Here is a 65,325-nt window from a genome sequence, read left to right as displayed (position 1 = left end):
GAGGGAGACGAAAGAGGGAAGAGATATGGGGACATATGTATATGTATAGCTGATTCACTTAGTTATAAACAGAAACTAACACACCACTGTAAAGCAAATATACTCCAATAAAAATGTTGAAAAAAAAAATACAGTGAAGATTATGCCAAAAGCCTTCAGGAACAATTCAAACTCCAACCGAACCTGGGAAACACTTGCAAATAATCAGATTTTAAAATGTAAAAATAACTGCAACATATTATATGAAACTAAGTTCTTCTGAAGTCTTGATTAATCTAAAGTTCTTAGGAAGGAAGTGACTCACCAGCACTGTCATCTCATGATATTGGAAATGATTTCTCAATGTTTCAGTCTTTATTTACAGTAAATACTTATTTGTTTGCAACCAGTTCAACAATGAAGATCGTGAATAAGAGAGAATACATATGTTAGATTGGACCGTCTCATTGTTCTTTGCCCAAAAAAACCTCTAACAACTGACCACATTCTATGGATTTCAACTAAAATCCACACCTTGCAATATAACTCTTTCTCTCTTATGGCTCCCTAATCTGTATGTAATGGCAGCTCTTAATTTCCTCACTTTGAATAAATCCAATTAACTTTGACCATTTTTCCTGTCCTGTCTGGTTTAATTCCATCTTGCCAGTAAGTGAGACCCAGAAAATGCCAGAAAAGTCATGATAAATCCCAAGAAATTCCCAGATAGTATTTTAACAAATTTAACATGAGATGCAGCTCATTTTCATTATGTTCATAAAGCTCAATAAAAGAATGTCACACCATAGTCAAAATGGTATCAGTAGGGTATAACTTCAGTGCTCCATCTAGATTCCCATAGATCTCTCAGGAGCTTGTTTTGGAGAACTTCCTTCAAGCCACTGGACACACTCTTGTGCATTCTAATGACTGAGAGATTCAGGAGTATGAAAGTCCAGCTTCCTTGCCATAGGTTTGGAAAAACTGCAATTGTAAAAAAGAATTGATTGTCATAAAAAGGAGCAAAGATAAGAGACTGGCAATTAAAACTACAATTGTCATAATAAATTTGACAGAAAAGATGAAAAAAAAGAAGAGTAGATCTCTCAAAACACTGAGGAGAATTACAAAGAAATGGAAAATATAGGGGGGGATGAATTGAAGAGATTCATGAACAAGATACAAGAAGAAACTAAGAAAATGAAGTGAAAAAATAGTTGGAGACAAATTTCCTGAGCTGAGAAAAGACAGAGCCTATGAGATTGAAGGCAATCACAAAGCGCCTAACAGGATGAACTTAGGAAGACTCATCCTTAGTGATACCTTAATGAGATTTCAGACTACTGAAGATAATACAAAGATCCAAAATTGGCCACCAAAGAAGAACAGGTTACCTGCAAAGGAAGGAGAATCATAGAGACATCAGATTTCTCATCAGCAACATTAGCTGCTAGAAGATGATGGAATCATCCTTTAAAGTTATGAGTAGAAATTATTTTGAACCAAAAATTCTATTTCATAGCAAAATCCTGCATTTTTAGACAAAAAGTTTATCTCCACTAATCCTTTGTAAAAAGTAACTTGAGGCTATAAACAGAAATACAAGGAAGACATGGAATCTAAGAAATATTATTTCTAGGACTTCCCTGGCCGTCCAGTGGTTAAGACTCCGTACTCCCAATACAGGAGGCACGGGTTCAATCCCTGGTCGGGGAAGATCCCACATGCTGCGTGGCATGGCCAAAAAAAAGAAATATTATTTCTAAAGCAGAAGTTCAATGAAAACATATCCCAGGAGGAGAGCTGTGCAACAGAACTAGGAAACAATTGTTCCAAAATAGAATGGGAGGTGAGGGAATCCAAGAAAATTATGTCTAAGAAAAAGGTGTAGGGATTTCCCTGGTGGTCCAGTGGCTAAGTCTCCATGCTCCCAATGCAGGGGCCCCGGGTTTGATTCCTGTTCAGGGAACTAGATCCCACATGCTGCAACTAAAAGATCCCACGTGCCACAACAAAGAGCCCACATGCGACAACAAAGATCCTGTGTGACACAACTAAGACCCGATGCAGCCAAATAAATAAACAAATTTTTTTTAAATTTTTTTAAAAAAGAAAAAAGTGTATCCCATTCCATTCATTTTTAAAAAAATTTTATTGGTGATAGTTGATTTACAATGTTGTGTTAGTTTCAGGTGTACAGCAAAGTGATTCAGTTATACATATACATATCTTCATTCTTTTTCAGATTCTTTACCCATATAGGTTATTACAGAATATTGAGTTCCCTGTGCTATACAGTAGGTCCTTGTTGGTTATCTATTTTATATATAGCAGTGTGTATATGTTAATTCAAAGGTCCTAATTTATCCCTCTCCCCTCCATGTTTCCCCTTTGGTAACCATAAGTTTGTCTTCGAAATATGTGTCTGTTTCTGTTTTGTAAATAAGTTCATTTGTATCATTTTTTAAAATTAGATTCCACATAAGAGTGATATCATATATTTGTCTTTCTCTGTCTGACTTACTTCACTTAGTATGATCATCTTTAGGTCCATCCATGTTGCTGCAAATGGCATTATTTCGTTCATTTTAAGGCTAAGTAATATTCGATTGTATATATGTACCACATCTTCTTTATCCATTCCTTTGTCAATGCCATTCCACTCTTTTTTTTTTTAATTTTATTTATTTTTGGCTGCATTGGGTCTTCGTTGCTGCGTGCGGGCTTTCTCCAGTGGCAGCAAGAGGGGCCTACTCTTTGCTGCGGCACGCGGGTTTCTCATTGCCTGGCTTCTCTTGTTGCGGAGCACAAGCTCTAGGTGCGCGGGCTTCAGTAGTTGCAGCACGCGGACTCAGTAGTTGTGGCTCGCGGGCTCTAGAGCTCAGTCAGGTTCAGTAGTTGTGATGCACGGGCTTAGTTGCTCCACGGCATGTGGGATCTTCCCGGACCAAGGCTCGAACCCGTGTCCCCTGCATTGGCAGGTGGATTCTTAACCACTGTGCCACCAGGGAAGTCCCCACTCATTTTTAAATAGAGAAGCAAGTTGAGCTTAGCAGTTAGATTAAAACATATGTTTATTTTGTCATGGTGGGGAGGGGCAAAATATCAATTAGAAACTCCAAGAAAAATTAGCTGTATAAGACAAAAAATAATTTAAATATAAAAGAAACTAAAATATGGCATGATTTTGAGCAATTAAGCTGGGTAAGAACACTAAAGTGGAAGGAAAATATGTATAATGGGTACTTTGGTATTCCACCTGTGCCCTTCCTCAGGGCTGACTCACCCATTCCCGCAGTTGCTGGTAATATCAAATGCTGGCTGCTCACATCTTCATTCCTCACTGGCAATTGCCCTCAGCCTCAGAGAACTATCTTGCCCAGGGTTACATTCTCTGTAGGACTGTCTGAAACCTCAGTTGCAACCACACTGCACATCAGCTTCTCCCAATGCCCGATCCTGCCTTCCTCGCTTCTTTGTGAGTGAATCTCCCAAGAGCACTCCCTATGCAGTTCTCCATCTCAGAGCCTGTTTCCAGGGAACCCAATGTAAGACACATTGTAAAGTCACAAAGGTAAAAGGGAGAGTGGAGAATTCAGAAAATTGCACGTGACTCTCCCTCTATAACTGGCACATAGCTTTCAGGTGGAGAGATGGAGAGGTGAAGAGAGGAAATTAACAGAGATATGTGGAGGTCACAGAGTAAAGAGATCTGGATGCTACACTATGGAATCTGCACAGAAAGTCAAAGTTGTATGACCCTGGGCTGTGGTGAGAAAAATGAGACACTGTCTCTGAAAATGCTTTGTGATGAGATTCAAATGTAAATGATTAACAGACTTCAGCCTATGATGTTTGAGCGTGCCTGCAGGCCTGATAAACCTGGCCAACTACAAGTCTATTTACAACAAGAACTAAGAGAATCCTACCCTATGGGGAAAAGGCATCAGATATAAAAGCTGGTCTAATAACAGTGGTTATTGGAAGAGGGCACGATTCTGAGTTACGAAGTGTCTCTTGGATTTGTCCACCCTGCCCTCACTGCCCTCCACCCCCAGCCCCAATGAACTTTGTGGCAATGGGGGATGGAGAGAAGGAGAGAGGACAGAGGAAGAATCATGAAGGAGAAGCTATGAATAAAAAGAGGAAGAACTGGGGCAGTAGAGCTCTGTAAGACAGTTGGCACCAATAGCCCTGCTTCATCATGTGACCCAAAATTGGGAGAGACATATATTATCTACTTCTGCCAGGAATACAGTGTGGCTCTAGCATCCTGAGAACTCCAAAAAGCGCTATGCACAGTTGCCACCAAAGGAATCCCACACGTCTGCAGCAGTGATGCTCAAAAGAAGAGGTAGATCCCATGGGGAGCAGCTCAGCCCTGGGCCCCAGAGGCAGGGAAGTGCCCCATAACTGGAGGCCTACACAGAAGGAAGCCAGAGCAGCAGGGGGAAAAAATGGGGGCCATATGTGGTACCCAGCAGAAACCATGTGGGACTCCCAGCAATAAATGCTGGACTCTTTTCCAGAAGCAGAGGTCCTGCAATTATAGATGAGAGTCAGAGAAATCTGTGTTGCTACTGTTAATGTCATCCCACTTCAACAAGGATTTACGTAGCCTGGGGAAGCATAGTAATAATTACTATTATTATTTACCAGATAATAGCAATCTTTATAAGAAAAAGTGCCTTTCATTTCTTATTAATCACTGCCTAGCCTAATCCCCTACAAACAGGTGCTGAATAAATGTTGACTAAATGAATAAATAAATGCATGACTACTTTATTATCTCAGGTTTCCCTGAAATTGGAACATAAAAGATATCATGTTAAGGTGTAAAGAATGGCACAACAGGCTCATAATCAAAGGATGACTAGTGAATGACATCAAAGTCCACAGATTCTGGGATGTCGCAGAAGCACTAAAACTTCCATGAGTGTATCATCTGTAGTCTGAAGACTGCTCTGGAATTGATCATATTTTCCATCTGCAACAACTCCTTGGGGTGGTAAATGTCATATGCTACTACCTCCTGGGTAAGTAGCATATCATTCTCTGTGCCTGTCTAAAACTCTAAGGAGAGTTATTTGTCATCAAGTGTGTCTTTCCACTGGGCAAAAGCTGGGTCCTCAGTGTTTGCTAATCATTCAGAGTGTGTCTTGAGCTGTACCAAAACCTGGATCAGTTTCCCCTGCTCAGTAGTGGTGAGTTACAGATGTGGTCCTACCTTCTTCTTGGCATTGCCAACAGCAATGTGCCTTGACCTCTATCAATAAGAATTTAGAACACATTTCCCCCTTTTCAACTAAAATCTTTGTCGCAAGTAAAACTTCTGCCAACTAGACCTCATCTGAATGCTTCTGTGCTAGGCCCCAGGACTCATTTGGGTTTGAGCCCAATCTGTTCAGAAACCACAAGTTGAAAATAAATAAATAAATATTTAGAGTATGGGGGTGTTCAAATAATTGTATGAACCAAAAATACTTTTTAAACAAAATTTTCTACATCTTTTTTTTTCCCTGTAACTATTTATTCCCTCCCCTTTAACACACCTCGGCAGGAATAGCCTAAGAGGTTTCATCCAATAAACATGGCTCAACCCATTTTTCTTATCAGATTTCTCTCTCCTGAAAAGTTTTCTGAAGTGAGGAAAGATATTATTGCCCTCAACTGTAACATGATCTATTTCTCTGGTCTCCTTTAAGCTGTTTATCATTTGCTTCACTATTTCAGATGGAATTAATCTTCGAAAAACAGATAAGATGTTTTATGGCTAAAAGCTCCATCAAGACTTTTTCACAACTTGTTAATGGAACAGAAAGCAGCCAGGTAACTGCATTGCGGGTGCTGTAATAAATGCTTACTACTGCATTCACTAAAGCCGTCAGCGTTGCTTCACAGACATTGAGGAAACCTCTCTGTTTCATAAATCACTGAAATATTTCAGGACCTTTTGCATGAGCCAGAGATAGTCTCAGAGAGTTGAGCATCAATAACAATGAAACCGACATGACAACATGCAACAGCAATCTGAAACATTATATGGGGAGTTCCAGCCTGCCTTTCATTGGAGGAATACTAAAAATAAGTACATTTCACCACCCCTCCCCCAACGCACGCGAGCACGCCACTTAGGCAACTTATTACTTCTAGGGCTAATTAAGCCTTTTTTCTTTAATAGAGACACTATAACCAGACTTAATACATGATGGAAATTTTACATTTCAATCTACTTATACGGAATGAATCTAAAATATATAAATTAGTTGAACATATTATGCATTATCAGTGAACTCGACTTGCAATATTTTACAGTGGAGGATCCTGCTCAGGGACAGCTTCTTTTTTTTATTAATTTTTATTGGAGTATAGTTGCTGTACAATGTTGTGTTAGTTTCTGCTGTACAGCAAAGTGAATCAGTTATACACATACATATATCCCCTGTTTTTTGGATTTCCTTCCCATTTAGGTCACCACAGAGCATTGCATAGAGTTCCCTGTGCTATACAGTAGGTTCTCATAAGTTATCTATGTTATACATAGGAGTGTAATATGTCAATCCCAATCTCCCAATTCATCCCCCCCTCCCTTCCCCCCTTGGTATCCATACGTTTGTCAGAGACAGCTTCTTATTGGCAAAATAGGTAAGTCCCACCAAGAGAAATGAACTTGGTCTTTGTGAGATTCATTCTCTTTTCCAGTTGCTCAGGCCAAAACTCTTAGAATCATCCTTGATTTCTCTTTCTTTGACACCCCACATCCAACCCTGGGTAAACTCCGGAAAGTCCTAATTTTACATAACTGGAATCCAGCATCTCAGCACCTCCACAGTCGAGGCCTGATGTAAGCGTCTCCAAGCTGGTTTTCCAGCTTCCTCCTTCACCCCTCTATAACCTATTCTCCACCAGAAGGCAGAAGATCCTTTAAAAATGTAAGTCACATCCCGTCACTCATTGGCTTCCATCTCACTGAGAGTAAAAGCCAAAGACCGACCAAGGTTTAGAAAGCCCTCTGCTGAGGGCTCTCTGCTAATTATGCATTTCACTGATAATGCATAATATGTTCAACTAATTTATATATTTTAGATTCATTCCGTATAAGTAGATTGAAATTTAAAGCTTTCTGAGCTCATCCCCACCATTTGCCCTCAATTATTCCCGTCTAGCCAGTCTGGCTTCCTCCTGCTCTTCATCTTCTGCTCTTCCCTGAAGAAGGTCTTTGCACTTGATATGCCCTCTGCCTAGAATCAATTTCTGCAAGATATCCACGTGGTTGGCTCTCTCACTTGCTTCAGAACTCTGCTCAAACAGTACCTTATTGGGGAGGTTTGGCCATCATACATAAAAGAGCTCATCAACTGGATCCAATTTATGTGCCTCTGCAGATTTGTTCTGTTCCACCTGTCCCCAGGCATCACCAGTTTGCCCTGCTTCCCGGGTGGAGGAGCCCCAGTAAATACAGTGCATGTGATCAAAACCCTGACGTCATCTCTTACCTTTGCTGGCTGATTCAACTCCTCCTTCTGGGAGAGAGTCAGCCCTCGGCAGCTCCTGAATCCAGGGTCAATCCGGATTGACCAATTGGGTTGACCCAATCCGGGGTCAACCCGGTCAACCCATGAAGGTTCCAGCCACCCCAGTAGCTGCCCAGAGAGACCAGATAACAGAAACCAGAAGTGAATTTGATCAGTGAGAGACCAGAAATAGAAGGAAATCAACACAAGTTGCTCTCCTTCTCTTGTTCATTCCCCCAAGTACGAAGCTCCGTATGGACTCTCTGGGAATGTACTGAGTGACCCACCTGTTTCTCCTGAGGCTGTGACCAGTTCAAAAATGCACCACCTTTTTTTTGTTTTCCTGATTGCTCTACTTTGCATTCCTTTCTCCCTCACCTTTACTGCTCTGAGATTGCACCTCCCAAAAGTATTAGGATGTAAGCTTTGTCTCAGGTTCTGTGTCCTAGGGAATCTAAGATATGCATACACACGTGCGCGCGCGCACACACACACACACACACACACACACACACACACACACACACAGCTACACTCCACAGTAAGCTTTGTCTCAGGTTCTGTGTCCTAGGGAATCTAAGATATGCATACACACGTGCGCGCGCGCACACACACACACACACACACACACACACACACACACACACACAGCTATACTCCAAACCCTGATCCTGCTATATTTCTCTTCCCTGCTTGTAGTCAGCTATCTTTACGTCTATCTCCCACTGTGAAATGGAAACCACATGAGATCACTGACTTGGTTTCTTTTGTTTGTTGCAGGATTCCCAGTAGCTAGAAGAGTGCCTAGCACCTATAGGCATTTAATAAAAGTTTAGAAAATAAATAAATGAGAAGTTTGTTTGCAAGTGTGGAATTTCGCTCCAAAAACACAGAAACTAGAGAAGTTCAGGTTTTTATACGTGACCTGCCTTTTGATGTTAAAACTCCCATCTGGAAGTTTTCCTATTCTTCTTCCTCTCCTAATTTCACCAAACCTCACTGGCCACCTCTCAACTCAAAACTTAACTTCCAAAACTCCCTTCCCCCACTTAGGCTCACTTCTGACATAACCATTTCCATAATCATACTAATAAGTTTTTTTTTCAATGCCCCTAGATGGGGCACATACATACCTAAGGTGTACTTTATGCATTTTACCCATTCTCACACAACTACATAATATCCTAAAGTAGATTCAGCCTGTCTTTATCCACCACACACCCCCTCATAGACATGCACAGGGATATTCCCTCCCCACATCCAAGCCCCTCATGCTGACCCTGTATTAATAATGACTACTCATTACGGAGTGCATACCATGTGCCAGGCATGGTGGTGGACATTTAGTCCTCACAACAACCCCGAAAAGTGTGAAAATATTTTAAAACTCATTCATACTAAAATGTTTGGGACTTAACTACTGTATGTTCCCCTCAGAGTTATTTGCCTGGAGGAAGCTGACGTAGTCAACGGCAATGAATCCCTCTGATACAAGTTTGTGCACCAGGAAGCAAGGACTCCATGGGGAAAGCAAGGCTCCTTCCTTCCTCATACTCTTGAATTTACAGTCCTGTCCAAAGAAATGATTCTTTGCTTTGTAACTGTCCTGGAATTGCGTCATGAGACTATGTTCCATCTCTATGTCATTGAAAGCTCCTTGAGATCAGACATGGCTTTTATTTCTTAGGTGTTCCTGGAAAACTGCATTTGTGTCTTATCCTAGCCTCCCATCTCCCTCTGCTCTAGCCTGTCTGTACTTCCACCAACTGATTCATTCTCCCATACAGTGGTCTCCAAAGTGGGAGTGTGCAGATCCAGGTAATGAACAAGATGATTCTGGGGGTTTGCAGAAACATATATTTATTATGTGTGTGTATGTATGTGTATATATATATATATATAATATATAGATTTAAAAAATAAAACATTACATAAGCTTTATTACATTTCATATACATAGACTCATACTGCTGTCTTCCCCTGGTCTATATGTAAGAATGTCAAGGGCACATAACATACATGAGACACCTAAACACAGAGCAGGTGACCAGGACCCTGTTGCCGCTCTTGCATATTTAGTGCTTTACAGTTTAGGTATATCCAGGTAACAGTGAGGTTACAAACTATATAACTGAGTTTTAACTAACTCTGGGAAATGGACACCTGGCTTAAAAACTCCTGCAAAGAAGCCATCTATGGACAAGAATACCAATTTTGCAAGCTCAAATGAACAAGAAAATAGCAGCATTAACACATTTACCCCAGTACAGATTTTTCATCTAACACATTATAATATAAAATCAGTGACAAGAAAGTGGCTAAAAAAATTCAAAGCTATCCAGAAGACCATTTAAAACATAGATTTACATTTATTTTCATTAACAGTGAGCTAAATCTCATATATATATGTATATATATATATATGTGTGTGTGTGTATAGTATCTTGACATATTGGTTAATGACTTTGATATACATATGTAGAATTGTGCTTTGAAGTAAAAGCTAATGATAATTCAAACCAGTCACAATTCACAAGACATTTTTTTAAATAAGCATCGGAAACAAAGAGACAAGCCGCTGCAATTTTTGGAAAGATGTTTAAATTAGGCATTACTCAATCCACTGTCCTACAAAATTTCAGGAAACATGTAATTTCCTTTTAACAGTAAAAAACAAAAGGCTATGTGCAATTACTGATATCCTTTTTTTTTTTTTGCTTTGGTAAGTGCTGAAATAATGCATACAAAATGATACGGTACAAACCAACATGGACACCTTTGTCAGAAAATACAGGACTTTTTAACCAGATTAAAACTCTTCCAAACAAAGAATTTCAGTGGAATCTGAACCCATTTTGATAAGATGCATGGAAAACATTGCTGAAATTTTATTTTTTCATCTTTCTATTTTATTAGATTAAAAAACACAAACAAAACCAGTAGGAACTAAGGGAAAAGATGGGGAAAGAAATACAGGAAAGGGCTGGACAAAAATCAGCGATGACAGGAGAAGCGGAAGGTGAGGGGGTGGCGGGAGACATTAAGAGCCCCAAGTCAGAGCAGGAAAGAGGTTTCTGAGGACAAGACATCACGTCATTTGATGACAGTTTTCTGGCTCATGGCTCAGGGCCCAGAGCCTTAGAGGGGCTCAGGAAGTGATGGACCAGGTTCCCAGGGCTGAGGCAGTGGGCAGAAGCCCATGGACAGTGATGTACTTTTTGTAGGCCTCAGGGATGATCTTGAAGCTGGAGCAGTGACGTGGCGGATGTCTGTAACAGGGTCCTGGTTTAGGGCCGGGCAATGGGTCACTGGGCTGACCTCTCCAACAGGGACCTTTGGGGACCGCCCTTGGAGAAACCATTCCTCAACTGTCCCCTCATCCCTAAAAGTGATGAAGGCATGTGGACCGCAGGCAGGAGGGATGACGGGTCCAGGGCCAGCATCGGGAAGCTGCAGAAGCTGTGGGAGTAGGACCAAGTCCTTCTACGACGACTTCCTTTTCTTTAGGGCCTGGCTCCCCACCAAGCGGCACTGTCACTGAATGGGAGGTGGCGACGGACCCCGGGCACTTCCGCCTCCTGGGAACCTGCTTCTTTCCATCAGCTTCGTGCCACTCATGTGTCTCCAGTGAATGTCAGTCAAGCTCCTCTGTGATTTTGGCCTCCCCGAGCAGCTCCTCCACTCCCAGTGGGGCCCCTCTCGGCCCCGTGACCGGCCTCCTGTACCTGAAGGAATGTGGTGTGTGCACAGCTGTAGATGGACGCAGGAACTTCCCACAGCCAGAGCCACTGTCCTGTAGCTCTGGTGGGAGCAGTGCCTTCTCTTCTCGGCTTTTCTGGGCGCCACCAAGCAAGGTGCTGCTGACATCCTGAGGCCTCAAGCTCTTGAGAGGCTCCTTACCCTCCTTTTTTTTAAAAAAAAATAATAAATTTATTTATTTTTGGCTGTGTTGGGTCTTCGTTGCTGCACGTGGGCTTTCTCCAGTTGTGGTGAGTGGGGGCTACTCTTCATTGCAGTGCACAGGCTTCTCATTGCGGTGGCTTCTCTTGTTGCGGAGCACGGGCTCTAGGCGCACGGGCTTCAGTAGTTGTGATGCATGGGCTTAGTTGCTCCGCGACATGTGGGATCTTCCCGGACCAGGGTTTGAACCCGTGTCCCCTTCATTGGCAGGTGGATTCTTAACCACTGTGCCACCAGGGAAGCCCTTCTTATCCTCCTTGATGGCAGCTCCATGCTTCCTTCTCAGCTATTCTCCATCACCGGAGTGTTCAGTCCCCTTCTCCACATCAAAGTCAGAGTCTACTGCATCCTCTGTGTCTGACTGGTCCCCTGGGTCCTCATCACCTCCTGAGTCCTCTGTGAAACCCCATAAGCTATCCGGTAGAGCTCATCCTCCCCCCTTGCCCTCAGGAGCCCAGAGAGCTGGCGCCCTGAGGTCTTCTGAGGGCTCGGCCCCCCAAACTCCAACCGCTCGTGGACCCTGCACCTCTTCCAGCCACTGCTCACACAGCATGGTCCTCGGATCTCAGAGCCCACGCCACTACCTGCAGGCCTCCGGCAGCCTGGAAATTATTTTTAAATCAAGAATTGGGACAAATTACACAGTGTTATGAGTTTGATATATAATGAAAGTATCCTTATTTCTATTTTACCAAGTCTCAGCATATGGTTTTTGCTTGGTTGTGTTTCAATAATAAAATACATGAAGAATTTCTTTTTTTTTCAAACCGTCAAAGGTAAAATATAGGCATGAGATATATTCTCAACAGTAAATTACTTCTTTCATGGTAAAGCTGTGTAAGTAATGGGACCACTCCTTTTACCAACTGTTTTAAAGGATTTTGGCTAAGATTACTGAGGCAGATCATATGTGACATTCATTCACCCTGCTCTGCTCTACACAGGCAAGCACAGAACACCATCAGTGTGGTTAATTTAAGTTTACTTTTTTTAATCTTTAAAATATGTTTGACTCTTTAGGAACAAATGGAAATGGCAAGTAACCATGAACATATTTTCTACCACACAGAGATTTGCTTATGGCAAAGTACTCAAAAGGGCTAAAAACATATATTTACAGAAAGACAAGTGTTCCAGACATGCTAAGCTTTTCTATGATGACAAGCAGGCTATCAATAACATGCTACCTATCAAGTATTTTTTAAATGACAATAACAATAACATTAATAACACAATCTGTCCCTTCAAGGTGGAAGTAATGTTTCAATAGTAAATAAGAAGGAACTACCTTTTCTTCTGAAAAAGAAGAAAAGAGAGAAACTCAGGCTACTGACAGAGCACATTGGAAAAGGATATATAGAAAGATGTCCATTGTTATGTAATTTGGATACAAAACTAAATTAGTAAATATATCATCTATTTTTTAAAATCTCATATCAGCACATTCTAAAACCTTGGAAATAAGATTTTTGTAACCAGTTTTAGCTCTTCCAAACAAAGAATTTCAGTGGAATTTTGATAACAATGAAAAATGGTAAAACCTATTTATTGCTTTGCAAGAACAACTGATTGACATCAGAGAAGATGGAAACCTACTAGCCACATTTTAACAAAAGCCTTTCCATAATTGGTGAATTGAATTTATTTAAAACAGCCAATAAAGGAAATTTTTCCATTTGGATTTATGTGCCTTTGTGAGATATAGTCCTCAATTGCAAAAACCACTACAAAAAAGTACTGAAAAGAAGTGAATTAAGAAAGACATTTAAATAGTTGTATCAGAAAAATTTTAAGTTTCAGAAAACAGTGAAGCATATTCAAATTTAACAGTAATTTCAGTGAGAGCAAAAAGACTTTTGTACCATTAATAATTAAAATAAAAATAAAACAATAATTGCTTATTTCATCATGAGCTCAGCCTCTTTGGGTTATAATGTTATAGACTTTATGATATGCATAACAGGTACTGACACAGTAGTTTGTCTATAATTTGGAAATAAATAAATATACATATAGTGAGGATGTATACTGGATTTCTTTTACTAATAGTGACCTGCAAATAAAACATTTTGGAAGGCCATGTGCCCTATGTCAGGGCTATTCAGTGTGTTCTGTGAACCCACCACATCAGTGTGACATGTGAGATCACTGGAAATGCAAATTCTGAGGCTCCATCCCAGACCTACTGAATCAGAATCTTTGGGTAGGGGGTCAGGAATATGTGTTTTAACAAAAGCTTCAAGTGATTCTCTGATGCACATCAGATCTGTTCAAGACCTTGCTCTTTCAGAGCTGCATGTTGGATACTCAATTAAGGCCAAACTTCTCACCATATCATTCAAAGGCTCTCCAAATCCAGCCAGGCCTCCTTTAAGGGTCTATTTCCATGACCCCCCACCATGTTGGCTGTCCCAGGTGTTCTTGGGTGCCCCCTTCTTCCCTCCTCTCTGCCTCGTTTATGTTCTTTTCTTCACTGGATTCATTTCCAGCCCTATTATGTCTGCTTAACCAAAATCTCCGCAACCTTCAATACCTGCCTCAGAAGTTACCTATTCTAGGAAGATTCTCATGATTTTAGAGGAAGGGGAAAAAAAACTTGCCTACATGTTCTCTCTCCCTTTTTTTTTTTAATGCCCAGAGCATCTTGTTTATTTGCCCTGGCACTGACTGTGTTGCATCATGCATTATAGTCATGCAGGCACTTATCTCATTCCCTCTGTAGATTGCAGGCTCCTTGATAGAGAGACTTTATTCATCTTCCTTTATCCCCTAGTTTAACACAGTCCTAGCAGACTCTCAATAGTTTGCTACAGAGTCGAAATAAAGTCCCATAACTGAGCTCTGCCCACACTGTGGTCTTCCTTCATCATGCTGTTGGGGACATTGCCTCACCATGGAGAACCTGGATTTCCCATGGACTTTTCTGTATACACTGACTGTCTCTTGCCCTCACGTTGCATTTCTGAACAGGAAGAGCCTTTCTTCTCACTTAGTCATGACTGGAGTTCAACACTGAGCCACAAATGATGATCAAAACCAAAAATGGTAATCATGTTTGAGGCTTACCAGTGTCAGACACTCTACCATGTATGACTATCTCCTTCTGCCCTGGCAATGACTCTATTTGGTGGGCATGTTACAACTCCCATTTTACCAGGTGAGGAGACTAAGATGCAGAGAGGCTAAAGATTAAGTAACTGGCTCAAGGTCACAGGGCTAACAGAGTGGTAGAGCCAGGACAGGAATCCAGGTTGGCCGGCTCCAGAGCCTTCAGAGTTAACCTCTCCATTACCCTACTAACCACAGAAGATAACATTGCTCCAGGGTCTTCCTTACATCATTTCCAAGTCACCAGCACTCATAACCACATGAAAAAGCCATGTGCACTAGATTCAATCTCGATGACAATATAAAAACTATGATTTTACTATAAAATTTCAACTTAAATCTAGATCAAAGATATCTAAATTACTCATTTGGGCTATAATCTCATATTCCAAAACTTAAATGCTTAAAAAGAAAGCTTTGCCTAATTTAAGATTACTAGCTCAAATAAAGCAAAGAGTTAATACTACTTTTCCTCTAAAGTAATCAGTACAAAGAGTCCTTTTCTTCTTATAGTAAAATATGTCATAGAACTCGAACTAGTAGGCAATCACTATCTTTTCTTCATAAGAAAAAAAAGCCTTTGAAATATGTACCATAACCTCTGAAAAATACAATTATCTTCCCTAAGAATTGAGGCATTTTTTTCTGACAAAAACGATGGGCAATTGATCTATAGTTCTTTTCTTCCTCAAAAAAATTATTGTATATTGTGTAATGATCATTATAATTAAAAATTAAGATGGCTTGCAATAATTTCACCATTATTTGATTCAAAATCTTTATAAAATATTGGCATTTTCCAACATTTATTTTTCCTGTCTATGTTCCACTTAAGGCCAAATTTTCAAACCCAGCTGCCAAATTGCACATATAATTACTGCATTTGCGCACAAAAATGTGATAATTGCTTACACAATTTCAGAGGCCAGCTTGAGGCTCCTTTCCAAATTTGTTTTACATGTACAGTGTGGTGTATGTAGTTTTATATGAAAATGGGGGAAAGTAGAATTCATGTTTTGTCTGGGTGATACATGAAAATAGGTACAAAATAAAGCCTTTCTATAAATGTCTAGGTCTGTCTTCACATTTTCTCCCCATAGATCTTTATAAAAGAAAAGTGTTATAGAGCAGCTCAAACTTGAGCTGGAGTTGGAGTCATGGCAATGGAAGGGGATGATGGCTGGTATAACGCCATGAACAGAACAGATGCCTATTTTGTGGGTGGTTGACATGTTGTCATGAGGCATTCATCTGTCTATGAACTGCCTCTGTCAACCTGGCTAAGAAAAGATAAAGATGATATAAGGCCCACAAATGTACAGTCAGCCAAGACAACACCAACCTCAGTAGAGCAGAGTGGCTGAGCACTGGAGACTGGGGGTTTACCCTTCCAGCTTTGCCTGATGGTTGACATAATGTTGGGCAAATATCCACCATGGACATAGCTCACAATGGGTACTCTTAGTGGAAGGTTTGGTTCAAGAGAAAGAAAAGAAACAAGATCTAGGTAATCATACACATTAGTGAAATGATCTGAGATACTTTTGTTTCTGCACAAATAGGATAGAAAATTATGCTCCACGTAAGCTAATACCTAGGCTCAAAAAATATACTTGCCAAGCTCAAGGACTATGAATCTGATCTCTGACTAGCAGACATCTGACTGTGGAACTTACCAGAAGCAATTAGGCCAGAAGTCCACTGAACAATGAAGGAAGCTCTATTGTCAAGGAAACCCTCAGAAAGATCATCCTCCCCAAGGCCCACCTGAAATCATCATAACATGTCTTGAGCACTTGATGTATGTGAAGCAATGTTCTAAGCATTTTGCATGCATTCATTCCCTCTTTACATGCTTACTAATCCTAAAAGATGAGGACTATTATTAACCCCATTTTACATCTGAGGATTTACTCTTTGAAGCGCAAAGAGTTTAAGAAATTTGCCCAAGTTCAGACAATTAGAAAGTAGAAAAGCCAGTTATTAGAACCCAGGCATTCTGACTCCAAAGCCTTTACTCTTAACCCCAATACCATGTTGCTTATTGGATAAAGGCAAGGAAAATAATGGACAAAGCATAGCCTCCCAAAGAGAAGACCTTGGGCAGCCAACATGGCCCTCCATAGAATTCACTATTGGAATGCAGTTCTCACCATTTCTGTCCGGCAGGAATGATATCATTGTGGACTAATGGCTATTATGTGTTGTTTCTCATTCTTCCCTTTTCCAGTTATCCTGTTCTTTCTTCATCATGGGGTTTCTATGGGTTGTGTTGTATATGGATAACATATTATTACCAATAGTCCTATACCAATAGACTATGAGAAGTTTCACCCAGATGTGATGGAGTGGACCCCACATCACCCAAAAAATCAAAACTTGGAGCTAATGCACTAATGCACCAAATCTTTGGGTTGTCTCTACTGGGGAAACATGGATGTTTCTGAGAGGATGAATGGAAAGAAGGGTATGCATGGGTGCTGGGTAGCCAGTGGACATTCACTGATAACTTAACCAGGATCCACTCCCCCTTTCCAGGTTCATGGGCTCCTCATACAATTCATGGGCTTTGGGAGCCATAAATTTCATCCCCAGTCACAGAAGTGAGTGAGTCCTGATTAATGCCCAAATCAGAATAATCCCACTCCACCTCCACATCAACCTGGACATGACAATTGGTTTAGGAATGATCAGTAATCCAACTGTAAACCAATCAGTACGTAGCATCTATTCACCATCATTGGTTCAGTTTAGTCCAAACAATGCAAAGAACAAGGTTTTTGTTCACTGGTTAGGAGTAAATGTACCTTCTCCTCTATCTGGATGTGAAAGTGGAAACATGTCACCTTGGTGACCACTGGCAGCCACCTTACAACCACAAAGAAAGTCAGTCATGGAATAAAGCTAGAACTGGATAGGAGAGTGAAAGAGGGAAGAAAACACACTAAAACTAGGTCTTTGATAATATCACTGAACTGGATCAACCAATAGTGAAACTCGCCCAACTCCTGAACTTCCAATTACATGAGCCAATAAGTCTCCTTTTCTACTTAAGCCAGTCTGAGTTTTGTTTTCTGCTAATTGATGTATCTTCTAAGGTTATTTGCATAGTTTTCATAAATAATAGCCTAGAAAGATCTGATTTCTCTGTAGCCTCCTAAGAAGTTTAGGCAGATACCTGGAATATCTGCTCCAATTCCAGTGGTGCAGACTTCTTGTACCATGAAATTCAACAAGTTCTAACTGGTTTAGGAGGCTCTAAGGCAGTGTACAGCAGTGGAAAACACATAGGACTTGGTTGAGCTCAAATCCCAGCTCTTTCACTTACTAGTTGGATCAGGTGACCATATAATTTATTATCCAAATCAGTATATTTGTGAGTAAAAGGGAGTGTTTAAATAATGTCTCTGGAAAACAGTCATAAACTGGAATAGTGCCAGGAGAATAGGTGTGAACTGTCCATCTATATGTGGGTTGCTTTGGACAAATCTTTGAGTGCCAATTTACATATCTGTAAAATGGGGCTAATGGTATTTGTCTCTCATGGTTGTTAGAGGATTCAAGGAGATATTGTACATAATAGGTGTTGGGAGACAATTAAAAGACCATTGTACTTTTTTATTCTAAATGCTTCTATACTGATAATTGTTTTAAAAAATTACTCATGGGAATTCCCTGGTGGTCCAGTGGTTAGGACTCAGGGCTTTCACTGCCAGGGCCCGGGTTCAATCCCTGGTCGGGGAACCAAGATCCCGCAAGCTGCTCGGCACGACCCTAATTAATTAATTAATTAATTAATCAATCAATTAATTAATTAATTAAAATATTCACATATTTACTGAGTGATTTAGAGATTTTTCTTTAGACTATAAATATTAATGAAAAGAAATGAACACAAACAAGAATCTATGAAAACCTCACGAACTCTAATAACATGAAAACCAGGGCCAATTTTGCACATAGGTATGGTAGATTACCATGCTTTAGACAATTTTCAGGGGTGCAGGAAAATTCCCCTTCCTCCCAATAAACTTTTTTTGGTGATGCCTAAAATTCTCCAATTATTGAAAATGATTGGCCCTTACTACAGCATGCAACAGTTTAGAGTTTGCTATAGCATGAACTTACAAAATAATCAGTCAGTCTCAAAGCAGTGACCGTAGAGCTGGGAGCAAACTCCTAAAGAAGCAACAACACAGGTTACCCTGTCTTGAGTTTTTTCACCCTCTTCCCAATATGCCCAATCCTGAACAATTGCAGTCCTACAGACTTTCAAAGGATTTTGCCAGTCTTATCCATTCTATCATCAATCCAAACTTTTCCTTGCTAGCATGTGAATGGATCTTACAAAGTCAAAAGAATTATTTTTCTGCACCCCCACTTGATCTTTACATCATGAATTTGAGGTCACATCAGTGTTAGCAAGACACTTCTCTGAGGCCTGAATGCGGAACATGTATCAGTCAGAATCTACTCCGAAAGCAAAAACGACACAAGTTATTCAAACAGAAATGTTAATATATTTGTTAACTGACTAAAAGTTAGAAAGAACTCTAAGGTATCTTGGAGGTAACAACTTCGGGAAACAGCTACTGCCCCTAGAACTGAGGGAATAAAGAGAAGAGACTGAAATTATTAAAACTCAAATTATTAAAACTGACTTTGAAAAGGGGCTCCATGGAATTGAAGCTCAGGCCTCGGAGGAGGGGGCACTGCTCACCCGTTCCTGGTGTCCCTGAGTTCAGAGGAAGGTCCTGGTGGCTGGGACCCAGACTTCTGAGGAGGGCACTCCAGCCAAGTGGCTCTGGCAACTCTGAAAACAGCACAGTGAAGGTTTTACAAGTGCTAGAGAAACGGTAAACTAGATTCGGATGCTGCTCTAGGAAGGAATTGCCCCTACCTGGGTGAACAAGCATGGCTGGGGTTACAGTCACAGGAACAGGAAGGACCTTGCAGTCTTCCTCTAGTGCCCCCTATTGACAGAGCCTACATGCAGTCAGTTTACAAAGCCGCATGTGTTTTGCAGAGCCCCAGCTTCAGGATCACAAAGCAAAGGACAGGTTTGGAGCTTAGAGATAATACCTTAATGACTAACACAGAACAGCAAATTTTTACTGTGTGGAGGAGGAACCCATAATCTGACACTCAGGATAAAAATACCCAGTTCCTACAAGACATTTCCCATGCCTTCTACACCACCACCAATGAAAGTATTTTGAAAACTGTGAAGTATCATTGAAAGAAAAGTGCTATAGTTATTATTTCTTCTGGAAGACAGATCTGAATAGGCAATCCCTAACAGTTTGGATATCAAGAGCTGACTTGTCGACATCTTAGTGACCATTTTTGTCATATGAACTATTACCAGACAGAGACATCATAGTATTTCTGTTCCTACAGAAATTGTGAGGATGCTTATTTCCCCAGGAAGCATTTTAGACATTGTGATTATTCTCCGTAGATATTCATGGAGACATGATTTGAATATCTCTATTTTCTCGGGGAGCTGAAGGAGAGAATATTGATCATGGAATATTCTGAAAGTCACACAGTGTGTATAAAGCTAATAAAAAGGCACATTGTGGTCATGGTAGAATTTTCAAAGAGGTAATGATCATGGCTTCACTGTGCCTACCTGTTTGCCAATTCTTCTGTTGTATAAAGTGTCATTCGTTATATTGTCTAGGTCTTTGTTGACTGAGTTTGGACAGATTTAACAAGACAGGAAAATCTGTATTCTTATACCAATTTTTGACAACCTTAATAGACATAAAAACCCTTCTGATGTCTTTCCTGGGGCAGTACAATGAGTGGCCAACCACAAACGTGTTTAGAAACTTCCTTTAACTGGCAGATTGGAAGACTGGCCTTAGACCAGTGCTTTGAACTCCAGTATTCCTAAATGAGACCTAAAAGATACATATAAATTGAACACAGTTTGTTCTGGGAATCTCCTTCCGGTTAAATGGGGGCAGAGCAGGGCAGAGAAGGAGAATGACAATTGTCTTAGGCTTTCAAAGGCCTTAAAGAGCCATAAAAGTTAGACAAAAAGACAAGAAAGAGGCAAGATCTAAGGGTTAATCTAAACCCCTTCCCAGAATGGAGGGATAACATCATGTGGTAAATGCAGCTCCAGCACTCAGCAGTCATATCATATCATATCAAATCATATCCTACATATGAGTAGTTCACAGAATGGAAACATATAACAAATGTCTGAAAATTAAGATGTTTTCATCACAGCCACTGCCTAAATGGCTCATGTTTGGTTGAGATAACATAATAATTTGAAATGTGGTCTCTGGAACCATGCTGTCTAAATGCAAAACAAGGTACCTCTTATTAATTAGCTACACAATCATGGGCAAGTTACTTAACTATCTGTGCCTCAGGTTCTCATCTGTAAAATGAGGACAATAATATACCTACCTAAAATTAATTGGGGTAAATAAAGTGTCACAAAAATACAATGGCTTAACGATTATAGATATATTATTAATATTATATTCACTGTGACTCTTATAACTAACCATGTTTCCATTTTTATATTGGCTGCCAGGGAACTCAGAGTCAAATTTATAATACTCTCTCAGCAACTACATAGTAATGACATAAGCATTTGTGTCATAACCAAATCTTTATCAGAATTCCATTCCCACTTTTACTCTTTACTTAATTTTCCAATCTCTGTATGTTTTTTTCCTGTATTGTTATAAATATCTTTATAGGTGTCCTCAGAATCATTTTGAAACACACACACACATGCATGCAGAAATAAATATTTTTATCTTTTTAAAGTTGTCCTCAGACTCCTTTTGTAACAATAAAGCATAAATTAAGTAAGTGATAGTGTTCTCCCAGACAAGACTATGAATTCCTCAAACACAAAGGGCCCATTTATCTGACTAGCAAACATTCAAAAGTATGATAACACTCTCTATTGGTAAGGCTGAAGGAAAACAGGCAATTCAGTAATAGTTATCAAAATCACAAATTCATGAAACTACTGACCCAGCGTTTTCTCATTTAGGCATTTATCCTACAGATATACTAGTACCCAGACAAAATGACATATGTACAAAGTAACTCACTTCAGCCTTATTTCTAACAACAAGAGGCTGGAAACGAAATAAATATCCATCAATAAACAGCTGGGTAAATAAATTATTTACTCCACTTCTCAAACATTTGTATAGATCTTTGGAATGCTCACAGTCTTGGACACTCAGCCTATGATGTCTGGTGATTAAATTGATCCCAACAGAGCCAGTAAGCATCAATCTTCATCCTACTTTACCACAATGCCTTATATTGCCAGGCCAGTTTTTTGCTGCCTATAAGGGTCATTGAGGGTAAATGAATTCCTAGTACACAGATAGCACATTGTTTTCATTTATGCATTCAGTCTCATATATTGCTTATAGGAATGTAAGTTAAACTCTTACAGAAGGCACTGGTGCATTATATTCCAATGCAGAACCTTAGAAAGAGACTTGGACTACTAATATTAGGCCAGACACTCTGTCTTGCTTCCAATATCTGAGCATTTTACATAACACAATCAAAAATAACGACCACCGTAACACTCTACATGCTGTGATAAACCAAAACCAATAGGCTCATTGTATTAGTTTTCTATTGCTGCATAACAAATTACCCCCAAACTTAGCAGCTTAAAACAATAAACACTTATCATCTCACATAGTTTCTTGGGTCAGAGATCCAGGAGGGGCTTAGATGAGTGGTTCAGCATCAGGGTCTCTCATGAGGTTGCAATTAATGTCGTCTAGGGCTGCAGTCATCCAAAGGCTTAACTGAGGCAGGAGGATCTGCCTTCAAGGTGGCTCACTCATGCCCGACAAGTTAGTGCTGGTAGGAGGTCTCAGTTTCTCACCACATGGACCCTCCCATAGGGGTTTCCTTGAGTGTCCCCATGACACGACAGCTGGCTTCCCCCAGAGAAAGTGATCCAAGAACAAGCAAGGTGAACGTTGCAATGCCTTTAATGACTTAGTTTCGAAAGCTACACACCATCTCTTCTCCCACATCCTGTTCTTTAGAAGCAATTCATTGTCTGGCTCACAATCAAGTAGAGAAGAATTAGGCTCTACCTTTTGAAGGGATAGTTCCAAAGAATTTGTAGACCTATTTTAAAACCATCAAGATCATCTCGTATGCTTCTAGTCCCCCAAATAAAAAATCCTTGAGTATTTCCTGTAAACTCTGCAACAAAAACAATTTTATCCCCAACTTTGGCTAAGCTGGTGTCTGAAGATGTATCATGACCCTGGTGGATATGATAATCATGTGAGCAAGTTGCTGTTTTCACCATGAATAGATTAATTTTGCAGTTTTTCCTTAAATACTAGTTATGTTTTTGATAGACCAGTGAGTCTTTCTGAAGTCTGGCTCCTTTGCACTCTTTGCAAGTGAATTTTTCTCTTTTTTTCTAAATACCTCTGAGCATCTCTTTGATAATGTCTGAGTAGGACCTCCTACCTTACTCTCTAATTCTTCCATCCAACCTCACAGAGGAAAAATATTGTAGAAAAAATTGGAAATAAACTTGCCCAAGCAAGATCAGAGAGCAGCAGGAGCACACAAAGGGGGAATCATCATATGTTTCTACTTGCCGTCCTACACTTCTGCCATTGCTGTGAGAAACACTTTCCCCAGATAGGTCCTGCTCCATCAGCCTGGGTCCCAGAATGAAAAAGCATTGAACAGAGCCATCCCAGGAATCTGCAGACCTGAAGCATGAAGCAGAGAAGTCCAGCCAACACTCAGACTCTTGAAGAAAAATAAATATTTACTTTAAGACATCATATTTTGATGTAATTTTTTAGGCAGCATAAGCTAGCTGATACACCCAGTTTTATTTAGATGGCCACTCCCACACCAATAATCTGTGACCAGCAAGTGTGACCGTGAAAGAAAACTACATCTTCTGCACATGTTTGAAAGAGAAGGGGGAAATGGTTCTCCAAAAAAGGTTTTGGCAGGGAGTGGGGAGAGTGCCGGGCACACAGATCAATAGAGATGCACCAGGGTCTGGAATTCGCTAACCTCCATCTGTGTTCTCATTCCTTTATTCAACAAGCATTCTATCCAGTGAATTCTTTATTTTTTTTTCTCACTTAAAACTCTTCTGCTACATTTAACAAAAAAGCCTTTCTGGGGTTGGTGTGATTCAAAAGAAGACTGAGAAAGAAGAAGACTGGTTTCAAGCAAAGGGCTCAGCAGTATGCATGGGAAAGTGGAACCAAGAGGTGAGGTGTATGTTGGAGAGGATAGAAACCAAAGAACCTGGGGTAAGTGATGGATTGTATGCAAACACCTGACCCTGACCCAAGGAAGCACACGTGTTGCTGGTCTAGTCTTTCTCGCCTCGGCTGCATCCTGGGGAGCACACTGGCAGGGTTCTTTGAGGAAGAGTGTTGGCGAAGCCATTGAAAATGGTGCGGGGAGAAAGCCAGAGAACTGAGGGGCACAAAATGACAGCCATCGTGGCATTTTCCCTTGTTCCTATAAACCACATTTCTGTCATTCCTTCTTTCTTGCCCCGCACACCACCACCAACAGAAGTACTTGGAAGTTACAAAATGAATATTTTAAGCCCCCATTAGTGCTATCCCTCAGTTATTAGAGTAGCTTGTTCTTTAAACTAGAACTTCCCTGTAACATATCCCTGATCATTTGGGGCTTTGATTCCTCTATTTGAAGGGTGTCACATGTCCTGTCAAAATAACTTCTTATAGCTCCCTAACAACTGTGGGTGGCCTGTGATCACCTTGTCAAAGTGTCTTTTACACCCAGAGCTGGTTGCCACATTCCACGTGACTTACTTACTTGCTGGCTCCCCCTCCCTACAATTTACGCTCCAAATATCATCTCCTTCCTCGTTTTTTTTTGTTTGTTTGTTTTTGTATTGTTTGTTTGTTTGTTTTGCTGGCAGTTGCTGGGGCCGAACAGCAATTTGCAGTTATTTATGCAGCTTAAACCCTATTGTCAACATCCTTATCCTCAATACACAACCATTCCAGGGGTGTGAGCTGAGCTTTCCGGGTGTCACCATGAGAAGGGGAGGGAGATGGGCTGAGGTTCACAGAAGCAAGGCTTCCTGGGGTCCTCAGCCAAAGCACACATTGTTGCCGAGCTTCTTTTTCTCCTTCTCACCTCTATTTGGGGTGGATTTTCATTTGGAATTATAAACAGATCACAGCTTGCTGTTTGTTTGCTATTGTCAGGTCAGACCCAGCACTCAGGGGGAGAGGGTGGTATCACGGAATTTTCTTGGCCATTTAACAGGGATGATGGCATTTGCCTGCATTTGTATAGCTCCTTCTCTCCCGGACTCTCAAAGGCCTCCTCAAACAGAACTTAATCCTCTCCAACATCAGGTGTGGATGGAACGTTGTCCCTTTCCTCCCTCAAGCCCATTTCAGAGGGTATAGCTCAAGGAGAACAGGTGAAAGCAAATAGGAGGAGGGGGATGAAGGCTGACACTCCCTTAGAGAGCCACAGGTGTGGCCTTTGTGCTGCTTACAGAGAAGTACCCCTTCTGGGTGGACATTTTTCCAAAAGGCATGCTTCCGTCTACACTGATGCAGTTCCGTGCCAGGGCACAGCTCGGTGAGTGGACTATGAACTGGATTAGGCACCCTCGTCCCCTCAGCCAAGCATTTTTGTACATGGCACAACTGTACAGGTCAGCCCTGAGTTCTTACACCCAATGAAGTGAATTAGGTTTTTGTACTTAGGGTGAGAATTTTGTCCCAGAAATTCACTATATCCCCATTACACTGTTGACCAATTGAAGAGACCATCAGTGCCTTAACATCAAAGTTGAAAATTACTGTTCAGAGACCTCTGGGAATTTTTGCAAGCGTCATCTCATTTATTCAGTAAATATTTATTAAGCACTTATGTACAAAGCACAAGCCCCCTCCAGGAGCCTAAAGCTCTTTGGAAAGACCACAAAAACTGCGATAAATCACTGTCTCTGTGATAGGCAGCTTCTGACACGGTCCCCAGTGATCCTCACCTCCTGTTATTAATACACTTGTGTGAGCTCCTCCCCTTGAAAATCGGCCAGACCCATGGCTAAAGGATTCTAACACATTCTAAAGAGCAGTCTATAGCAAAAGTGATGGCCTGTCGCTTCCCTGATAAGGTCACAAAAGGCCGACTTCCATCTTTCCAGTGTTCTCTCACTTGCTCACTCCGGTAGAGCAATCCACCATATTGTAGATGCTCTATGGGGAGACCCATATGGCAAAGATCCGAGGCCTCCAGCCAACGGCTTGTGAGGAACTGAGGCCTCAGTCCAACAACCCATGAGGAACTGAATTCTGCCAACAACCATGTGACTGAGAGAGGAAGTGGATCCTTCCCAGTCAAGCCTTGATATTAATGCTACCTTGTGAGAGACCCCAAGCCAGACAGGACCCAGATGCCTCACCCACACAAACTGTGAAATAATGCATGTATGTTATTTTATTGGGGAGTAATTTGTTATGCAGCACAAAGCTATAATCACAGGGTGTCAGGCAGGACCGTGGTCATCTCCAGGCTCCACTTCCTTGAGTAGGGAAGGATTCACTTCCACATCCACTCACAAGATCGTTGACAGAATTCAGTTATTCAAAGGCTGTTGGACTGAGGGCCTCAGTTCCTTGCTGGCTGTTGGCTGGGGACCACCCTTAGGTCTTTACCACATTAGTCTATGGGCTAGCTCACAACGTGGAAGTTGTCTTCCATCAGAGTGAGCAAAAGAGGGCAAGCAAGGCAGAAGCCAGGGTCTTTTTGTAACCTAATCTCAGAAGTAACATCCCATCACATTTGCCATTTTCTATGGGTTAGAAGCCCACACTCAAGGGGATGAGATTACACAAAGACAGGAACTCCAGGACGTGGAGCTCATGGGAGGCCATCTTTGAAGCAACCCACTGCGTCTTCTCTGTCATTTCCTCACCCCATCCCTTCCCCAGGCCCTCACAAGGCCTGGGAGATTCTCTCTGCCCCACTGTCTCTCCATTCTCCCATCACCATGTTAATTTGTACACAGCCTTTGCAACTATGTAGATTCTGGCCAAGCCTCCTAATGAGCCCACATACCTTCTTTCTACTCTCCCAACTGGTACTCAGAAAACTGATTGCAATTTTCAAGACATCACATTGTATCATATAATTTTTCTATTTGAAAATGGTCACTGGCTCCCAAATTCCTCTTCTATCAGTAAAGACTTTTCTCAGTCTAACTCAATTACTGTTCCAGTAACACTTTTCTTCCCACTCCCCTCCAACCATACAGGTATACTCATTGTCCCGAGATCACAGCCGGCCAATCTCTCTTTCCATGGCTTTGCGTGCTGTTCCCTTCCCTTAAATATCCTCCCTCTTCTCTCCAGCTATCTGAATTCTTCCCCAAGTTTCATGACTCAGCTCAAGTCTGTCTCCTTTCTGAAGCTTTAAAACTTATGACAGAGTGTCTGGACATAGCTGGTCAAGTAATCTATGTGTTAGCGTAGTTTGGTTCATTCTGGAGCCAAATGGCCTCTTCCTCCTCCTGATTCTTGAATTACCCCTTACTCACTGAACCTCTGGTGTGACACTTATCACAGACTTCCATTAGTTTGCAGTTCAGTAGAAAAATAATAAGCTATCAATAGCTGCATATTAATTGAGGGTGTGAAACAAGTTTGGAGAGAGTAGAATCGACCATCAACCTTGACCATAGTCACGATATGTTCTAGAGCTGTCCTATCAACCTTCATAGGATTCTATTGCTTATTATCCTGTTTTCAGGGATTCATCATTAGCCCAGAGACTGTACAGCAATTTACATTCATAAGCATGAAATTCTTGGAGTTCTCAGACACTATTTCTTAGCTTCACCTATAATGTAGTGTAACAATCTAACAGAAAACAAAAACTAATAATTAGTGTCACCTAGTAAATACCCTAGATTATGTTGTTCTATCTAATCCTCACAACAGCCCATTTTACAATAGAGAAAATGGAGACCCAGAGAAGTTAAGTAATTTGCCAAAGGTAAATTACTTTTGGTGACTGGTGAGACCAAGATTCCAACACCAATCTGACTGATTCCAAACCCCATGCAACTCCCTCTTCTGGACATCATAACTGGGAGATATGGCCTCATGCATGTTTAGGAGAAATCATATTTATTTTGCGTGGTTATTGTTGGATGGAAGGCAGCCTATACCATTCTCCCTGAAATGATTTTATCATCTTTTAGCAGCTGTGCCAATCCAATCTCTGCCTGTAGGAAAAACATCTTTCTCTACAAAGTCCAGATGAAATGACGTGCAGACTAGACAACCCACCAAGAGAATTTAATTGTAAGGAGGGATGGATGGTGGAAGTTGATGGAATCATCCTATCCCACACCAGGTCCTCTAATGTCATATTCTTATTTGTCTTGGAAAGAAACAAATAAGTTTTTTTTTCCCCAGAAATAAGTTGTCTTCAGATCCTATCTTCTGAAAGAGCTTTTCTGGAGAGATATCAGCATAATATATTTTAAAAAACAAACACACAAATGTGTTTCCCAGAAATGGAAAGGGATATAAGGTACAGCTTCATCTCAAATTAGCAAACCTTATCCCAAAGTTATCTCAGGTAACTGCTTGATTAGTACTCTTTCCTGGGCTCTCCAGAGCCATCCATTCAGAGACTGTCAAATGACAGTGTCTAATGTTGACATTAGCTGAGACCATCCATCTGACAAAGCTGAGGGTGCAGAAAGAGTCAGGGGGATGCTAAAACTGGACTGATCGAGGTCTGGGAAACATGTCTGGGAACCATGAGTGTGGCCCGTGGACAGAGGGGGGCAGCAGAGAGCTGCTGGAGAGTTAAGCTCATCAGGGAGCTTTCAAGGGGGCAGGTGGTTCTGGTCACCATGGAGACCTTGGCTGGAACATCCTGACCCAGGGTCAGTAACCCAGCTGAAGAATTAGTCCTGTTGAGATTCCTGGCTGGGATTCACACTTAGGACCCTCCATTTTCCACACTGTGGCCAGAGATCTTCAAAAACCTGCCTCTGACCATGTCATTCTCCTGCTAAAAAGGCACTTTAATCAATCTCCACATTGCTTAAAACAAGTTCTCAAGCTTTAGTGTGTATCAACATGACTTGGAGGATGTGGTAAAACATAAATCACTAGGGCCCCACTCTCAGAATTTCTGATAGGCTGGGTCTGGGACGGGACCCGAGATTTTGCCTCTCTGACAAGGTCCAGGTGATACTGATGTTGCTGGTCCCCACTGGTCCAGGGACCACACCTTCAAACCACCAACTTAGAAGATGCTGAGCCGCCATCCCCCTCCTGTCTAATTCCTCTTGTAACCACTCACTTCCATGCTCACACACTCTTCTCTACCTGGGGACTTCCTTCAGCTCCCCAAGGGAGCCGTGGCTCCCCACACCTCTTGGCCTGTTCACATCTGCCCTCTCCGCTGATACGCTCACCCTCCATCTCTTCACCTGGCTGATGCTTACTTGTCTTAGGTCCCTAGTTAGACGCCTCCTGCTTACGATCTCCCATAGCGCCCTGAGCTTCACCTCCTACACTGTGTTGCAAATAACCGCGTGTGTGTGTGTGTGTCTGTGTGTGTGTGTGTGTCTATCAGCCTTGTGAGAGCAGGGGCTCACTACCACACCTGCCACGCTCAATCCACCATCACCCCTCTCATCTGGATTCTCACAGTAACAGTGCTACATTTCTCTGACCATCTTCCCTTTCTGTTCTCGATGACTATTTCAAACAATCTTCATTCTCTTCAGATCTCTAACCTTCACACCTCCTCCATCACACTAGACAGATGGCCTTGCCTACTCCCTCACGGAGAAAATAGAAGCCACCAAACAGAAACCTCGCAAACTTCCCACCACCAAACTGACAAACCCACCAGCATCTGTACCCACCGCATCCCCCTGACCTCCTGTTACAACAGAGGAACTTCCTGTACTTTCTAAGTCTGTCTAAAGCCAGACTCTCCATCTCTGCAGTGGTTTCCACTTCTCCTGCTACCTCAAAATCCCCCACTATCAACACAACACACACAACAACCTTCTCCACATTTCTTCAACCTCTTCCTCTCCTCTGATTTTCTACCTGCTATTTTCAGAACTCGCTGACCTTTCTCGTCTATAAATAACCAACCTCCTTAGGATCCATGTCACCCTGAAATTGCTGTTTGCTCCTGCCCCTTCAAATATGTCCAACTTCATGATTTCCGTTTCCTCATCTCCCATTCACTCCACAAGCCATTTTTCCTCAGAAACTGTACTCAGGTTATGAAGGAACTTTCTTTAGCTGAATCCAAGGATGCTTTCAGTTTCCATCAACCTTGCGCCAGGTGACTCCTTCTTCTCTTAGCTTCCATGAACTCCCAGCCAGGTCTTCTACCAGTCCGCCCGTTCCTCCTGTACTTCACTTGTAAATGCTGGTATTCTGTTGGGTAAATCCTAGGACCTCTTGTCTGAAGTCTGCCTGCATATCATGTCCATTACCGTCAATTCAGTTACTACACACATACCAACCACTCCCTTTACGGGAGAGGTCTCCAGCTCTCTGACGTCCAGATTCAGAAAACAAATTGCCCGTTCTATGTACTTTTCTTTGGTGTTCAGAGGTCCCTCATACTCAGCGGAGCTTATGATCTGCCCCCACAGATGCTCTTTCTAGGTGCTTGTTATTGAAGGAAATGGCCCCAGGCACGTGGCCTTGACACTCCCCTCTGCCTCCTACCCCCCACCCCTCACCAAATCCACAATTCCTCAATTCTACTAGACTCTCCCTCTCTCCAACTACCACAGCCCCAGCTACCATCCTATCTCTCACAGCTACAGCCATCAGGCTCCTTGAAATATCTCTGGCCCCATCCAATCCATTTCTCCCACTTTGCTGGAGAGGTCCTTCTAAAAACAAATGTCACCTCTTTGTTTAAACCCCACAATGGATATCCATCACTGGCGGGATACTTCAGTCTTGTTTTGACCCCATACCCCAGCCACCAAACACGCAGCCCGTACCCACCTCAGGGTCTTTACACATTCTGTTCTCTCTCTGGACTCCCGCTCTCACATCCATCCTTGCCTAGTAAACTCCCACTCATCCTTTAGGGCTCAGCTTTAGATTCCCTGAGGGAAGTTTCATTGAGCTTCCGTCAGCACCCACTACCCTCTCCGCCTACACACTCTCCCTGAATCTCTTAGCCTGGCTGGGTTAAGTTTACCAGTTAAACACTCTCACAGCACGCTGTACTTTGCCTTCATATCACTCAGCACAGTTGTGGTCCATCAGTTATTTGTGAAAATATTTTTTAACGCCTCTTTCTCTTCATCTAAGCATCACACAGCCGAGGATCAAATCTTCCTTATTCTCTGCCGGATCTCCACTACCTTTTATGATGCCTGGCTTGTACTGAGCTGACAACAAATCTTTGTTGAAGAAATAATGAATGATTAGAGAAAAATATGCCATAATTTGAGATTCAACACCTCCTGGACTGATGCTTTGCTGATTCTCTACATTTCACAATTTCCTCTGTATTCAGCAGATAATAAATAATAGCTCATAATTCTTCAGAGCTTTCTATTTGTCTGTTGCTGTCCTAAGTGTATTACATTCTCACAAAATTCCTGTGAGCTAGATACTATTATTATCTCCATTCTACAGTAGCAGAAACTAAGGCACAGAAAAGTGAAGAAACTTACCCAAGGAAACAGAGCTGATCAGTAATAAGCTGGGCTATAAATCAAGATAGTCTGGCCTACCTCCTGTGCTCTTAAACACTATGATATACTGTCTCACAAAATCTTTGTGGTACATACAAGGAAGACCTCTGTTGAGTGTGGAGACTTTTGCATTAATAAGGCTGCTGTTACAGAGAAAGGAAGACAAAAAAATTTTGATACATCAGTGGTTCTCAAAATTTAATGTGCATTACAATCGACTAGAGAGATTGTTAAAATACAGATGCCCCAGCACCAGGTGCACCTGGTCTGAGGGGAGAGGCCCAAGAATTTGCATTTCTAACAAGTTTCCAGGAGATGCTGATGCAGTTGGTCCAGGAGCACACTTTGAGGACTACTGCAGGACAGAAAGGATTTCCACAAGCTGTCTCAATCTTTAAAAATGCTTGGTACCCTTCCTCTGCAATCTACAAGGAAGGGAGGGTGGGAGGGAAGAAGGAAGGAAAGGGAGGGAAGATGTTCAAGAGAAAATTTTAAATGCAAACAAAATAGAACAGGAGTAGGTGGTTTTTCAGATTTCTCTTCCACCAGATGCTCCTCACCTCTTTCCTCCAACCTCACTGAGCGGGTTGTGGTATGAACCTCCTTTTGAAGAAATGAAAGTACTTACCTCTAACACGATGAGTGGGCTTGCTAGCTTACCTTGTTTATGCTCACAACAACTCCACAAAATCACTATTATTATCCCTGTATTAAAGAAACTGAGACTCCAAGAAATTAAATCCCTGACCTAAGAGCACAAAGCTAGAAAACAGAGTCCCAACTCAAATTCAGGCTGGTGTGACCCCCAAACCCCTAGCTTTGCCATGAATTGATACTGGCCTTCATATTTGCATTCACCCTTATAATTTTCCTCAATGCACAAATGACAAAAAGTAATTTCTCCACATTCATACAGAGACTGTCAACTGAAAAACACAGATTGAAATCCATCTTTCCCCCCAAAATATGCTTTTAATGCCTCTTCTGCTGGTTACTTCTTTGAAGTTGGTTGCTATTGATTTCAAATGTATAGTGAAAATACTCAAGATTTTGAATCAAAGAATCATTAGAACCTCTCTAAGAAGTATACAGGCCCCCAAAATAACCACGGAATGGTTTGTATTTCTTGAGCCACCAGACATACCACATCTCCTCGCCCTCCTGGTGTGGTTGAGGAAGCCTTTTAGAATTCCCTGCAGGGCTGTGAGGCCATCCATCTCCCAGGACTAATCACAAATATTTTATAAAGATGAAGTTTCGTTATATCTTTGTTCTTTGTATCTTGGCTTTTGTTAGCGCATTTTAATTAGGATCTGGTATCTGCAATAAACAGTAAACATAAAGAGCTTTGCAAAAATGTATTAGACTGTTTGTTTTCACACTCTAATGCATATTTGCACAATTTTACCATGAAAAAAGGAAAACATGCTAAGCTCTTGGGCTGTATCCCAAATGTCCTGGAATAGAATCCGGAAATTACTAAAAATGCATCATATTCCAGCAATTAACCTAAGAAACGAGAGTCCATTCTCTGTGTGAAAAAAACATTTTTGAGGGGAGAAGTCTGTGGAGGAGAAGGCTTCTCGATAACACGTGTATCTCATTCTCCAAACTGGTTTTGAAATTTGGACTATTTCCCTTTCATGCTAAAAGAGCTTAATAAACAAATTAAGTTGAGTAATGTTTTGTTTTTCTCTTTCAGAGTGTTAAGAAAGCCGCTTCTACTAAACGAAGACGGGAAGAACTGCTAAGCATGAAACGAGGGATAAAATAATCACATGTGGTCTCATTTTTAAAAGTTGCTGGGGATTAATAATTTTCTTGCTAAATAGTTATTCACTAGAATGAATTATTATTAAAACGGTAGAATCGTGGTGAATGCTGATGACAAACGATAGTTTGGGGGATTATATTTGAACATATCCTAATCAAAAAGTAGCAACAACTTTAAAAATCTCTAAATGTGGCTCTTGTGTACAATTGTTATTGATAGGACACCTTGATAGTGTTCGAATACGACGCAAAAACCATAAAAGTGTGAGCAATTCAGAGGCAATAAAGCGATTTTCCTTCTGTATCAATCCCTTAATATGTTTCCAAATAAAACACAGGATTAAGTAATTTATTTTGTTGCATGATTTATTTATGGATTGAAACACAGTAAACAATAGATAAAAGGCATAGTCCCAGGCATCAATTTAAAGTATAAAAATCATTATATTTTATTAGAAGGAGATACATAAAAATGCCAACGTGATCTGTAAAGAAAGGAAAAGTGTTAGCTCATAGGTCCCAAGTCTAAGTTAGACTTGGTTTTTCTAAATCCCCTTTAGGGGAATGATATGGCTGAATTTAATTAGAAATCTGTTTTTGTAAGCTTAAAGTTGTGAAAAAAGTTAAAAGGTTGGATCATGCAAAAATAAAAATGGCTGTGAGGATCTTAGGGAATTTGAACCGGTAAACTTAGATTTTATTTCCTGCCAACTGTTTGCAGGAGGATTAAGAGATGTACAGGAATTATTAGTTTTTGATAAAAGCCAGCATTTTATACAGCAATTAATTTTTCATTAGTTCCACATAATTTTGGCAAAATATACTTTTGTTCCAATAAAGCTATTACATTTCAAGAGGTTGCTCTAAAATATAGCCATTAACTTTGCATTAATTCACCAGATTTATAATAGGCTAAACTACAGGCAGGAAAGCAGTAAAATTTTTTTCAGAATATAGTAGAATTAAAAGGAAAAAATTAAGATGAAAAATATTAAAAAACAGGTCATAAAACTTCCAAATTTCTAAGCGTGGTTATGCATTTATTTAAAAGACATTTTCCTATAATGTTTCTTAAGCATATAAAATGAATTGTACAAAGTTCGCCTTAAGTTTTTGCATGGGGTTATCTTGGAAGTATCAGATATTTTATTATAATACATGTATGTTATAATTACAATAAATGTATGTTATAATACAATAATAAAATATACTTTAAGAATTAAGAAAAATACTTATTAGCACTGAAAATCTATTCACAGAGCCGTAAACTACCTTTCTCAATGCTAGAACTACTTTAACGCATCCACAAAATTCCACTCAGATGGCCCATTCACCCAGATAACTGGAGTGTCTCCCCTCCAGTTTGAGGTCTTTAAACTTCACCAGAATGACAAAGAAGCCTAGTTGAGTGATGATAAGAGACCTCAAAGTCCCAGCAGGAGAATGTTTCTTAACTGTTTACCTCCAATTAGGCCTCAATGGACAACACACTCATCTCTACCACCAACCAGCTCCAGGCCAGAACCCCCTTCCTCCAGCTCACTGCAGTATTCTCCTACCAACTCCCTCAAATCCCATTCTTGTTCCCCATCGCAACTCAGCTTCCATACTGTGGACAGAAAGACCTTGTAAAAAATGTAAGTCATGGAAGCAACCTAAATGCCCATCAACAGATGAATGGATAAAGAAGATGTGGTATGTGTGTGTGTGTGTGTGTGTGTGTATATATATATATATATATATATAAACACACAATGGAATACTAATCAGCCATTAAAAAAAAATGAAATAATGCCATTTGCAACAACATGGATGGACCTAGGGATGACCATACTAAGTGAAGTAAGTCAGACAGAGAAAGGCAAATATCATATATACATGGAATCTAAAAACAAAAAAAATGATGCAAATGAACTTATTTACAAAACAGAAACACACTCATAGACATAGAAAACAAACTTATGGTTACCAAAGGAGAAAGGCGGGGAAGGATAAATTAGGAGTTTGGGGTTAACAGATACACACTACTATACATAAAATAGAAAAACCACAAGGTCCTACTGTATAGCACAGGGAACTATACTCAATACCTTGTAATAACCTATAATGGAAAAGAATCTGAAAAAGAGTAGATATATATATATACCTGTATAACTGAATCACTTGGCTGGACACTTGAAATATTGTAAATCGACTATACTTCAATAAAAATTAAAAAATAAAAAAAGTGTTTAAAAAGTAAGCCAGACCATGTCTTTCTTAAACTGAAAACCCTCCTCTGGTTTCCCTTGCTCCTTGACTAGAATCTTGCTCCTACAGAACCCTTGACTTCTGTTTCTCTCCTCTGAGTAACACTTTCCTTGGCAGTCAGTGCAGCCCAACTCTGTGAGGTTCCTTCAAGGGTTCTGTCCCCACTCCTATCCCTGGTCATGCACTGGCACCAGATAAATGCTGAGTTCCTAAGACCTTGGTTCTGAGACCTTTGTCCCAGAATATCCTTGATGAGACTTTCTGTCCATCCAGTTTTCAGATTTGTTGCCTGGTTTTGTGCTTCTTTTTGCCCTTTGGATGGGGCAACCAATACACTCCTTCACATAGGATCCTGACCCCCTCTCAAACATCACCTTTTTACAAACCCAGCCTTGTTCAGTGTAGGCCCAGCATCTTCTTCATGAGTCCTGCTCAAATGCGAGGTACCTTTGATTAGGTTATACCAGCACCACGTGGGTCCAGGGAAGAACCTCACAATCTAGTATTAATCTACTCTCTAACGACTGCACGTGTGCTCATATTGTCTCCCCCGCCCCCCAGTAGCTCATTAGGTCTTTGAGGGTAAGCTATGTACTTACTTATTTACATTATGTTAGTGGAGTGCTGAGGACTTAGCAGATGTCATACCCACCATGCGCTCAGCTCAGGGCATGATGGGTCTTCACAATGAGCTCATTCCCAGACAGGCATGAAGGCAGGACTGAGGAATACAAACTAGGAGTGGGCCGATCATTCACTCATTCACTCAATTACCATCCACCCAGCAACCTCTATATCCTGATAGCTACGCTAGATGATGCAGAGAAAGAAATGAGTGAAACATAGCTATTTTTCATTCCTTTCCAAATTCTTGAATCTCCATCAGCATGCACATGGTACATTCACAACATACACGCACACATACATACATTTTTGCTTCTCTGCTCAGTATCTTCTAGACTGCTTTACTAAGACTAGTGGATCGGGGCTTCCCTGGTGGCGCAGTGGTTGAGAGTCTGCCTGCCGATGCAGGGGATACGGGTTCGTGCCCCAGTCTGGGAAGATCCCACATGCCACGGAGCGGCTGGGCCCGTGAGCCATGGCCACTGAGCCTGTGCGTCCGGATCCGGTGCTCCACAAAGGGAGAGGCCACAACAGTGAGAGGCCCGTGTACCGCAAAAAAAAAAAAGAATAGTGGATCATTGTATATGTAGGAAATCCAAGAGGTAAAATGGAAAACAATGAAAACTAATAATAGAATTCACTTAAGTGGTAAATTGGATAAATGTACAGAAATCAATTTCCTATATACAAACAATAATCAAGTAGAAATTTTTCCCATTTGCAACACCAATGAAAAGTATAAAATAGTTAATAATAAACCTAATAAGAAGTATGTATAAAGAAAACTCTATAAATTTTTGAGGCACATTAAAAAAGTCTTGTGTGATTTTAATGGAATATAACGTTTCTATATCAGAAAACTCATTACATGAGGTGTCATTTGACCCCCAAATGATTTAGAAATATTATTCAATGTCAATTAAAATCCTCTAAAAATTTTGGAATAAGGCAAAATGATGTTCTCGTGAAAGGATAAATGGGAAAAATGCAAAAAAAAAAGAATAATTGTGTTAGTTGTCTACTGCTGCATTAAAACTTATCTCAAAGTTTAACAGCTTAAAACAACAAACTTTTTATTACGTTAGCTCCTGTGAATCAGGACACCAAAGTGGTTTAGCTGGGTGCCTCGGGCTCGAGTTCTCTCCCAATGTTGCAGTCAAGGTCTCAGCTGGGACTGTCATTAACTGTCATCTCCTCTAATGGCTCCCCTGGGGTAGGATCCACTTCCCAACTTACATAAGTGGTTGTTGGCAGGATTTGATTCCTCCTGAGCTATATTGGACTGAGCACCTCAGTTCCTCACTGGCTGTCATCAGGAGACCCCCTTCAGGTCCTTGCCACTTGCCCATCTCCACAGGGCAGCTCACAATGAAGCAGCTGGCTTCTCTCAAAGCAAGTGAGAAAACAAGAAAATATCCAAGATGGAAGCCACAACCTTCTTGTAACCAGAAGTGACGTAACATTACCTTTACCACGTTTTATTCACCAGGTAGTCACTAAATCCAGCCCACACTCAAGGAAAGGAGAATAACCAAGGGCATGAATACAAGGAGGCAGAGATCATAGAAGCCCGTCTTAGAGGCTGCTTACCCAATAATCAAAGGGAACTTGTACTGCCAGCATCAGAATATACCATGAAGCTATAATAACTAAAACAGCACATTACTGATGGCAGAATAGACATTATTCAATGGTGCAAGACAGAAACCTTCAAACAAATAAAAGTATATGTAAGCATTTAGTACATTAAAATAGTGATTTTTAAATAAATGGGAAATCTCAAATCATGCTGAGAAAATTGGTTATCCATTTGGGAAAAAAAATATTATATTGGATCTTTGCCTCACTGTATGACCAAGATTAGTTCCAGGTGTTTGAATAGTTAAATATATACTTTTGAGGAGGGACATAAATGGATATTCAGTTCTAGCAGTAACATTTTATTTCTTAAGCTAGGTGGAGTATATGGATATTTGTTATATAATAGCAAAACTTTTAGCTCACTACACATCAGGCACTGTTATAAGTACTACACATATGTTAATTTACTTAAATTTCAGATCTATCTTACAAAGAAAATTCTACTATTTCCCCATTTTAAAATAAGAAAACTAAGGCACAAAATCTCACACCTTGAAGATTCATGCCTATTGTATTAGTCATCTATTTTTACATAACAAATTATCCCCAAACTTAGCAGTCTTCAACAACTAACACTTATTATTTCATACAGATTCTGAAAGTCAGAAATCTAGGAGCAGCTTGGCTGATTCTGCACCAGGGACTCTCATGATATTGTAACCAATGGGTCACCTGGGGCAGTAATCATCTGAAGGCATGATGGGGCTAAAAGATCACTTCCAACTCTACTCATGTAACTGTTGGTCTGAAGCCTCCATTATCTTCCTCACTGGCTACTGGTAGAGGGCCTCAGTTCCCCATCACGTGGACCTCTTCATAGAGTTGATTGAGTGAACTCATGGCATTGCAGCTAACTTCCCCCAGAGCAAGAAACATGAGAAGGGGAAAGAGAGAGAGAGAGAGAGAAATAGAGAGAGAAGTCTCAATGTCTTATATGACCTAATGTCTGAAGACACACTCCATCATTTGTACAATATCTACTCATTAGAAGTGGGTCATTAAGCTTACCCCGCACTCCAGGGGAAGGAATTTTTTTGGTTGCATTGGGTCTTTGTTGCTGTACATGGGCTTTCTCTAGTTGTGGCGAGCAGGGGCTACTCTTCATTGTGGTGTGTGGATTTCTCATTGCAGTGGCTTCTCTTGTTGTGGAGCACGGGCTTTAGGCAGCATGGGCTTCAGTAGTTGTGGCTCATGGGCTCTAGAGTACAAGCTCAGTAGTTGTGGCCCATGGGCTTAGGTGCTCCTTGGCATGTGGGATCCTCCCGGGCCAGGGCTCAAACCTGTGTCCCCTGCATTGGCAGGCAGATTCTTAACCACTGCACCACCAGGGAAGTTCCAGACCTCCACCTTTTGAAAGGAAGAGTGTCAAAGAATTTGTAGACTTATTTTAAACACCCATGAAATCAGGCTCAGAAGCTGATTGACTATTATGTATATTGCCTCTTTTATATTATTCTTCATGCCAGTTTCTATGTGTGAAATATTTCATACTAATTTAAAGGTTAAATATAGAAATTAAAATGATTAAATGAATCATAGGCAAGTATTTATCAATGTTATGATGGGTAAGGGCTTTCTGAGCATGACACTCAAAATAGAAGCCAAAAAAAAAAAAAAGGCTGAAACGTATAACTATTCAATATTCTATAATAACCTATATGGGAAAAGACTCTGAAAAAGAATGGATATATTTATATGTATGGATGAATCACTTTGCTGTGCACCTGAAACTAACACAACATTGTAAATCAACTATACTCTAATATAAAATTTTTTAAAAAATTTTTAATAAAATAAATGAAAGGTATAACTACATTTTTAAACCTCCATATCAAAAATCACCATCAGCAAAGTTAAAAGTCAAATGGAAAATTTAGAAAAAAATATTTGCAACATATATGACAGATGAAAAGTTCCTGTCCTTAGTATCAAAGGTGCTTTAAAATCACTAAGAAAAAGATAAATACATTCATTGAATACTACATTGACATAAATAGGCAATTAAAAAGAAAAAAATAGAAAATACAAAAAACGTGAAGAAAATATTCAGCTTATTTGATCTTTAGTAATCTAAGAACAGCAATTAAAAATGAAATCTGTATGTCTTTTCAAGTTAGCAAAGATTGGAGAAACTATGGTATTTTCAAGATTTGGAGGAAAAGAGAATTTCATATGTCCACAGGTATATAAATGTATACAAATTCTGCAAGGAAGTTTTCACTATATACCAAAAACTTTAAAGAGTTGTTTGCCTTTTCACATAACAACTCTGCATCTTAAGAACTAATTGGACAAAAGTGTACATATACAGATGCTCATCACAGCATTTTTTATTACACTCAAAAAAATTGGAACAGCTTAAATGTCCTAAAGCCAAAGGTTTTGTTAAATAAATGATGGTACAGTGGTGAATGATGGAAAACAACACCATTAAGGTTTTAGAAGTATATTTACTGACATGGAGGAAATTTATGAGATTAAATGAATAATATATTTTAACTGGCATATATAACATGATACAATTTTTGAAAGAAAAAATTTTCAATGTTATGTGCATAAAGCATATGTTAATAGTGTTAAAATGAGCAAAAAGTTAAAAACATTATCTTTAAATGATAAATTTTAGGTGATTTTTATTTTCATCTGTTTACTCCTGTTAAAAAAATACTACACGAAATAAGCCCAAATCATAAATCCAGAGTTATTTCTTCAATGACCCCTCAGCCCTTCTCCTTTCTCCCTCACTACATGAATAAATGATAGAAGAGGCTGGAACCTGTTATCACCAATTAATAGTCATTAACCCCCTCCCCTCTAGCACTGCCTCTGTAATTTGCATAATACAGAAATGAGTCTGAAATCCTCTGCCCAGGATCTCCATGCACTTTACTGAACCTACTAGTGTTTCTGCTTTTAAGCTGGAACTTTAGGCAGCATTTCCAAAATCACGATATGTTCACATGTAAAACAAGTGATCAAAAATGTACATGAATACGAGCCTGTCTTACACACCTAAAAAGCTTACAGTAGCTTTTATCAGTGTAGTTTACCATTTCTCAAAACTGCATCTATGTCATCTGCCTCTGTCATTTTAGAGACGATTGAAAGTTTGATTTTGAATATGAAAAATTCTTAGACTGCATAACAGGTCTATAATTGATAGTTAACCACTCATATTGAAAGGTAGCCAGGGCCAAATAGACTATCCATTTATTACTCTTATGTTCTTATGGATTAATGTTTTTAATTAATTTGGCCAAATTGCGGTCAACTTTCTGTTAAGGAAATCAAAATCCAAGAAAACAAGTAACCACTTTTTGATGTACAAAGAGAAATTCATATTCACTTAAATATTTTAAAAGGTCAAAAATGACCATATAAATTGCATACTAATAATAAAACATATTTCAAAAGGCAATGGCCAACATAGAGTACTATTCACTTTTTAAAAAATAGAGCATTCCTGTTTTAGAGCAAGGAAGAATTTGCAGTACAATGGATAACTTTAAAGATGAAGAAATTCTAAGTTTTACTTGGTAAGAAAGAATAAGTGAATTTCATCTTCTTTTCTTCCTTAACTAATAAAATCTCACAAGCTCCTTTATTTCTATAAGGCAGTACATACCAGATCAAATCAATATAAACTTACAAAGACTTTTTGAAATTATGCAATTAGTTTATTCATTTGGAAAAATTTTTATGAGTGACTTCCTAATATTTTCCCACATCATCATTGATTATCTTTGGAAGAGAAGTATTGGCTGAATGGTACTTGTCTTTTTAGAATATCGAAGAAAATATTTCATTCTTTTAGAGCTATCAATTCCCACTGAGAACCAACTCCTCTGATGGTATTAAATAAATAATAAGAATAAAGTTACAATATCCAATGTCTGATTCAAAACCCACCTTAATGAGTTTTAAGGCCATGTTAAGTGCTTTGAAATCTTCAGAGAGTAGGAAGGACAATATATTGTACCACCCATTTGGTACATAACATCATTCTATCAGAGATTAATATTTCAATTCTTCATTTTATTTCAATATTTTCACTTTGATCTCTTTTGCATTGCCTATCTGCATTTTATGGAAGAAGCAGGGCTTAATATAATGCAGAAATAAGCAAAAATTTGAAGGAGTTCAGAAATATTTGGGGGGTTGTCTGGTCCTTTCTACCATTGATTTTTAATAAAAGCGTATTGCATTAAATTGAACAGCACCAAACTAGTACTTAAAAGAGGCATCTGTTACATAAGGGAAACAAGGTCTGTTTTCACTACCTGTGGGACTGCTCGCTGATCATGTACCCAGTTGGGGCCTCAGTCGTCTCATCTAAAAAAATGATGGCTGGATGAGACAATGTCCAGCGGCAGTATTCTTTGAGCACATGAAATCTAAGTTGAGAAAAACCTGTACTGAACGTGTCTAATTAGGGTGGCTTGTGCTACAACATAGCGGTACTTGCTTAGAAATCCCAACCTAAGAATCCTCAATTTTTGAAAACTCCAAAGTTCATACATTGAGAAAACCAAATCCCCTCCCAAGAAAGATAAAATAATCACCTTCAAATATCAATTCACCTTGACTAATGGCAAAATTTGTTCAAAATACTTCTAGAATCAAACCAGTAATTCAGTCTGGAGCGTATCCATCCAGAGCCAAAGAAGTTTACTTTTATAAGTGAACATATCAGAGATTGTCATCTGCAAGCTACCCCTAAGTTCCCAAGGGTTAAGATATGTGGAAAATAAAAATAAACAAAAGACTTTTAGTAATTATTTAGCCTAACAGTTTCTTCCCTTTTCAGTATCATTAAGAATTCATTTCACAAAACTAACCAAAGTTTAAAAAATTCCATTTTGATTTCACTTCTAGTAGGTCTGACTCCCCTGAGATGAAAACACTGAGGACAATTTCTTGGAGACTTGGGTCCCAGACAAAGCTTTGCCTGCCTTGAGAGAGGAGTACACTTCCTCCTTTCTGATGGCTGATTTGTAATTTATCATGCTTCCCTCGTACCCCACCTGCAAAGAAGCTTAGACTTAAGGTCGAAACCCAATCACAGCAACCACGTGAACGGTTGAAGTTAGCATATTTTCCTTGTCCTTTTTCCTATACCCTGCTTTTCTATTTTATTTACCTTGTTGCTAAGTCGCATTTTATAAGTTATTGCAAACACTTTTGGAAAGAGGTGAAGTATAAATAAATACCACTGTGAAATGAGCATAACATGTAAAAATTACAGTCTATATTTAAAGAACAACATTCTTCACATCTATACAAGGATATTAAAATTAAAACTGAACTTATTTGGAAGTGAACAACATGATATCAGCAAAATTTAGACAAGTAAGTAATTTGTTTATTTGACGCTTCATCAACTGTCTCAATCCATTTTGCTTTATTAATCTCTCAGGGAAAATTGAGGCCTCTCTGAAGACTTGGAGTGTTCAATTCATTTAAATATTTTGTAAAAATACATGTAACTAATTTTTAGGTGATGTCTAACTTCAAAGTGGAAACAAAACTCTTAAGAACTGGAGGCTCTGTGTTATTTAGGGGAGTGCTGGCTGCAATAACAAACCCAAAATGTGTAAAGACTCAAACACATTTGAAGTTTATTTTTTGTTCATGTAAGAGTCTGAGAGTTTTTTCTAGTTAGCAGGACAATCTCCTCCATGTGGTGCTTTTTTTTCTTTTTATAAATTTATTTATTGATTTATTTTTGGTTGCATTGGGTCTTTGTTGCTGCGTGCGGGCTTTTCTCTAGTTGCGGTGAGCCGGGGCTTCTCTTGTTGAGGAGCACAGGCTCTAGGCACACGGGCTTCAGTAGTTGTGGCACGTGGGCTCAGTAGTTGTGGCGCACTGGCTTAGTTGCTCCGCGGCATGTGTGATCTTCCCGGACCAGGGCTCAAACCCGTGTCCCCTGCATTGGCAGGTGGTTTCTTAACCACTGCCCCACCAGGGAGGTCCTGTCCTCCATGTGGTACTTTAGGGACCTGGTTTCCTTCCATCTTTGGCTTCGCCATCCCCTAGGGCACCCAGCTAACAGAAAGGAAAACACTGACCTGAAAATAATATATCACTCCCACTCACATTCCATTGGTGAAGACTAGCAAGTGGGTCACAACTAGATATAAAACAAGGCCTGGGGGGTTTAGGGAGTTGGGACTAGGAAATGTCGTTCATGGCTGAATGGCCGCTTTCCAGTAATGTCTCCATACAATGGAAAGGGGACACATAAACCTGTGGGCAGCTTGCCCTTCCTGCTACAGGTTCATACCTTTTCACCCTTTTGTTTTCTTTTTCCAAACTCTTCAACCTCTATGCAAGGGCAAACATTCAAACACCCAGTGGTAATTTGGAAGCCTAACTTGCTCTATGTCAGTCTAGGTTGCTGGCAGAGAAGAGCTGCTGGTAAAAGGCAGTTGAACAGAACAAGGAAATCACATCAAAGACAAGTAAACACCAGCCCTGAGATCATAAATGGACATCTTTCCTCTGTGCTGTTGAGTCCATGGGAAAGATAAACTGGATAGCCCAGGATAGACTCAAACTCATTTTCTTTTCATCAGTGAAGGTTCTTTGTTCAATGTGTTACAAATATGATACTTCTGAAAGACTTTTCTTATTAAGAAATTTACACATCAGAAGATTGCCTTTGTCAAGTCATATATCCTGATACTTATTCAGGAGATACAGTTATCATCTGGGTTCTGGGTATAGCTCAGCCAATAAATATATGTGTGACTTTTAGACCAGGTGTCCCCAACCCCTGGGCCATGGGCTGCACAGCAAGGGGTGAGCGGTGGGCGAGTGAGCGAAGCTTCATCCGTATTTACAGCCGCTCCCCATAGCTCACATTACTGCCTGAGCTCCACCTCCTGTCAGATCAGTGGCAGCATTAGATTCTCATAGGAGCACAAACCCTACTGTGAACTGCACATGCCAGGGATCTAAGCTGTACGCTCCTTATGAGAATCTAATGCCTGATGATCTGAGGTGGAGCTGAGGCAGTGATGCTAGCACTGGGAAGCGGCCGCAAATACAGATTATCATTAGCAGAGAGGTTTGACTGCACAGAGACCATAATAAATCTATTGCTTGCAGACTCATATCAAAACCCTATCAGTGAGTGGCAAGTGAAAACAAGCTCAGGGCTCCCACTGAGTCTGCATTATGGTGAGTTGTAGACTTATTTCATTATGTATTACAATGTAATAATAATAGAAATAAAGTGCACAATAAATGTAATGCTCTTGAATCATCCCGAAATCATACCTCACCCCCCGCCCCCTGCTGATCCGTGGAGAAATTGTCTTCCACAAAACCGGTCCCTGGTGCCAAAAAGGTTGGGGGCCGCTGTTTTAAACCACCCATTTCACCTCTACAGCACTCAGATTCTTCATTAAAAAAAAAAAAAAAAAATGAAGGGATTGCACCAGTCACTAACGTCCAATTAATATCCAACTGAAAAACTCTAAAATCTGCGTGGCATATAAAGCTAATTCAACTTAAACACACAATATATGCTGCCATCAATGGTAAACCAAGTTATTATAATAACTGCATCCATTGATTGGATTTTGAACAAGTAATGTTTTGTTGAATCCAAATATTGCCTACAGTGAGGAATATTTCCATATATCAGATAGCGTTTAAACAAATGCCTAATCGACTGCTATACAATAAGAGTTTAGATAGGCCTTAACCTCTTAACAAACATGGCATTGCTTTTAATTGAATCTCACGAAACTTCACACACAGCTTCTGAACCTGAAAAGAGAGTGCACTAAAGTTAATTAATCAGGATGTGTTATAAAAGTAAGTACCAGTCTACACTCGCTGGGTGTTTTAGAATGTCATTCAGTAAACAGCCGAATAGTTTAGTGAGCTAAATCATAATCTCGTTACCCAATTGGGTAACTGCCTTCCTTAAGCAGTGCCCTGGGACAGGGAGCAGCTGAGGCAGGAAATGTGCCATCTTCACCCACTCCCCCGGCACCACTCAGTGGTCCATGCTTGGGAAACTGTCCTCTGCGGTGTCTTGAAGAACTTTACAGAGGTCAGTATCCACTGTGCCTCCCCCTACAAATAGCATCAAAAAGAATCACCCAACATCTAACTCTCGATTTAAGAATTGAATAGCAGGATCTTTGGGGTTTGCTTAATTTGATTTCCAAACCCTCACTAAAGAAGTTTGCTGCAGTTCTAGAAACTAGTAGGCAGCATTAAAGAGGGAGGGGTCAATTCTACAGGGGGTTCACAGATAAGGTGACACTTGAGAAGGCCCTTCAAAGACAGGAGGGATAAGGAGGTGGACAAGGAGGGAAAATCTTCCTAAAATGCACAGGCTAGAGAAATAAACCAGGATCACATCACAGAGGACCTGGGACTAGAGGCTAAAGAGTTTGAAATTCATCCTGTGGATGATAGAATGTTCCTGATAGGTTTTAAGCCTCAGGGTAACAAGATAAAACTGCATTTTGCTAAGACTTTTATCCTGGCCACAGTGTGGAGGAGAAATTATGGGCCAGGTTGGAAACAGGGGGCCAGTCAGGAGACAGTTGTGGTAGTTATTACAAGGTAGGTTTACTATATACACTAGGACAAAGTTCCCGGGCAGAAAAACACCCCTCACCCCACTCCAACCCTTAGGCATGTTCACAAGCCACAGGACATTTCACACAGACAAATGCTCCTAATCTGTACATAGATGCTTCTAGGCAGTAACCTTAGCTCAAGTTGTATTTATGAAATGCGTGGAGCTAGATGAGAATGCCTTCCTCTTTACTGATTACTTTCAATTACATATTGGGATAGTCTTTTGCCAGATATGCCTTATGATTTAGATCAGTGCTTCTTTACCTGTGAGGAAGGACCAGGTTTTGTGTTTTCTTTTTCCAATTTGTCACAGGTTGACACTTTCTTCAAATACAATAATGAAAAATTACCAGAAAAATGAAATGAAAAAGCAAAGAATACAAAATACAAGCCCTGGGTCTTCCCTGGTGGCGCAGTGGTTGAGAGTCCGCCTGCCGATGCAGGACACACGGGTTCGTGCCCCGGTCCGGGAAGATCCCACATGCCGCGGAGCGGCTGGGCCCGTGAGCCATGGCCGCTGAGCCTGCATGTCCAGAGCCTGTGCTCCGCAACGGGAGAGGCCACAACAGTGAGAGGCCCGCCTACCGTAAAAAAAAAAAAAAAAAAAACAAGCCCTTTTTCTAATTTTATTGAACAAACAAAAAATAACTCCGTCAAATTGCTATCAGAGTCTCTGAACGCTTACTCTCAATTTCTGCCGTGTGCCAGTGAGAGTTTGCAGACTGGCACAAGTGCACAGACCACACTGAGTAACACTGGTCCAGATGGGCAGAGCAAGAGGTATGGAGCACAGGAAAAGTGACCACCTCCAAGGGGATCCTAGACTCCCCTAGTTTATTCTCCCCAAAGAGACTGAATGATGACAGTACTAAAACCAGTACTGTCTGGCATCAGTAGGCAAAAGTGGTCAGACACAAAGTCCAGCTTTGTGTTATGAAATAATGTAAACAAAGCAGCGTTTTTATTAGATTTGGGTCAATGAGGATGTTTCCCTCCTATGGAACTTTGCTTTCAGCAGCCACTGAGACCAATATTTAAACGTGTTAGCACTGATGAGCAATGCCAGAAAAAATATAATCAAACAAAGTGACTAAATTAATAATTTATACGCTAACAACTACATGAAAATATAAGGCATGAGGAATTAAATTAGAAAAAAAAATGTAATCCAAATTAGAGTGCATCTCAATTAAATTAGATTCCCCAACAGTGCTGTAAGTTTAGTTAAAGCCCATAGCACTACAATGACCTTAGCATCACTAATGGTAACTAGGCTTGGAGCATATGTGGCATATTTGAAGCACTTTATAAATACTTATGTGGATGCTTCGCTTAAGCTTAAATGGTCATAAGATTCTTCCCAGACCTCTCTTTACAGGGCAATAATAATAGTTATTTATTGAACACTGGTTGGCTTCAGAGACGTTCTCTTTAAATACACCCCAACAGCCCTGTAAGATAAGAATTATATTCTCCCATTGTAAAGATGAGAAAACTGAGGTTCAGAGACGGTAAATACCTTATGTAAGGTACACAATTGTTAAGAGAAGAGACCACGTTGAAACCCATATCTCTGATGCCAAAGCATGTCATTATAGCCAATATGCTCTACTGTATTCTGCCTGAACCGTTGGCTCAAAGTGGAGCTTTGACCCGGAGGCTAGAGACAGCCTGGCTGGAGTTGCTTTTTCAGCTTTGACTGAGATGGAGATACACTAGTTCTTGACCCTCACTCAGTAGTAAAATCCCTAGCAAGGTGCTACCACCCAGGACAGCCCAATCTCTGTAACTGCCTGTCTTTTTTTAACTTTTTATTTTGTAATAACTTTAAATTAATAGAAAAGTTGCAAAACTAGTACAGAGAAGTGCTCATATACCCTTAATCCATTTGCCCCTAATGTTAACCATCTTACATAACCACAGTACCATTAATGAACCCAGGATATTAACATTGTTACAATACTATTAAGCTACAGACCTTGTTTGAATTTTGTCAGCTTACCCATTAATGCCATGTTTCTCATTGCATTTTGTTTTTCTCCCTCCTCTGTCTCCTCCAATCTGTGACAGTTCCTCAGTCTTCGTCTTTCATAACCTTGACACTTAGAAGAGAGCAGGTCAGTTGTATTGTAATATAATACAATATAATCTAATAATATATTATAATATAATACAATATAATACAATTAGAATGTCCCTCAATTTGTATTTGCTGGATGTTTTGTCATGATTACCTTACGGTTATGGATTTGGGGGCAGAACATCACAGAGATGATGTGCCTTCCTAGGGTATTGTCTCAATCAATGCACATTGTTACTGTCTTATTATTAAGACTATGTATGTCACTATTATTATTAACCTTGATTAAGGGGTTGTCTACCAGATTTCTCCACTGGAAAGTTACTATATTTTCACTTTGTATTTATTTGGAGATGATATATTTTGAGATCCTCCTGCCAGCCTTTTTAATTTTGACATATCAGCTTGCTAGTTTTAGCATAGTTTTTTCCAGTGGAAATGTATTTTAACAGGTGATTACCATGGTTTAAGATATTTACTATAGATATGTTTTGCATTGAATCTGATCAATCCTGACCATCTATCTATGTTTTAAAGACTATATGTATACGTGTGTGTATCTTTGTCTGCACACATACATATTCAGATCTGTTTTGTGAGCAAGTTGTTTTATAGTTGAAGTATAGTTGACTTACTTATATTACTTTCAGGTGTACAACATAGTGATTCGATATTTTTAGAGATTATACTCCATATAAAGTTATTATGAAGTATTGGCTATATTCCTTGTGCTGTACATTACATCCTTGTAGCTTATTTATTTTATACCTAGTAGTCTGTACCTCTCAATCCCCTACCTCTATCTTACCCGTCCCCATTGGTAACCGCTAGTTTGTTCTCTGTATCTGTGAGTCTGTTTCTGTTTTGCTATATTCATTCGTTTGTTTTATTTTTCAGATTCCATATATAAATGAAAACATATAGTGTCTTTCTCCATCTGACTAATTTCACTAAGCATAATACTCTCCAGGTCCATGCATGTTGTTGCAAATGGCAAAACTTCATATTTTTTTTAATGACACTGACTGTTCAGAAGACAATGGTTGGAGTGGACAAGCAGAGAACAAACCTACTCATCATTGAGGAGGAAGAACAGCCTCTAGGGGACTGGATGAGGAACAGAAAGACAAAGTGAGGATAGTCAACAGAGAAAAGTAGAGCCCTAGAGAACTCTGGAAGAAGACTATGAATTGTCCCTGGCCCCATTGTTCAATATTCCCTTGATAATTTAACCCCCACTCACTCACCCTCAAGTTTTAGCAAGACACATTACCTTCCATGTTGAAACTACATTTCCCAGCTAGATGTGGCCCCATAACTAAGTTCCCAACAATGGCATGTGAACAGCGAGTGCTGGGGGCACTTCATCAGAAGGGCTTTTTCCCTCTACTCTCTTTCCTTCTTCAACCATGATCCTAGAACAGGACTTCTTGTCCATTTTGTATCATGGACTGATTTGGCATGCTGGTGAACCCCCTGAGACCTTAACAGAATGATGCTTTAAATACGTAAAGATACAAAGGATTATAAAGGAAATCTCATAGTGAAATTATAAGAATTATGAAGGAAAACAATCATAATGAAATACAGTTATAAAATATTTTTTTAAAATGTATGATACCTTACTCTGTGCATTTCTTTATTGATATATTACATAACAAGATTTAACAAGGGAGGGGGTCTAATGACTAACATGGTTTTAAAGTGATGCATAGAAATGGTAGTTTGAGATAACTGCAGTAACTATAAGGTGATTTGATAATACATGTGCCTTCCATTGGTGACAAAGTCACTAGTCTGGCTAACATCACTATGGGTTGTTGCCTATAACTGAAGGACACACTATATTTCTGTTAGAGGCTTTCTAACTCAAGTTCATAGACATCTTAAATTCTATCCATAGACCCCAGATTAGAGGATATTGGAGCAAGAAGACAGAAGGACTGACCCTGCATGACCCATGGAACAAAGCCACCACTTGCTCTGGACTCCCTCCCTATTGATGTTTGGACTGTTACTTTAAAAGAGAGAAATTTCTATATTGTTTGAACCACTTTGCCATTCTTTTTTCTGTATATGACTCTCAGTTACGATAGCTGAGCTGTACTCCAGCTCACTAGTTCTCAAACTTTTTGGTCTTCAGACCCCTTTACAATCTTGAAAATTGTTGAGGACCTCAAAAAACTTTTATATGAGTTATATGTGTATCAATATTTACCACATTAGAAATTAAAACTGAGAAATTTTTATTTTTTCATTCATTTAACAATAACAAAACCATTACATGTTAACATCAATAGCATTTTTATGAAAGATAGCTGTATTTTCCAAAACAAAAAAAAATTAGTGAGAAGAATAGGTGTTGTTTTTACATTTGTGAAAATCTCATTCGTGTCTGGTTTAATAGAAGACAGCTGGATCCTCATATTTTATTCTGCATTCAATATGTTTTGCTTTGTTGTTTTGATTGAAGTATATGAAGAATATTCAACTTCACACAGATATGTAGTTGGGAATGGGAGAGGTATTTTAATAGCCATTTGAGATAATCTAGGGTATTTCTTATTGATATTGTACTAAAACTTGACAAGTGGTAGTTTCTTAAAAGTTAGTTGTAATGTAAAATCTGAAACCATACAAATGAACTTTCGTACTCTGTTGCATCAAAATCCATTGGTCTGTCTTGCACTTTGAAAGGCTCTCTTACCCATGCACAATTTTGTCTCATGAATTGGTCATTTTGAAAATATTGGTTCATTGAGTTATGCAGATCTTCCAAATGTTGATGCATCATTAGACAATATGCAAAAATCACATTGGTTAAATTCACCACAGATCTCATCAAAAAAAGTTTTTAAGTATTGGGAAGCTGTCAAGCTCATGGTGGTGGATACAAGTTTTCCACAATTATAATTTTCACTTGAAAGCTCAAATACTATCATTGGCAACAAATACTGTCAGTTGTTTTCCTTGAAGTGACAGGCTTCCTTAATACAGTCTTAAGGAAATATCTGCCAACCACTATAGCTTGTCTATCAGTCATTCTTTCAAGTAAAAATGGTTTTCTGCAAAAAAGAGGCTAATTCATCTCACAGCTCAAGCAAGCACTTTGTTTTCAGACAACCCTCACAGTTCAGGATGTGAAAAAGTACTTTACATACACTTCCCATTTTGTCCCCCAGAACATTAAAAAGACATGCACTCAAGGGTTGAAATTTGATTAAATTAATTTTGTTTTATTAATTAGTTTAATAAAATTTCTATTTCTTTATCAAAGACATTTGTAAGTGAAACTGACTTTTTAAAAAATTATATACTGCAAGGGCCTGGTAGTGAAGAATACAATCGTTACTAGAATTTTGGTATCACAAACTTGACTTGTGCTGAGGAACCAGCAGTTTCACCATCAGTGCAAATGGCAATACAGTGAAAAGGACAAATAAAAATCTTAGTGTTATTATGAAAATAGTTTGACCTGTGGAATGCCTGAAGGAGTCTGAGAGACCCTTAAGGGCCCAGGGACTGGACTTTTAGAACTGCTGCTGTAACTAATACAACCTCCAGGACCTAAAACAGGTGACAAACTGGATGGGAACTACTCAGGGAAAAGGAACACAAGGTGACAAGAAATGAGTCAGTATCAAGTTTAATGCTCTGCACATGACCCTGGCCAACAGTCATGACCCTGAAGAAGTACTGTAACAGAGCAGGACCCTATGGGGCCTTCCTGGGACAGACTGCCCACCACCACCATGTCCTCTGTGACTGCCTCTTGTCTGTAGAAAAACTTTAGCCAAATAATAAATTTAATCAGAGAAATGAAAAAAAAATGCAGAAGCAAAGGAAAGCAGTAAAACAAGACAAACTAATAATACTTTAGCCATTAAACAAAGTCAAAGACCTTTAGTCCCTCCTCAAGGGCTATAGATAATATACTGAGCCCTATCCTGTGAGCTGTTTTGCAGATACTGAAACCCCCATCAGGTGGAAGAAGTTAATGACATGATGACCAGACTGTAGCCATGACATAAACTACTCCATCTTACACAATTCTGAGAACTGGCCTCAAGGAAATGGGAACAAACTGACCCTGGAATTGAAGAATAACTGTATGTAAAACAATCAAGATGATGCTGATCAGACCATGGCACGACCACTTTCAAGACGACTGTCAGAGCTGCCTGTGCTGTTCTGCATGTAGCCCCCATCCCCACCCCAGCCTGTGCACCCCGAAAGTCCCACTTTAAAAACTCTTGTCCCCAGATCGGCAATGGGGAGTTGGTTCTTTGGGACATGAGTCCACCTTCTCCCCGGGATTGCTGGCTTCCTCAGTAAAGCTATCTTTCCTTCTACCCAACACTTGTCTCTTAGTATTAGATTCTTGAGGGATGAGCAGTCAAACCCAAGTTCAGTAACAGTATGGACCTTGGTTCCACAGGCTGCCCCTGGGCAGGCAGGCACTTGGGTTTCATTAACTTTCCTGACCTCTCCTGTCATGGCTTTGCCCAGCCAGTAAGCCAGTAAGTCCTCTCAGGTTCTGAGATCTCATAATTTCTCTTGTTTTGTCCATGTAGCATTCCTCCTACACCCCAATTCTTTTCCAGACTTCCTATTTTCTGGAACTGATCCCATCTCCACATCTGTCCAGGTGTTTTGCAGTGGGATGAGTAAGGTTACAGCATAACCCAGCTCTCAGGCTGCAGCTAATAAGTGCAGAGGTGGACCCCAGACTCAAGCTGTGTCCATAACCCTTTGCTGAAAATGTCGACTCTGGGGGTGCAAATGGGTCAGTCTCTCTCCAGATGGCTGAAGCTCTAAGATAGAAACCAGTGGTTCTCAAACTAGGCATGCATTAGAATCACCTGGAGTGCTTGTTAAAACAGACTGCTGGGCCCCACCCAGAGTTTCTGATTCTATAGGTCTGGGGTAGGGCCTGAGATTTTACATTCTAATGATTTCATAGGTGAGGCTAATGCTGCTAGTCTGGGAACCACACTTTGAGATTGATGTAAAGTTCCAGAACCATCAGGGATCAAGGGCATGGTTCCCATTCTACAACTAGAGAGGTTGAAAAAAATATGTCTGGAGAGATAGAGAAAAAGAGAGATAAATAGATAGACAAAGGGAGAGAGAGAGGGAGAGAGACAGACATAGAGACAGAAACAGAGACAGACAGACAGAGAGCCTGAAATATAGAGGTAAGATGCATAGATACTATCCTGGTTGTTTTCAAGAGCTGTTTCCATTGGTTCCTGAATCTCAGCCACATGCCTATCTTTGGGCTCCACAAAATCCCCTGCATCCTTGGAATATAATAAAATGTGGTTTAGAGTTGGGTTTCTGCCCCACTAAGCTCAATATCTTCTTAACAGATACAGCCTCCCAGAACCATCCCTGCAGAACTGGCTTTTCCCTTAAATTCTATTTGGAACCACAAACCAAGGCAATGGAAACAGAACTAATGTCATGAAGCCTCTCACAGACACCAAGATCTCAGCCAAGATGGGCATCAAAGCTGCTAGTTGGTGAAGAAGAGCCCCAAACACCAATAGGATTCTCAGCCACAGCTCAGGGGATAGCATCATGGATGGAAATGCAGGCTCTGGGTGAGAATACATTGGTTTCAACCTCACTCTGCTACTTGCCAGCTGTATATCATGAGCCAATTACTTAAACTCCCTAAGCCTCAGTTTCCTTATCCATAAGGTGAGGGTGACAATAAGACCTGCCTCAAAACATTCCTGTGAAAATGAAACAGGATCTGTAGGGCAGCTTAGCACAGCATCTGGCATGGGGTGAGCTCTCAAAAATGTTGATTACAGTTTTTTTTTGTTTTTTTTTTTACCACACCACACAGCATGTGGGATCCTATTTCCCCAACCAGGTATTGAACCCATGCCCCCTGCTGTGAAAGCACCGAGTCCTAACCACTGGACCACCAGGGAATTCCTATGGTTATTATTAATTATTGTTTCTGGTCTCTTCTCACTGTGATGCTGGATCTGCAGAACCACATTCATGGATCCTGGTCTCTGATCCTCTGGATTTGGCTTTGGGGCTTGATCTCTCCAGGCTATGTTCTCCCATGTAGGGCTCCTCAGGCCAGTTCCAGCTCTAAGCAATCTAGCTGATAGATTTACCAGGAGATAATTCCAGCCTCCAAATCATCATGGTTGTTAATTCCATCAGAGGTTGAGAGTCTTCAAGGGAGTATCCTAGCCCCAACCATCTGGGCAAGAATTCCAAGGCAAAACAAGGCCTGGGAATGGATTTCTGCAAGCTGGTAATAAGTCAGCTCATATGTGACAAGGGACAAAGATGATGGAAGCAAGCTGAGGTGGGAAGAGTTCTGACCATGGGTTCAGGTGTTATAGTGGCTTCTCATGCAGTGTCCATGGCTTCAGGTATGAGGTTCTGGTATCAGTTAAGAACCTGATAAGGGGGAGATATAGCTCCTGTCAGATAGGACACCAACATCACCTGCCACTCAACCACGTTGAAAAATCAATCTCTGTTTTCAGTTTCTCCTATTTTCAGCTTTCTAGGCCCTGTGCCCTAAAAACCCAGGACAGCCACCTGCTACAGAGCCAACTCCTAGAGTGAGCCAACAGTGATATCCTAACAAGGGAAAACACAGAAAAACAGATAACCCAAGTTCTATACCCTTTGGGTATTTCCATCCATGACCCTCATCTCTGTCATCCTCAGAAATCCTCTCCTGCCCTCATGTGCTTCTACTGCCTCATTCTTCCTCCCCCAGTTCACCTGGCTTCCCATACTTGCCTTGGTAGCTTGTATCTCTATGTTCCCTGGGACTGCTGGCCATGACTGAATGTGACCCTCCTCCAGGACCAGTGTCTCCTTGACAACCTTCTCAAATTGAGGCTGTGGATTCTCCCATGATCCCAGCATCTCCCCTGCCTCCTCCAAAACTCCCTCCTCTGAGGTTTTCCCGTTCAGCCGTCTCATTCACTCCATGGTTTGAGCTACTGCCTATGTATTGATGACCACTAAATCTTCTTTTCCGTTCCATCTTTGCCTCTGATCCCCAGACTCGTATATCTAACTGCCCTTCGAAATCCCTAAAGTTGTCCCGGATGCACCTTCAAATGAAATGCTCCAAACGGAACCCCCTATTCTTAAAGTTGCACACTTAATTTTTCTCCTCTGTTCTGTACTTCAACACACGGCCACGTAGCAAGGAGCTGAGGACTTCTGCCAACAACCAAAACCAACGTGTCAGCCAAATGAGGGAAGACACCTCGAAAGTGGATCCTCTAACCTCAGTCAAGACTGCAAGTGACGGTCTCGCGAGATCGCGGACGGCAGCGCGCGGGGAGGAGGTGGCCTGGGAGCTTCACAGTGAAGGTGCTAAGAAAGAGTGTAAGACAGTAAAATAATTAAATATTTTTACTGGGTCTCTTCAACATTTAGAGGTTTCTCGTAGCCCCTGCTGCCGGAGGCTGGAACACAATGGGTCACACAGGGACACTAGACACCGAGGATGAAGTGGGACCTTCAAGTCCTCAAAGTGAAGCCATTGCCCACGAATTCCAGGGGCTCTCCTTGCTCTCCAGTCAGCACCTGCCCCCTCGGAACAAAACGAAAATTATGCTCCAGCCGAGGCTGCAACAAAGAGGACGAGAGGACAGCTAGTGGACCAGGGCATCATGCCACCTCCGAAGAGCCCAGCGGCATTCCAGGAGCAATTAAAAGACTTGGAAGGGGCCAGAACCATAAACTTTTTGAAGCACAAGATCTGGAGCCGACCCGATGGTTCTGAACTTGTCAGGATGCCCATTTTAGAAAGAACGTTTGCAGAGCCATCCTTGCAGGATACTCGGATGAAGTTGAAAAGAGCTCGACTAACTGATGATCTGAATGAAAAGATTGCTCAAAGACCTGGTCCTACGGAGCTGGTAGAGAAAAACATCCTTCCTGTAGACTCAGTGTTAAGGAGGTAATTATAGGCATTGAGAAGGACGACTGTCCTCAAACTCACGGCAATTTCTCATTTGAAAAAGACAGCAGTGATGCTTTGTCTCCAGACCAGCCAGCCAGCTAGGAGTCGCAAGGGTCAGCCGCATCCCCAAGTGAGCCAAAAATTAGTGAATCGCCATCTCCTGTGACTACAAACACTCCACCTCAGGTATCACCTTTCTTGTTTTGACCCCTAAACAGAGGAAGTGCTTTGTTTTTTATATATTAAGGTAATACATTATCACCAGAAGAAAAGTCTGAAGGTGCAGAAAAATATAGATTTTCACATGTAATCCAACCACTGTTAACATTTTCAATAGATTCTTACATTTCATTTCTGTTCTATATACACATTTTTAACAAACAGTTTTGCAGCTTGCTTTAAAATTTTTTCATATAACTTTTTTTGAGATATAACACACATATCCTAAAATCCACCCTTTTTTCTTTTTAACTATGTTAACCATTTTAAGCATACAGTTCAGTAGTGTTACATGTATTCACACTGCTGTGCAACAGATCTCCAGAACTTTTTGTCTTGCTAAACTGAAACTAAACCCATTAAAGTGCATCTCCCCAGGGCTTCGCTGGTGGCACAGTGGTTAAGAATCAGCCTGCCAATGCAGGGGACACGGGTTCGAGCCCTGATCCAGGAAGATCCCAAATGCCGCAGAGCAACTAAGCCCGTGCGCCACAACTACTGAGCCTGCGCTCTAGAGCCCGAGAGCCACAACTTCTGAGTCCGCGTGCCACAACTACTGAAGCCCGTGTGCCTAGAGCCCGTGCTCCGCAACAAGAGAAGCCACCGCAATGAGAAGCCCGCGCACCACAACTAAGAGTAGCCGCTGCTCACTGCAACTAGAGAAAGCCTGCGCACAGCAACAAAGACCCAGTGCAGCCAAAAATAAGTAAGTAAATAAATAAATAAATAAAGTTCATCTCCCCATTCCCCTAGGCCTGGCAACCACCATTCTGTTTCTGTCTCTATGAATTTCACCGCTTTAGATATCTCATATAAATGGAACCATACAGTGTCTTTTGTGACTGGCTTATTTCACTTAACATAACGTCCTCAAGGTTCATATATGTTGTAGCATGTGACAGAATCTCTAAGTGTTAGGGCTGAATAATATTCCATTTTATGTATATACCACATTTTGTTTATCCATTCATCAGTGGACATTTGGTTGCTTCCATCTCTTGGCTATTGTGAACAGTGATGCTATGTACGTGTGTGTGGAAATATCTCTTTGAGACCCTGCTTTTAGTTCTTTTGGGCATATACCCAGAAGTGGGATTGCAGGATCGTATGGTAGGTCTATTTTTAATTTTTAAGGAACCTCCATACTGTTCTCCATAGTGGTTGCACCATTTCACACTCCCACCAACAGTGCTGAAGGGTTCCAATTTCTCCACATCCTTGCCAACACTTGTTAATTTCTATTCTTTTGATAGTGGCTATTCCAATGGTGTGAAGTGATATCTCACTGTATTTTGTTTGTTTGTTTTATTGAAGTATAGTTAATTTACAATGTTGTTAGTTTCAAGAGTACAGCAAAGTGATTCAGTTATACATATATACAAAAGAATAAATACATATATATTATTTTCCAGATTCTTTTCCATTATAGGTTATTACAAGATGTATTGAGTATACTTACTGTGGTTTTGATTTGCATTTCTCTAATTATTAGTGATGTTGAGCATCTTTCCTTATGCTTGTTGGCCATTTGAATCATCTTTGGAGAAATGTCTATTCAAATCCTTTGCCCTTTTTAAAATCAGGTTATTTGTTTTTCTATTGTTGAGTTGTAGGGGTTTTTTATATGTTCTAGATATTAACCCCTTATCAGATATATGATTTGCAAATACTTTCTCCCATTCCATGTGTCACCTTTTCACTCTGCTGATAGTATCCTTTGATGAGCAGAAGTTTTTAAGTTTGATATAGTTCCGCTTGTGTATTTTTGGTTTTACTGCCTGTGCTTTTGTGTCATACTAATAAATCATTGCCAAATCCAATGTCATGAAGCTTTTCCCCTGTTTTCTTCTAGGATTTTCATGGCTTGGGGTCTTACATTTGGGTCTTTAATCTGTTTTAATTTCTGTATATGGTATAAGATAAGGAACTAACTTCATTCTTTTGCATGTGGATATCCAGTTTTTCCAACACCATTTGTTGAAAAGACTGTCCTTTCCCCACTGAATGGTCTTGGCACGCTTGGAAAGATCATTTGATCATATATATAAGAATTTATTTATGGGCTTTCTATTCTATTGCATTGGCCTATATGTCTGTCTTTATGCCAGTACCACACTATTTTGACTACTGTAGCTTCATAGTAAATTTTGAAATCAGGAAGTGTGAGATCTCCAACTTCATTCTTTTTCAAGAGTGTTTTGACTACTTGGGGTCCCTTGAGATTCCAGATTAATGTTAGGATAGATTTTTCTATTTCTGTAAAACAAAAAATGGCATTGGGAAAATCATCCTATTAAAGTGTATACTTCAATGGTTATTAGTATATTCACAGACTTGTGCTACTCTCACCACTATCTGATTCCAGAACACTTTCATCTTCCCAAAAAGAAGCCCATACTCATCAACAGTTTCCTCCACTCAGTCCTAAGCAACCATCAGTCTACGTCTACTTTCTATCTCTGGATTTACCTATTCTGGACATTTTATATAAGTAGAATCATACAATATGTGGTCTTTTGTGACTGGCTTCTTTTACGTAGTATAATGTTTATAAAGATTCATCTATGTTGTCGCATGTATCAGTACATCATCCCTTGTTATGGCTGAATAATATTCCACTGTGTTGACATACCATATTTTGTTTATTCACCAGTCAATGGACATTTGCTATTATGAATAATGGTGCTGTGAACACATGTGGACAAGTTTTTATGTGGACATATGTTTTCACCGCGCTTGGGTACATACCATGGAGTGGAATTGCTGTGTCATATGGTAACTCTATGTGCATCTTGCTTTTATACCTTAATAATAATCATAGTAGTGTTCCTTGTCAATAAATATGCATTCATATCATTTTAAAAGAAAAGACTTCAAATGACCACAGCACCAGCCAGCATCTTGACTGCAACCTCATGAGAGACCTGAACCAGAAGCATCCAGCTAAGCTGCTCTTCAATATCTAATCCACAGAAATTGGGAGCTGATAAATGTTGATCATTGTTTGCAGCCAATAATTGAGGGAGTGGAGGTAATTTGCAAGAAGGCACTGGGATATAGTGGTAAAGACGAGAGATGTTATCCCTGCCCTCTTGGAGCTTACAGACGATCTATGCCCTAGTCTTGCCCTCACAATCATCAAAATATTGGTACCTGTTCACAGTCCAGATCTTGCACTGCCCAAGAAGTATCATTCAGTATCTCTGCCTCACAGGCCCTTGACCTCTTTAGTTTCTAGGATGTGCATCTTCTGTATTTCAGCAGCCGGCTCCTGTGACACATGCTGTGGTCTTGTCACGGATGCATAACTGGACCATCTGTAAAATGTTCAACTCCAATGTACAAGTTTTTCCCACCTGGTTATTTCTCTACTCATTATACCTGCTCTGCTCTCCTTAAGAGATCCGGGTCCACGGAGCTCTCCTTGCCTCCCCCTCTGTAGAATTTCTCAACCCCTTCCTAATTTTATTTCCTTCCTTATCCAGGCTAGATCCCATGCTCCATCACACCACATCAACCACTTCTCTGCCGGGACTCTCACTTAGCCTTTCCTTTCTGTCTCCAAAGTTGGATATTTTCTCCTCCGTATGGCTATCGCACACCTATCAGTGCCCCTCCCATCCACCTCAGCATCTACCTCCATCCCCCAACGGTTGCTCACCAAGGATACCTACACCTCTATCTCTGATGACTCTGTATGTCTGTGGAGCAGGCTCAGCCAGAGTTCACAGGGCAGTCAGTAGTGCTAAGTGCCCTGTAAGCAACCCTCAACTAATGGTGAGGAGATACAGAAAACACCATGTTCTGCATCCACCGTTGATCCTTACCATTGACCAGAAACTCCTCTTTTTTTTGGGCCACGCCACGCAGCTTGCAGGATCTTAGTTCCCCAACCAGGGATCGAACCCAGGCCCCAGCAATGAAAGTGCCGAGTCCTAACCGCTGGACCACCAGGGAGTTCCAGGAAGTGCCTCTATTTGTGATGGCCATCTTTGCCTGTCATGTGCAGTGGCCAGCTCAAGGAATGTCCTCACTTACCCTCAGTGCCACTCTCTTCCTGCTTGGCAGAGAAAGTGGAAAAAATCCAGTAGGAACTACATTAAATTCCCTTTCCTACCCTTCTCCTCTGGTGGGAAGAAAAGCACCTTCTTTGCCTCTTTTTCTCACTCATTGGTAGGAAAATTTGTCCCTCGTATCCAAGGTGAGTCTTTCACCTGGATTCGGGATCCCATTTTCTCCCCTTTCATTACTAAAGATCTCAGATCACCCCTGAACTGACACATGTGATGAAAACTTCCCAGTTATCTTAATTTATCTCCCTGTAGCACCTGAAGTGGCTGACCACTCTCTTCTGAAATGACTTCCTCCTTGGTTTCTGTGACATTCCTCTCTTGTAGTTTTCCTTCTACATCTCTGGATACCCCCATTTGGTGTTTCCATTAATCAGACACCCCTTAAATTTCTCTCCAAACCACCCACTTCTGTGCCCATCACCACATTGCTAGTCCAGAATACCTCCATCTCAAACCAAGATTACTGAGTGATTCTTCTAGCTGCCTCTTCAGCCCGGCTCACCCTCCAGCCCAAATCGATCCATGACTCCTCATCAGTTGGGTCTCGTGGATGGCAAGGTTGGTGGCAGAGGTAGCAGGTGCTAAAGCTGGTCCCCTCCCTCACTCTGCTCAGCCTGGGAGATGTGAGAGATTTTCCACTGGGGAGCTGCTGCTTCTGTCTTGGAGAAATCTCATCTGCTACAGTTGCACTTGAATACCAGTGCTTTTTAGACAATCCCATCTGACTTTCTAACCCAGCAACAACTGTGGAGTACCCCCTAAATTGAATCGTCCTTTTGTCTTTAGAGATATCTCACATATCTCTAAATCCCACACATCAGCTGCAATTTTCTGATATTACTACCCAAGGATTGATACTGATTGGTAACAATTGTGAATTGTTGAATGAATTGTGAATTGTGAATATCCCATTCACATTTGGGATGCTCATGTCTTTCAAGTCTGAAAGAGGAATGACATGCTTCACACAAAAGTGAATGCAATAATAAAGATTATATTTTCCCTTTGATTTTGGCCTCCAAGAGTCTCAGAATTAAATTTGTGTTTCAACTTAAGAACTCTCCAAAACCCCTATCTGTGGTGTCTACAAAACTTTGTTCTCATTTTCCATTTGTCTGGATCTTAAAGTCTTATTTGGATTTTCCCCCTGATGTATGAGTTCTCTGTTGCTTCATACTAAATTACCACAAGGTTAGTGGCTTAAAACAACATGCGTTTATTATCTCTGCTTCTGTGGTTCAGGAGTCGGGCAGAGCTTAGCTGATTCTTCTGCTTAGGGTCTCACAAAGCTGCAGTATAGGTGATGGTTGGACTGCATTCCTTTCTGGAACTCAAGATCACATAGTTGTTTGCAGAATTTTGTGCAGATGTAGGACTGAGGTCCCCACTTCCTTGCTGGCCGTCAACCAGGGGCCATTCTCAGCTCCATGGAGGCCCTCACGGTTCCTTGTCACATGGCCCTCTCCCAGCCCTCTCACAGCATGACAGCTTACTTCTTCAAAGCCAGCAGGAGAACCTCTCCAGTCTGCAAAGATAGTCTTACACAATGTCACATAGTCATGGAAGTGGCCATGCTATCACTTTGGCCATCTGATGTAACTTAAGGGAGTAACTATCCCATTGTATCCACAGATCCTGCCCAAACTCAAGGGGAGAAGATTATAGATGACATGTATACCAAGGGGCAGGATCTTGGGGATCATCTTAGAATTCTGCTAACCCTAACCCTAACCCTAATCTTACATTTTTATTTATTATGTTAAAATTTTTTGCATAACTGTATATATTCTGAAATCTATCTCAAATATTTTAGAGAATAAGTCAAGAGACCATCTCATGCTGTGTGGTAGATTGATTCTAAAAAGGGCTCACACCAATTATTCCCTTCCCTGGATCCATGCCTCATGTGATATGACTTTGTAGCTCATTCCAGAGATTCTCAGATGGGCTTATATCTTTCTTTGGCCATAGATTGAAGCTGAAACAACAGTATGAGAGTACTGGGCCTAAACTCGAAGGGGCGTTGCATGTTTTTGCTGTCTTCCTCTTGGACCCACACCACTGCCATGGTAACAAGCCCAGGCTCGCCTGCTACAGAGCAATGTAAGCTCCCATCCTGGCCAGTCCTAGACCACCTGGCCCCCAGCTGACCCACCAGCTGGCCATAGACCCATGAGGGAGCCTACCCAAGACTAGCCAAGCCAATTCCAGGTCAGCAGAACCTCCCTGTCAATCTATAAATTCATAAGAAATAATAAATGATTATTGGTTTAAGCTACAAAAATTTGGAGGTTTTTGTTATACAGCAATAGCTAACTGATGGATGTGGGGAAATGCCAGAAAGGACTTGACTGTATAGTGGAAGTAAAGCATCTAAAAAGGCACAATTCATTCACAGTACCCTCAAATCTCTGTGTTTCATGTACTCAATCACTACTGCTGATGGTGGAATGTTTTCAACCTATGTGGCCCATAATATTCATTCAAAAGACTGATGTGTGACTTGGAGTCCTTTCTACAATGATTAGAGCAATAAAGAGATAGAGAAATCAAATAGCTAAAAAAAAAAAAGCATCTTGCCTTGCTGTGCTGTTCTAGACACAGCTGCCCTAATAGAGAAATGTGCAGTTTTTACTTTCCTTGCAGTTTTTCAGTTCAGAATTACTTTAAAATAAATCCCAATGAAAGCAGTAATCAATTATGTCAAGAAGAAAACAAAGTTTGATCTGAAAATACTAACGGAATCTAACATTTTAGAAATAAATTACTGTGTCATGTCCTATGGCAACACTGCATCAAATTGCTTAAAGATAAATTGTACAATCAACTTCTGGGTATCTGCATGTGGATTATCCTTCTGGTAGACTACAAAGGGAAAAGATTTAATTCTAGATTTTTATCCCTCTTCTCTTCAGTGTATTTCTCTACCACTTTTCTAACTACTTAGTCATGGTATGCTAAGGGGACAGAAACTGAGTGTAATACAGTAATAATTCACTTATATTGCATCATACAAAAATAAGGCGTTCAATATTAAGTAAATTTGCAAGATGACCTAAAAGCACACTTGCTTCAAAAAAAAAAACCTGACCATTCTGATATACATTTTTCTAAAATGTATTTTACATTTTCCCTCCTTAGGAAACAGAATGTGCTTTACTCCTTAAATAAAACTTTATTGTACAAGGTACTTTAGCAGTTGTTAAAAGGATTCAAAGGTGAATCAAAACAGGATTCTAGACTCCAGTGGCTTACAACTGAGGGAGGAAGATGGGTAATAAGACATGTACATAGATTATTCTAGCAGTAAGTTCATTAGAAATATAAAGAAAATTTTGAATCCATTTAGTGACATGAGAGAAGGCTGTGTGGAGTTGGATCTCAAGGACAAGAGAGTGAAGCAAGAGAGGCACTTGCCCCAGGTGCAGAATTTAAGGGGGTATCAAAAAACTCAGTAATCAGTAGGGAAGGGATGGATTGGAAATTTGGGGTTAGCAGACGCAAGCTATTATATATAGGATGGATAAACAACAAGGTCCTACTATATAGCACAGGGTATATATTCAGTATCCTGTGATAAACCATAATGGAAAAGAATATAAGAAAGAATGTATGTATATGAATAACTAAATCACTTTGCTGTACAACAGAAATTAACACAACATTGTACATCAACTATATTTCAATTAAAGAAAAAGAATAAAATTTTGTTTTAACCAAAAGAAAATCAAGTAATCAAGATATGTAATATTTTAATGTATAATTTTTAAAGGTCAAAAATTAATGCAAAAATATCTATGATGAACAAAATATCAAAATTTTAAATAAAGACTGGACCAGTAACAGTACCATGCAGAGCCCTATTGGAGTCTGAGGCAAAAGGAAAAACCCATAAAAGGCCATTTGAGTTGGGGACTAAAGAACCCACTAACTAGGAAGTTACGCCATTTTCTTAAAATTATAGTCTATTGTAAAAAATAGTGGTCTACTGCAAGGAATGATCACTTTTGTGATCATTTACAGCTTTCTACAATTTTGGGTGCCACACACTGAGTGGAATATTGAGGTGGAGATTGCACATGTGTTGATGACATGCCAACAGTGATGCTGAAAGCTTGGCCTCTCTGCACCAGTGTGAATCGAATCTCAGTGACAGAGTTTTGGGTGAAGTAGAAAAGAATAGCTTTATTGCTTTGCCAGGCAAAGGGGGACACAGCAGGCTCCTGCCTCGAAAGAAAACTATGTGTCCCAACCTGGGAGGATTTGATGAGGGGGTTTTATAACAATAGTTCAAGGGTGGGGTTGCTGATAAGATTAAGGCATGTGCAAGATTATGTCTCCTCATCTTGATGAGCTTCTCTGGTCCCTTTAATCTTGCCTCAGGTGGTTTCTTGGCTGCTCCTCCCTTGATTAGCAACTGTTCAAATCTGCCCTCAGGGAAGGTCATGGAGGCTGGAGTCTTGCCTACAAGAAACTGCGACAAAAAGGCTTTAGTGCCCAGGAGCCCCACAGGGTCCTTCTCTGTTTCAATAGTAGCAGATATTGGCTTCAGGGATTTTGTCTCCTAACCAATTTGGATGATTAGATAGAATCTACAACCTGATACCAACCTTCAAGTTGTAAGTCGGAATATTGGGTCAGAATTGTACGGCTCTAATAATAACGTTAATGTTTTTCCCCTGACCACCGCCCCCACCCTTTCTTCTAGAGTTAGTTCTCTCTAGGCGGCCTGAGGCATCCATCTGCCCTGGGGGGAATTAGGACTGCTAAAC

The 65,325-nt window shown here is 40.5% G+C and overlaps 2 pseudogenes; one reads left to right on the top strand and one right to left on the bottom strand.

Annotated features, from left to right (window-relative positions):
* Window positions 1-10,586: 10,586 nt before the first annotated feature.
* Window positions 10,587-55,267, bottom strand: LOC102977095 (vacuolar protein sorting-associated protein 72 homolog; annotated as a pseudogene).
* A 504-nt stretch (window positions 55,268-55,771) lies between these two features.
* LOC102976824 (myocardin-related transcription factor B-like) lies at window positions 55,772-56,468 on the top strand (annotated as a pseudogene).
* Window positions 56,469-65,325: the final 8,857 nt, after the last annotated feature.

Source organism: Physeter macrocephalus, chromosome 1 (assembly GCF_002837175.3).
Source record: "Physeter macrocephalus isolate SW-GA chromosome 1, ASM283717v5, whole genome shotgun sequence".
In the NCBI taxonomy this organism is placed as follows: domain Eukaryota; kingdom Metazoa; phylum Chordata; class Mammalia; order Artiodactyla; family Physeteridae; genus Physeter; species Physeter macrocephalus.
This window is presented reverse-complemented; position numbering and strand designations above follow the sequence as displayed.